Source organism: Solanum stenotomum, chromosome 7, assembly GCF_019186545.1.
Source record: "Solanum stenotomum isolate F172 chromosome 7, ASM1918654v1, whole genome shotgun sequence".
NCBI classification, from domain to species: domain Eukaryota; kingdom Viridiplantae; phylum Streptophyta; class Magnoliopsida; order Solanales; family Solanaceae; genus Solanum; species Solanum stenotomum.
In genome coordinates, this window is record NC_064288.1 from 7,285,720 (window position 1) to 7,357,245 (window position 71,526).

Genomic DNA, 71,526 nt, shown 5'->3' on the forward strand with positions numbered 1-71,526 from the left:
ACGAAGGTTCATACAAAAAAATCACAATTTAAATCTATTATACACAACCAAAATCCAAAAATTTCATTTTTAATTTCATTGTTCTTAATTTTTATTTTTTTTTGAAGTTGGAATAAAAATACAATTAATAAATCGCAATGAATACTAACCAGAAGGATCCCATTTACCACCATGTTTTATTAATATCGATAAGAATCCGTCCATTACCACAAAATAAAAAATTTTGAACCAAGAATATTTTAGAATTAGTCGTGATTGACGACAATCACAGAAAAAAAATCGAGGGACTGAGAAACGATTGAATAAAAAAAATCTAATTTTTGAATTAATTTTAATTGATTGAGTAAAAAAGGAAAACAAATTGACAGAAAAAAAATTAGAGGGAGAGAGAAACGTTTGAAAAAAAAATATGATTTTTGATTTAATTATAATTGATTGAGTAAAAAAAGGAAATCAAATATTCTTATTTTGTTTTGAATCTCCTAAATTTATGGCATTATTAATTATCCTTAATGTTATCTGTTTGTTTTTTTTTTTATGATATTTAAAAAATGTTTTTTAGTATTATTTTAAAAAATCTTTTTTTTAATAAAATGTTACAACCTGAAAATTTTTATTGATACAACTTGAAAGTTTTATTCTACTGTTATAACTTAAAAATATTAGTCTAATATATGTCATTTATAAAATTTTCACATATATTAATATTTCCACTCATAGCTTTCACTCGTAATTAAGAGTCAATTGTGATAAAGACACTCCAAAGATTTTTCCAAGGAGAAAGTTAAAGGAATTGTTTGGTAATTGGTAGGGTATATATATATATAAAAGTTGGTAGGGTGTATAACTATAATGTATTAGTAATGTTTGTATTAGTTATGTTTGCATTGATTATGCTTACATGCTGAAATTATTTCGTATCTGGTTTGCTATATTAAAAAAAATATGCATTGCATAATTTCTAAAAATTTGTTTACAAAATACCCTCCACAAATATAGTGGAAAGGATGTAGATAAGGTTTTAAAGGGTAATTGTGTATTTACTCATGACTAATAAAATCCTTTGCATTACTAATATCATAAATTTTCATGTATTTGTTATTCCAAATAAAGTATACAAGTTACACATTAATTGAAAAAAGGTGTACAAAATAAGATACTAATAATATACAAAATTAATGAGCATACATTATTTTTCTATGAAAGCCCCATAAAAACATGCGGATTTGAAAGCAAAATATTGGTCTTACTTAACAAGTTTAGTTTTGTCATTTTATTATCACGATTCACGAGTAACAATCCAAAATCTTTGAACAATCTATATATCAATCAAGTATCTATGCAAAGCTGCAACAAATCCCTCAGCTTTGAAAACAAGGCGCTGTGGTATTTTTAGACTTTTATGCTGCATTTTCTTAGGGAAAAATCCTGCAAGATCTTCTCTCCATCACGGGAGTCGAGTCGACTAAAGTAAATTTGTCTAAAACTATTCTACATTACTACACTTTGCATTCAATTTTCGCCATTTTCGATAATTCTCATCTTCTGAGTTAATTTTTGGATGGAGTAATTAGCCATGCATGCTCCATTTTTTAATAAAGAAATAGATCCTATCCCTTGAGCAGTTTACAATTATAAGAACTTATGCTATATTTGAAATCCAACCATTAAAAGACCACCATATTCCTATAAGAATAGCTCCAGATCTAGAAATATATGTCAACATCCAGCCCATTAAAGCGGTATGTGAGCAGGATTTTTAGGATATCATGAGACAGTTCGGTCCATCTGAACCCAGCTACATCGGGCTGTGGTGTTGCCTATCAAAAAATACTGTTTAGGAATACAAGCAAATCGAAGTTGTGTATCGATATAAATTTCATTATTTTGCTTGAAATACTTAGATTCTAAGCGACCTTATATCTTGGTGTAACTCATCTCGATCGATCAATCTACTAATGACCAAAATACTGTAAGCAACTGCAGCGTAGCTATAGCTATTCATTACAACTGGGAAGAAACATTTGCTCGCAGGGAAATATTGGTATATCATCGTACAGTAATATTTTTCAAATGTTTTATTGTACATCAAGAAAACGTAATAATTGTTTGAAAATCTATGATGAAACATACTACACATGTTCCATTTAAAAATGACATTAACCAATAACTTGTGTCATTCATTCCTAATCCTATCATAATATTCCTCATACATCTACATTGGTGGATCACGAAATTTGAAATTAGTAATAGGGAAAATACATAAAAACCCCCTGAACTTGGCACGAAAATTTACTTTAGTACTTAAACTTTACGGGTANACGTGTAACACCACTCTCACAGCATGTAGTGTATTACACTCGCTGCCACGTCATCGCCATATCAGTGCCACGTCAAATTTTATAATTTTTTCTATTCTTTTTGTTTTCTTTTCTTTATTAATTAACTTTCTTTTTGTTAACTCTATTTTACACTAATTAATCTCTAATGAATTATTAAAATTCTCTAATAGTTGTATCTTTTTTATAATCCCACCCACTTTCTCTAATCTCATCGGAGAAATCATTCATTTGAATTTATACAAGAATTTTCTTTGTCTTCTCCGGCGAAGAACAACCAACCCATCACCACCATAAGTCCACCTCCACAACGCCATTTGTTCGTCTTTTTTGACGAACCATCAGCCACCAAACAACCACCACAAAACAGCCACTCAAAATCCAAATCAATCACCAACAAACACCAAACCAAACCCCCTTACCTTATCCCTTTGCGATTTTATTCTTTTGATTTGTTTTAAAGGTGCGTCGGCAAGCTCAAAGCTTCAGCCATGGCTCCGATGAAGTTCCAAAGAGCTCCATACTTTCAGATCTGAAAAACCAACAAATAATCTGGACAACCAACAACACCACTACTACACTCACGTCATTGTGAATTTTTAAGGTTGTGATGAAAAATAAAAAAGTTGTGATGAAAATTAAAGAATGAAGAAGAAGAGGGTAATGGGTGGGGATGGAAGATTTTGACTTTTTAATTCTTTTTCTAAAGGGTAATGGGAGGAGAAAGGAAGATTTTTATTTTTTAAATTCTTTTTTTAACTTTAATTTTTTCTGATGCGCCAGTTTTTTATTTATTTTTTATTTTTTTGCCACGTCAGTTTTAGGGAGTAAATAAATTCACTTTTAAGTAGTAAAGGTGTGTAATAGGTCGTCATAATAGTTGAAGTGTGTAACTGACTTTTCGGTACAAGTTGAAGGGGGAATTTATGCCTTTTCCCTTCATTCCTATCCTAATATTCCTCATACATCTACATTGGTGGACCACGAAATTTGAAATTAGTAATATACTAATAATGCACATAGATCAATACATACAGACACACTGTTTACCTTTTTTACTATTCAGAATGAAACGTTAATTTTAAAAAAGAAATGAGAAAAAGTTAATTACGCAGAATTCCAGAAAAACTAATCCAGAGGAGCAACTATTCCCAGAATTGTTTTCCCAGAACTTTTCTAATAATCATCTCCAAAGTCCAAATGCCACCTAAAAATTACATTACTAATAAACAATACCTCAAAGAGGTAAATTGCTCTTTCTAAAACAGAGTACGAAGAAGGAAAATAGCGCCTAGCTGATACTTTCAACAGGAAATGGATAAGACCAGATAGACAAAACTCAAATAACCTTGGGAGAAGTCTGACCGTACTCTATGTACAAGGACATTTTGCTAATTCTCTGGTAAGATCAAAGGAATAGCGGGAGAATTTTCTTATTAGGTCAAAAAGTTGACTATCCGTTCTCGAGTAGACACAGGACATTACCTAGCTTGAGGTATTCTTCCGTGCAGCATAAGATCGATATGCTGCCAGTCCAACAACGGCAACAGCAGCCACAACTGCAATTTTAGTCAAGAGTCAGATGGAATACAATAATTTGATTCAAAAAAATTGGCTCTAATATGCCAGGCCTATCTTCAGTGCCAATGTTCATTCATTCAGTTCCATTTTCTACTTCTCTTTGGAGATATCTTTAGGGGTATTAGATTCAAAGTACCTGAAGTAAACATAAGAGAGCGATTAACAAGATGACGATATCGTTTCTGGCTACGTCCAACTTCAGTTTCAGGAACACTTAAATGAGGGTGCTCTGCAGCAGTGACAATTCTATTGAACATGCTGTTCAGATCTCTCTCCTTCACACTAATGTGAATAGGTGCATCTATTCCAAAATTCTGACATATCTGGACAAATATTTCAAAATTTTATCAAAACAGCATATGTAGAAATAAAAACCAAGCATAAAATCTTTTTATGTAATTCATGAAAAACCCAGGGTACATTCACTACATTCGATCTCTGCACAAAACAGAACACAATTTGATCAATGTAAATACCTTTGCTGAATCTTTTATTGCCATTGGGTATGAATCAAGATCATCCTTTGCAGCAACAAATAGACAAGGCACCATGAAACCACTAACTTCCCCTCGCCTTGCCACAGTCATCAGCAATTCCGATGCTCTTTTTAAAGAATACTCATCGGAGCTAAAGGAGGGAAAAAGAAGAAGAAAGTACTCACACAAAAAGCAAAGCATTATCAACACAACGATGAAGAAGAAGGAACCTGTCTATATCCAAGGTGATGGACTATGCCAATGAATTCAACTATACACTACAAGCTGCTAGTCACTTATATCTTGCATTACTCACCTGTCATATGCAAACACTGCTACATCACAAGATGCCAAAGATTCCTTAGTAGATAGAATCATCTTAACTTCATCTTCTGGAATCTCCCTAAGTACAAGTGTTTTCTTAGTTCCCTGCAATAAAACCAGTACTTAGTAAGATGGCAATTACTTGGATGTCAATCTAAGGGTATTAAACAGTCCGGGTCAACCCGGAACCGGACCAGCCAGAGGGGGCAGGGTTGGGCTGGGTTCATCACAAAAACCGAGCCGCACGATCATAGCTGGAGTATCGACGGCCCGGAATCGATCCAACCTGGTAGCGTCAAACTGGTTACCCAGACCAGCCCTGATTTTTTTATATGTATTAAGAAGTTAAAAAAAAACTAAATTTTAATTAAATTAGAAAATATTATTTTAATATAAAACTGGTCCAGCCCGGTCCAGTAGAACCCGGCCCTGCACGGGCCTAACTATACCCGGATAAACCCAGCTCGGTTGGAAACAGACCCTCCCAACCCGATAACCAACCCAGAGTCCAGACCCCAGCCCGGCCCCTTAATACCCTTATGTCAATTCGAAAGCATTCAGCAAGGGAATACAATTGCAAATGCAATGATCACACATATTGCACAGGATGCGCATCCATGGATCAAAGAAAAGCATGACTCTATTAATTAACCCTATGCATATTCGTAATGAATCATGTGCATAGAACCTAACACATGTAGGAGCTCTTACTCATATTTGCAGCACACTGGTACACCAGTTTTAGAAAGATCAACTAACATCCTATCAAGTCAAATGAGAATTCTTCTGAGAGCACTTACCCCAAGACGGTCAACAACATTAACAGCATAGTGCTCGTCAGTTGTCACCGCATAATTTTCTGAGAAAGGCCTTTAGCGAAAAAAAGTTATGCATCAGAAATTGCCAGGCTAAGGATAGTTGAGAAAATGACAGAAGGGAGATATGGTCATTTGGCTGGCCAATTACAAGCAAAATGGAAATCTGCTATATACAAAAAAGAATTTTGGAAAAATGCTTAATAGCCAGAAACAAGGACTATTATTAACAACAGCAATTCACTAGCTTAAATTCATATAGATACCTTCCCAACAACGACTTCAGCAAGGCCGACTTGCCAGATCCTTTAGGACCGAAAACAAAACACTGGTAAACATTTCGATCTGTCTGTTGTTTCTTGCGATCAACTGATTTTCTCCTGGTAAGACGGAGTGCTGATGCAGCACCACAGTTATACCCAATGTATATCAAGTTGGCCAAACTCTGAGCTGGTTCCAGCAACGTCATAAGAGCCCACTGATATTGCAAGAATAAGCAGTTTTGATCTTTAATAACATGCCTTAACAGAAATTATTTTTTGTCCGGTAGAAGTAGATGTCAACTAGAGTATGTGACATTATAAGCATTATATGTAAAAAGGTAAAAGTACACCAGAAATAGCAGACTAGCAAAATCCCATTTATTAATAAAAAAATCCTGGAGAGCAATCTATAAGATAAGTATCCTAATGACCTTGTACACAGTTTTCTGAAGAAAAAAAAGGAAGGAAAACCAAAGTCAATTAAATTTTGGGTGGTGATCTATCTACTACATTTGAACAAGTTAACTGCTCAAAGCATGTAGGGCATGTAAGCAAGAAAGGTATATTTCCAAATTATCTGATCTTGAAAGGAAATGATATCGGATCTGTTGGAAGAAATTTGAAAGTATTATGAAACCCTCTTGACAGTGCAATGAAGAAAGAAAGTTAGCAGTAAGAACCTCAGATAGGAAAGCAGAAAGAGACAAGCCCCCCAATGGAGTTCTTTCGACAGCATCCTTGTAGGGAGCTTCACCCCAGGGACTGCAATTTTTCAAACATAAAAAGCCAGGTTTAGCAATCAGCTCAGAGGGAAGGGCAACTAAAAAGAGAGAGAAGACGAGTCGAGAACACTTCTCAACATAAGATTCAAACAAAGAGGATCGGTGATAATGAGAAAAATTATTTACAAAACCTGTACTAAAAGAAAATCAGATAACTGAAAAGAGAAGTTGTCTAAATCAATCTGCTAGCATAATCCTAACTCATCCCTAGTAAAGTCAAAAGACTGAAAACTTCACATCCTCGCAATTAGCTGCACACAAATTACTCAGAGCTACCATTTAAGAAAAGACTCGACACTCTATATGAGATTCACGGTAGAAGTGTTACAAATCTGCTAAAAGCTGTCTTATTCGATCAATTTTTATGTGTCAAGCAAAAGCTTATAGGCATATTTCACAAATTCCCCCTATAGGATTGAAATAATTTTGTAATAACCCTTAGGAAAGTGGAAACAGATGTAAAAAGTGAAACAACTTCAATCAATGAATGGACAAGATTTGTAACAAGTAGTATCCTAATAACTAAACCTACAGTCTTAGCAGGAAGTGTGCACCAAAACCATCCAAACATACATAATTCAAAGAGCTCAAAGAAACCTTTTTACCTTTCCGGTGCAGTTGAAAAAAGATCATCAAGCTCAGAATTTCTGAGAACTCCATCCTGCATAAAACAAAGATTATAGATTTAGGAACAAAAAAAAAAGTTCAAAATTTCTGGTATTATCCAAAGAATTTTAAGGCTTGGCAAAAAGTATTTGCATAATCACCAGTCTTACTAGTATTTTGTTTTAATAACTGTGATGTCCAAGTCAGCTTGCACACACCTTGACTAATTCCACGGGACACCTGCTACCCCCACCAGCAGGTATCGAGTTACTCTATTCATCGAGGCTTGGACAGATGGGGAGAAATCACCTAGTATTTTGCCGCCACTGAGACCTCATGGATCTCAATCCACTTCATTGACCATTATGAATAATCTCATTTGGCCGGCGGGTTGGGGGCATAGGAAAAAACTCACACTTCACTGAAACAGGAAAGGATCAACAGACCACTGACATTTCAAATAGGAAATTGTTACACAACCAAATTCTGACATTTGTCTGAAATTTCTCCAAAAGAATTTCCACTCAAACTAGAGCATACCACCTACTTAGTGACATATTTGGAGGGGTTCCTAAATTTATCCAAAAAGTAGTAGCTAATTAAAACTTCAGTAATAGAATATATCTCAGACAGGAAAAATATGTAGAAAGCTATGTCCAAATCTCTCCAAGTCAATGAAAGGAAGACCAACAACTTAGATATGGAAAAATAATAGTGTCGAAAACAAACTCAAACTACCCAGATAAAAAAGAGATAGGGATATTATAAGACAAAATTGGCAAAAAGATTGCTTTCATGTTGGTATATGATGTGACAAGAAGATCTAAAAGATTACCCAGAACTCTGCAATGGTAGAAGTAAACACCTTTTGGAACAGTACTGACTGAGGATATTAATTGGTTTTGTGTAACGATAAAACTACTTCAAACAAAGACAAGAAGAGAGCTTGGGCATTCAAAATATGTTATCCTCGTGAAAAAACTAAAAAAGTTTCGCCACTCTGAAGAAACAAAAATAAGGAAAAAAACAATACACCTGCAACTTGACACGGCTTAATTATGGAATCAAAATTGCAGTCAAAAACAGATAGAGCTCCTCTTTCGTCCAGATATGAGGACGGTAATGAGAAATAAATCCTAAATCTCTGTCCAAATCTGTAAGCTTGGACAAATTCTTAGTGTTCTTCCAATTCTCTGAGTCTGAATCTTTATACAAGCCAAGCAATTGGCGTCTGACCATCTTCCATTCACTCTTTATCCTCTTCAAGTTCTCTTTGGAATCTTTAAAAAAGTGGGGACAATTGGAATTTGGCTCAATTTAATTCCTTGAAGTTCAATTTTTCATTTCTAATTTGGTCAAATTTACATTGTGACTAAATAATTGTTCATTAGTCTTAGTAACTAAGTTGAGCGGACTCTTCAGTTTCGATGCCGCACCCGTGTCGGATTCTCCAAGAATACACTACTTTTGGCAAATCCGACACACACCCCTTGACATTTTAAGAGCCCGATCAACATTCTTTTGGACTTCCTGTATCAAAGATTGCTCTCTATCTTAACGACCCAAGAGTTCTGGTGAGATCAACTCACTGCATAACCTTTAGTTACTCAGAGCAACCCCACCCCCTAGAGACAATGGATGCATATAATGATCCACTTTATTATCAAGTCATATTAAATGCATGAAAAAGAAAACAGTTACTCCCTTTGTCCCAATTTATGTGGAACTTTTCGTTTTTCGAGAGTCAAACAGTTTAAGTTTGACCAGGAATTCGTGCATGAAATCTTAAAAAAAAAAATTAAATGAAATTTATATAATTGTAAATTACGTAAAAAGTACTATAAGTCACAATAATTGATAATTCAAAATGTTTAAAAGATCCATGAAAAATTAACGGTCAAAGATAGACTTGTTTGAATCTCGAAATCCGAAAAGTGCCTCATAAAATGGGACGGAGGGAGTACTTATATAAAAGAAAATGCATGAAAAAATAGTGTCATACTTTATCAGTGTCAAATGTGCTGAAGACCCCTTTCAAAAACTCCACTGCTTCGCTGGTCAGTTCCAGACTCTGCAAGCAGACAAACATTATTGAGAAGGGAACTAAAAGAAAGACAGCGTTCCACAAGAAAAATATGAGTATACCACCGGAGTTTTCTTGTAACAAACAATATTGTGTAAGACAACTCACACCTTCAGAAAAAGGAAAAAAAAAATGAAGCAGCATTGGGACAGAGAAAGACGGTTCCTATCATCTGATCCTTGATAATTTTCCATCATAGGAACTCTGAACAACGGAGCTGATTCACCATGAACCAGAAACTCTGTGCAAACTAGGTCAACAAATTATTGATATTCGACATGATTTTTCCTGTTAGCCTCAGTGCCAAGTTTCTTCCAAACACAGACAGCCAACTATAACCCTAACAATATCTTGCACGAAACAAGTATCATAATAATCATCTGCTTCAAAAATAGTCTCACCTGATCGGGAGCTTTTTTGAATGGTATTGTAAGGTTATCATCCTTCAGCTTGATTTCATCATTGTACCCAAATTTCCTTAACACGGTCCAAGTGGTCTCAAGTCGACCCTTCTCTATAAAAAGTGCATGAAGAAAAAGAAACCCTGTCAATGTAAGCCCCAGGTCATTTACACCTTGAGGTAGCTTCTCCTGTACTACTCTTTTGACACCCACTATCTCAGCAGGCTGCAGGGGAGCATTGAAGCACTTAATCTGCCAATTTTTGATGGAAATAAAAAACAGAAAATGCTATAGAATAAGGTTTCTTGAAAGAAAGTAATCGAATGTTTTAATAAACTCGAGGACTACAAAATGAAGAATAACCTGAAACTCATTAAGCTCTTCATCATTGAGAGCGTCATCCATGTCATGATCACAAAGAATAAATATCCGTTTCAGTGCTCTAACACAACGGGGTTTAAGAGCCTGAGTTTCATGATCAAAGAGTGGAGCTGTTGGATGAAGTACAGCTTTCTGAGCATAATAGAACACTTCAGGTACCTGCAAAGGTTAAAAATTATCTTTCTGTTGAACTAAAAAACCTTTGCAAGGAAAAATCCCTAGTAACAAGTTGCACCCACCTGAACTAGGTTTGCAGCAGAACATTCTATGCAAGTCTCAATCTCACGGAACTGTTGCATGATTGGAGCCATCACTTGCTCAAGATTCATATGATGCTCCTCATCTCGCTTATCTAGCTTACAGCCAACAACAATTACCGGCACCTTGATCTAACCATGGTAATTCAAGTGATTAAATGCATAGAAGTCACATTCTCATTTCTCAATGCAGACTATAGAAGTAATTATCCATCCAAAAAAAATTGCACTTAATTACTTTCCATAACAATGATACTGGAACGACTATATAATTGCATGAACTAAAACACAAACAACACTTTCTAGGTTACAACGCCACAATACTAAAACTAACTCATGAATACATAGGCCTAATAATACAGAATTCAATCCATTTACAGCAAAAACACGTAAACTTTTCAGGAATTAGCAAATTTTGGCCAATATTTTAAAATGTGTGTTTTACCATTCCAATAGGAAGATATTCATTTTTTTTGTTTGATTCAGAAATATCTAAACAAAAAATTTAGAAAAATGAACAAAAATATTTTTCAAAACTACATTAACAATAACAATAAGGCACACAAAATTGGACACCTCTAAGCGACGGAACTCATAAAGCCAGAAAGTAGTCAAGCGATTGAGTGTAGAAGGCTGATCGCAAGCATAGGTAAGGACAACAGCATCGGCTCGCTTCAATTCTTCAGCAACCTTACCTCTGCTCTCCAAACTACACATCATCCCATACATCAATTCATCGAAACACTATAACCTTGATAACAAATCAACTATTCAATTTCCAAAATACACAACACGAACCTTGAGGAAGTATCAATGATCGTAACAGGAACATTATCAGGATAGAGATCGGCAGGAAGTCGAGTTGGAGGAAGCACCGGTGGAACTTCTTCCGGAAAAGTTTCACTAGCGGCAGCTGTAATGAGGCTTGATTTGCCAGTAGCACGGTCGCCGACGACGACGACACGGACGTTAGTACGGCCACCGGAAATTGAACCGCCGAGCATTTGAATGAGATATTGTAGATTTGATACTGCAAAATGGAATCGAATCGAATCAAATCAAAATATATTAGTCACTTATTATTTTGTTCCTCTGTGGAGGAGGAGTTTTCTGTTGCTTTTTAATGGAGGATATATGTATGATTGAGGTGTACAACTACTATGTGGAATTAGTGGGAAGGTAACTGTCGAGAGTCTAATCCATGGCGGATGGGTTTTTTTTAGGAATTGGGCTTCTATAAGTACTCGCCCACTATGAAAATCTTGGCATAAATAGTCATTCTCTTTTAATGTATAGAACCTCTGTTTAAGTAATAGCCAAATATGTGAAGATGTAAAATTTTAATCAATTTATAATCCAACTTTTATAACTGGCCCATTTCCATGGCCATTTCTTTAATAATTTTTGTCTGACTTGACCAAAGTGTGACATGCTATCTCATAAGTATTGTGAGGAAGCGATTGTTGCTCATACAACATGATCGTACGAGGTCACAATGCACCCAATACAATCATCCGAAGTGAACATAAGTCTGAAGTTTCAACTCATAAATATAGTTCAAATTCAGACCTTTCATAAAAGTTAGGTTTTAAGACCATCTCCAATCCATCTCTATTTTACTCTCCATTATCTGTATTTAGAGAGAAATAGAGAATGAGTTCTCTAATCACTCTTTATTTCACTCTCTATTCTTCAATTATAGAGAGTTGAATAAACTACTAGACACCTCTCTATTTTATTTTTTGATTATTATAATAGTATTTCTACTATATTACTAATTGAGTCTTTATCATTTGTAATTATTTTATAATGTAATATAACATTTAAAATATATTATTAACAAGTTACTACTTCCGCCCAAATTAATAATTTTTCAATTTTTTTTTTTTAAAGAAATGGTCACTTTAAATATGTAATTTTAAGTTATTTTAATATTATTTATATTATATAAGATTATTAATTAAGTCTCCAATATTTATAATTATTTTCTAAGTAATATAATATCTAAAACATATTATTGATAAGTATACTACTTCCATCCTGAATTAATAATATTTATTGCAATTTATGATATTTAGAAATTTAGAATAAAATATAATTTTATATTAAATGAAGAATTTGAAAATAAAATAAAATTATGTATTACATAAAGATTAAGAGTGATTATTTGCAAAAAGAAGAAATGATTTATATTATGAAATAAGAAAATAAGAATGAAATACAAATAATAATATAATATTGAGGAGAGAAATTTTTTTTATTTTTTAGAGAGTAAAATAGATAATTGGATTGAAGTTGATTGTCTGAAAAAATAAGAAACTTTATATTTGGAGAATAAAATAGATGATAGGGTTTGAGATTCCCCAAGATATCATATTTTTAATTTTAGCAGTTCAAAAGATTCATATGAAAGTTTGAAGTTTAAATTTCTTAATTTAGTTTCTAAGTTCTTTTTTCTTCTTTTGATATATTGCAAAAAAAAAAAAAAAAAACCAAAAAAAATAAAATTGTGTAGTGCACCTTCTTTGCCATGTCAACGAAAATGTCTAATAGATATTCGTTTTGAACAATAAAAGTATTTAATAGGTACTACTCTAGTTAATGTGTCTAAGTGAATTATGCGAACAATTTTGATATACTCAAAAATAAGAAAAAGTTAATGCTCCCCTATTTCCATCTCTTTAAGTTGCGTTTGTTTCTCTTTTTCCTTTGCTAGTATCATTTTTTTTTAATAATAACATTTGACATATAAATAAGAGATAACGTGTTGTAGTGGTTGTGATTGTTCTCTCTTAATTATATCGGATGAAAAATATATTATGGATGAGCGTTCCATTTTTGTTTGATTTTTTTAAAAATCAAATTACGATTCGTTTCTTTAATTTTTTATTTAAAAAAATGTGCACCGAACATCGAACTGAATTAGTTCGATTCATTTTTCTCAACTTCGATTTGATTTGATTCGATATTTTTAAAGATTTTCTACGTGAATTTAACTATTTGAATATTAAATCTAATCTAATTTGTTTATGAATGATTTAACTACTAATTAACTTTTATTTTTTAGTTAAAATTTAAAAAGTTTGATTCTTTGATGCACCAAAATACCAAAATCCTTACCCTGAACATCAAATAAAAAAATTAAACTTTTTTTTTTTAAAACACCTGAAATCAAACTGAAAAATCAAAATCAAAAAACTAAATTAGTGCGATTCAATTCATTTTTCTCTGTTATTTATGCCCACCCCTATTAAACCCCCACACAAAATTTTTTTCTTTTCCTTATTTATGCCCACCCCTAAAACCCACACTCAAATATTTATTGCCCAGTCGGTCTTCTATCTTTGTGACCTTTCTTGCTCGGCTGTCTCTCACTTTCTACAAAAATACAAGCCACAGAGGGCTTCTTTCTTCGTGTTTGGAGTGAGTTGTCGAGCTCCTTTTACCTCTCAGTTCCATAACTGAACTCCTGTAGACTGTCAAGATTTCCGTTTTCAGGGTTTTGTACCCTTCATTTTAATCTTTACCTTTTTTCTGTGTGGACTATTTGACATCCTATATTGGAAAAGCTATGCGATAAGGATTGAACAATTTTGATTTCGGAGCTCAAGGTTTAGAGCACTTTTCATTCAAGTTCTGCCATGGAAGCCGCCATTCTCAGCTCTTATACACCGCTTTCCACAACGACGGACCTGAGGATTCGAGGCAAGTCTGTATACTTCTTTTTTTCGCTCTTATTTGTTTTCAAATTAATCACAGGTCAGTCTTTGTTAAAACTGCGGAATGTTACAAGAAAATTAAGTAAATGGCTTTGCCATTAATATTCTATTGTCTACTTATTTGTTTAGCATAGTATTGTTTTCCTCAATTATGAAATGAGTGTCACATGAATGATTTTCTAAGTTAATTTTTTGATAGAGACATTGATTGCTCTCTCTCTCTCGTGTGCGTGTGTGTAATGAAGGGAGATTGTAACAAGCATTGATAAAGGAGTTCACTCCCTTCTTGCAACAAATTATAGAAACAAAAGAGAAAACAATGAAGGGCAGGAGATTCTAGAATTACACTAAGTAAACAACGAAGAAACGAAAGATGAGAAATATTATTTACCCTATCAATGTGGTTTTGATAGAGCTGGCCGATATCATGTGTTCTGCAGTGTTGACTCATTTCCAACTGAACAAGATATGAAGAGAGGTGAGCAAAGAACTAGGTTAACTGGAGAACAAACTAAGTTCTTCACAATCACAACTTACTCTGCTGATATAAGACAACTATCTTTCACTTCAGCTTTGGTTTTAAATAAATTAGATATTACTAGTTTTTCCTGTTAAAAAGATGTTACTATTACTTTAGTTTGATAAATTGTAAGTCCTTCTTTGTGTTTCTGGAGTTGAATGATGAATAACTGAAGCAATGGTTCTAGTAGGGTATATTTGGTACTTACACTAGAATGCTCCAAGATCAGATTTTGAAACTCAATATGTACAGTGTAAATTACGAAGCCATGATCTACTCTTTTTTAAGTGAGCTTTCCAGGTTCTGTTTAGTTGACATAACTTTATTTGGCTTTAGGGAGTTATCCTAAAAATACAATTATCTTAAAGCACGTTGACAAGGGGATGTAATTATGTTAATACCTTCCTAGGAAAAGAAATTGTTAAACTCGTCACTTGTTAGTTTGGTTAGGAATTTTGCGTAGTTTGGACTGGAGTATATATATTAAAACTCTCTTTTGCCCTATACAAAATGTGGCAACATATAACTTGGATTACGTGCCAATCTTAACAAACCTAAAGCATATATATTTGCTTCATCATCCTATTACTCAAGCTCTATGTTGCTCTTACTGGTAGAAACACATTTAAGATCAACCTTCTTTTTTTATTACTTTTGGCTAGCAGGAAAGTTTGCTGGATGTAATCTCCATTTCTATAATTTGCCACTGAACAGAATACACATTCCTCTCAAGTTAAAATTTTCTGACTCGAGTAGAAGGCACTTTTCTTCACGGAAGGGGCCGATATTGTCTCATGGAAAGAAAGAATTGCCCAGCTATTTCACCCATCAAAATTCAAGCGACTATACAAGTATCAGGGCAGCATCAGGAGAAACACTACATTATGGACAGTCTTCATCAGTGAGTGAAGATGAGGGAGTGTCACTAACATCTACAGATGCCAACGAATTTGTGTCCTTGCAGCCTAGGCAGAAGCAATTTAGAAATAGATTCTTGAACTTTGTAAGACTGGGTTCCGTCGTTGATAATGCTGCTGAGTCTTTTTTCAAGAGTGAGATAAGGAGAAGGCTGTTTGTGACTGCCATCTTAATTGTCATTAGTCGTATAGGATATTTCATTCCTCTTCCAGGATTTGACAGGAAGTTGATTCCAGAAGACTATCTCAGCTTTGTCTCGAAATCAGTTGGTAAGTCGCCTTTTCATCTAGACCAATATTTTCCTAGTTAATTTAGATCAGTTTTGAAGTAAGTTGGTTGAGCTTATTGGTTCTTCAAACTCGCTGAATGGAGTTTCCTCCCATGTAATTATTAATAAACCGTCCTTGCAGATCAACTGGGTGATTCCACTCCAGAACTTAAACTTTCTCTTTTCCAACTTGGGGTCAGTCCTCAGATAGCAGCATCCATTCTTATGCAGGTCAGCTTTCTTTCACCAGATATAAATATTTCGAACCAGGATATCAAAATTTGGCTTATCATATTATGTGAAAAGAAGTTTTTGTTTCCATGTTTTGCTTAAGTAAATATATTTGTTGTGTCGGACCACCAGAGGGATGTACCAGAGTAGCATTTCTTCAGAAAGTGAATTATAAAGATCTTTTTGTGGACCGACCTGTGTAGTATGTACTATACAAATGTCAGGTGAAAAAATGTAGTTGAGTTCCCATACGTGCGCCACTTGTCCTTAGGAAATTCTGGTGTATAAAAAGTAGAAGGAGAAATTCCAGGCGAAAATTGCGTAAACAGTATCTGCATCTATCAAAGTGATTTCTATAAGATATTTAAGGGATCCTGGAGGCGGAAATTATCTGAGTTGGATCTAAGTCACCAAGTAAAAAAATTATCAGAGTTGGATCTATAAAAAGGAGAGGTTATCATTTGAGTTGGAGAAAGTGAAAATAACAGCTAAATTTGCTGTTTAAGTTAATAAGAAAAGGTATTTGAACAACAACGGTAATCATGCTTAGTGAGTGCCCCATTGCAAAAGTACCTTATCCGTTCGTCCAACATCATTTCTTTTTTATTCATTTTTGTCGATTTGCCTAGCCATTTTACTGAAGGGTTTTATCTTCCTAAAAATAAAAGGAGTTCTTTAAAAGGATTTTTATAGAGGTGGAACAAAATGTGTTTGCTCTTTAGTTGATTAATATTGTTGCTGAATGAGCAACTGATTCATGTGTCCTTCTGGTTTGAGAGACCAAGGCATGTGAAATTGTTTGATCCATCCTTCTGTTGCATAATGCCTCAATTTTGTGCTAAACTAGTGAATGCCAACTTTCCCGTACAGGTATTATGTCACGTTCTTCCTTCTTTAGTGAAGCTGAGAAAAGAGGGCTTAGATGGGCATGAGAAGATCAAGAGTTATATGTATGTCTAGTTTTTCATCTCAATAAGTGAGATGGGTTGTTTCTTTACTTTGGTGGTCAATTTCTTTTTTTTGTCATCACAAACTTGCACAAGCTTATGAAACTTTGGATCTATTTTAGATGGTGGATCTCGCTTGGTTTTGCAATTTTGGAAGCTCTTATTCTCTCTTGTCACTCACTTCCATATTCAATATATGCTGCCAATCATAGGTAAGAAGTACAATTTTTTCGTGTAATAATCAATGGGAGCATACTTTTGCTATTTTCATTTTCATTCTACACAAAAGGTCACTATTATTTTTATTGTGTAATTTGGGAGTTCATTTTCCAGTAACATCATTCTAACTCCATTTCTTCCAAAAGGTCGCAAGAATTGTTCTTGTTCCACATTCTCAACAATAGAATACTCAGTGAAATCCCACAAGTGGGGTCGGGGGAGGGTAGAGTATAGCATACCATACCCCTACCTTGTGGAGGTTAAAAGACTATTTTCGAAGGACCCTTGGCTCGAGTACACATATCAAAGTAGGTATGAAAAAAAGAAAAACGACAGTGAAGAAAACAACGCAACTAATAAGGAAACAATAACGACCACATAATAGTGCGATAACCTAAACACAATAAACAACCGTCAATGATGGAATCAAAGCAAGATATTATAAGAATATGGCTTAACCCCTTGAAAAGCAAGACAACACTTCATATCTACTAACATTCTACCCTAATACGTGACCTCCACACCCTCTTATCTAAGGTCATATCCTCAATAATCTAGAGCTGTGCTATGTCATGTCTAATCACCTCTCCTTGGTGCTTTTTCAGCTTACCTCTACTTCTCCTTGTACCCACTATATTCAACCTCTCGCACCTCCTCACTGGGCATCTGTGCATCTCTTCTTCACATGTCCAAACGATCTCAGTCTTTCTTCCCTCATCTTGTCCACCACGGAGGCCACTCCCACCTTGTCCCGAATATCCTCATTGCTAATCTTATCTCTTCTAGTGTGTCCACACATCCATCTCAGCATCCTCATTTCCGCAACTTCCATCTTTCAAAAATGGAAGTTCTTGATTGGCCAGCACTCTGCCCCAACAAAATCGGTCTAGCCACCACTCTGTATGCTATTTGTGAATGACATAGTACTAATTGATGAGACACGCAATAGAGTTATGGCTAGGTTGGATATATTTACATCTTTCACAGTTGAGAGGGTTTGTAAATTATTGTTCCTCATCCCCAATTGTTTAGGTCAAAGTTTTTTCTCATGCTGTTGATGTATTATTTGCTTGATGTTGGCCGAAATTAGTACCACTCAGAATGACCTTCATTTCGTTGCAGGGTTAAGCATGTGTTGATGACTATGTCCCTTTTAGTTTCTGGTGCAATGACTATGTCATGGATCTGCGACAAAATAACCGAGTCTGGATTTGGTATTTATTTCCTTCCGTGCTTCTTTCTGTATCTTAATTTTCTTTTCTTACTTCCTTTGTAAACATCTCTTAGAATTCTAATTCAACTTGTTTTCCCCAATTTTAGGCTTTTTCCTGTTAGTCTGCTAAAGACAAAGATCCTTGTCCCTCCAAAAAAAGAATAGAAACGGAGTTGCTTAGGGAAGAGTTCAAACAAATGGTCAACGACCTTTTGAGTTTCGCCAATTGTGTTTAAACTTAACTTTAGGGGACGTGGATTGCGTTTTGTGACCAAAAAGAAAACTAGGCCCGTTTGATTGAAACATAAGGAATGTAAACTAGTGACATGATGACTCTTTTTATTTCTGATGAAAGTTAGTATCACTGGCTGTTGAAGTTGTTATGGCATACTTGTGGCAGTCCTATTATAATTCTTCTGCTCGAACCCGAGATTGTAAGAGTTTTGAAGAATTATGTAATTGACTAAAATTGGTTGACCCCAATTTGGCTTGGATACTTGCTTGATTTATTGATGTATTTGAGGTATTATGTAACTGGCTGAAAATTAGCTGACCCCAATTAATTTGGTAAGGGAATTTAGTCCATTGATTGATGTAAGTTATAACTAAATGATAAATTTGGTTAGTACTTCCTTTTTTATTTCCTGCGACCCTTTTCATGTTTGCTGACGACTAATGGATGGTTCAGGTCAAGGATCAACTTTGATTATTTGTGTGGGCATTTTGACTGGCTACACAGATACATTGCAGAAAATGTTAACTCAAATATTAGGTGGGTTACAAATGAGATACTGTAGCTTTTTAATTCTTTCTGATCATTGTACTCTATTGGTAAGGATATCAGCATGTTATGTATGAGAATTGATCCCTTCTTCTGTCCTGAACCCATTTTAAAGTTGTGGTGGAGTTTGGTCATGATCCGAGAAATAGTCAGAACATAACAATATAATTTGATACAAGGATTGCATAGTCCGGTCCCTCTAAATTATTGATTAAAGTTCCCTTCCTCCTTAACATATACACAGGAAGTAGCGGGAACTGGTGGCTTTATGTACTTGCAGTACTAGGTGTTTTTACTGTCGTTACAATGTGGGCTGTCGTTGTGAGTGAAGGGTGCCGGAAAGTTAAGCTGCAGTATTATGGTTTCAAAGTTGCTTCTGGTGCAAGGTGACTTTAACCCTGAATTGCTGTTGATTTTGCATTTTCTTTTTATTGGAAGCCAGATTTTCTGTTTGTGGAGTATTGTGAAAGCTTCATACGCGTAGTTACATGTATCTTAATGCTTATGTAAATGTTTTTACAAGCTAAGATTTCGGGGGACATATAACATTACTTGAGTAACGAGGGAATCTTAAATTAAGAACTGGGCAATGCTATAGTGAAATCTTATGATGGAATTTTAACTACTGCTGTAACTGGAGCTGTATGTAGAGTGGAAATTTCTTATCAAGGAATTATTGAGTAGCTCAATCATTGACTATTATAAATGCATCTAAACTCCATTATGTTTGTACTTCTCTCGATTGAAGCTTTCATGTGCATGCAATACTGAAGTAGCTGCTTTCTCTTGCATGCTTGATCATGTGTAAGTGAGTGCGAGTAATAAAAGATATTACTGCACACTGTCATTAATATATTTGTATGCTCAAGGCATGTACTTCTCCACCAAATGGGAAAAGTTTGTGACTCTGCTTGAGTTTGTAGCCTTTTAGGACAAGATTGAACTATTTGTTTCACTTAATTGACATTTCATGTCTGAAGAAAAAGGAATTTGCCTTGGTTTTATTGATGATAAAACATGTCTGGCTTGTGCCTGACGACTGCCTGCCATGTAAGTATGGATACATACACACATGCACACACACATTCATACAAGTATTCACACTCACGTATACAGAAAGAAACTGTCCAGTTGTTACTTCTGAGAACCTGAATAATTGAGTTGGAATTAGATTTTTTATTTGGCTTGGGATTTGGTTACAACTTAAATTTGTACTACCTTTTTTTTTGAAACTGGAACTTTGTATATTTTTCAAAAGACAGTACTAAGACTGTACTAGTCAATATTTACAACATGTCCTTCAAATCCTACTATCTTTTACTAAATTGAGTCTAGTACATCAATTATGGAGATAGTAGCATTTGAGTATAACTGATTACACCAAAAACATAGTACTAAATTGAGTCAATTACATCAATTTGTACTGCCTAGGAAGCCAGTTATTGTAGAATTAAGTTTTTTTTACATACAGAGATATATTGTACTCATTTGGGAATAGCATATTATATATTGGCATCTGATTTAAGTTACTCATCTTGAGCAGAGAGGATTCTCTAGTTCCAGCAGTGGAGCCTTATATCCCATTCAACATAAATCCAGCAGGAATGCAGCCTATCCTTGTTACCTCTTATCTGTTGGCACTTCCCGGCATTCTTGCAAGGTTACTTTATATTCAACTAAATTAGATTACAGTCACACCACTACTTTAGTGGTTGTTTGCGTATAAAATATAAAACTTCAGTGGTTCTTTACCAATGTTTTAGAAGTTGGATCTTACCTACATCAGTGATATGGAGCCATCATTGTACCTGAGCTTCAGTTGACATCAGTTTTTTGAGGTTTTCAGCTACAGATTTCTGACACATAGTTCCTTTGGCAGTCTTCTTGGTTCAAGGTTTTGGGAACACATTAGAGACGCTTTGAATCCTGACACTTCACATGGCGCAGATCCATGGGTTTACTATACAGTTTATGCTTTCTTTGTCTTCCTCTTCAACATATTTGACATTGTAAGTTGCCATTAACTTAGCATGTAGAAAGTAGATTTTAAAATGTCACATGCACAAAATATTTTTTCCTTGAAGATTGCTGTTCAATTGGAGTGGATAGAACATCAATGGAATCAATTCAATACACTAGGTCCTTTTTAACAAGGATGTTTGAGAAGTTTCTACCTATTCCCTTGGATTGAAGCACTCCAGTCATTAGGGGAAACCCAAAATACCAGTTGGTCTAGTAAAGGTGAATAAATAAGTAAAAGATACCCAGACTTGCTGGTGAGTTTACGATGTTCAGGGCTGAGGTTGGGAAAATAGAAACTGAAATCAACCTTTTAAGGTTACTAATTAGGTAGCCAGGAAGTCAAAAAGGATAGAAGACCACATAAGGCTGAGGTTTCTCTGAGTAATAGTAGTGGGAGAAAGAGTAGTCATTTTAGGAAAGATGGAAGTCACTTAGAAAAGTTATTAAAAACTGATTATCTGATGTCAATCTCATAGCAATTTCTATGCCTCTGTCACTTGAAGAAAGAAAAGTTTTTGAAAGGTTTTTAGGGATATTCTCTCTTGCTCAGTTTTACTTAACGGTAAACTTGTGACCAGGCGAACATGCCAAAAGAAATTGCTGATTACTTAAACAAGATAGGTGCTAGAATTCCAAGTATAAAACCTGGAAAAGCCACAATTGCATATTTGACAAAGATTCAAGCTTCAACGCGGTTCTGGGGTACATATCTTCTCTCTCTCTCTAAACCTATATTTCTTGTTTGTGCAATTCACTAACAGATGGTACTTCTCTTTTCTTTTTTATTTTATTGGATTGTTGTGTAGGTGGTCTGTTATTAAGTGTTTTGGCCACCACATCCACCATTCTAGACCATTATTTGCGGCGCATCAATGAAGGATATGCAATAGGATTGACATCAGTGCTAATAATTGTAAGTTCATGGGTTTTCAGGCATGCATAGTTTCTTTCGGAGCACACACGAGTTCCTCTCCCTCCTGCCAATAGGCTCTCTACCCAAAGGTTCAGGGAAAAGCAAATGAAAAAAGAGGAACAAAAAGAATGTGATGTGGATACCTTAACTTATCTTTTTTGACATCAGTACTAGTGATTGTAAGTTCATGGTTTTCATGCATGAATAGTTGCTTTCCGAACACACACAAATCTCCCTCGCTCCCCCACTAGTTAGGCTCTCTAACCCCAAAAAGAGCATGATGCAGGTGCCTTGACTTAATCTGTTTCATGCCGATTTGATAAGCAAACATCTCTTGCTTCTACACATCTTATTCTATCCAGGAACTAATTGAAGAAGGAAAATGACTGGTGTTATCTTTTAATAGATTCCTCATTCTCTTTTAAGCAACCAATAAGTTGTTGGACACCCTCATTATGCACTTGAAATTGGTCTCTTCTTGTTCCTTGGATAAGTTAAATGTTTCATCAATTGTCCAGCATTGGCATATACCTACTGTTGGACTGCTCTATAAGAGAGTTGGATCAATATTCAGTCAGTCGTAAGTTCTCCCAATTCACACCCCAAGTCCATTTTTTCTTTTTAATACGACTGGTACTTCATGAATTGATCCTGAGCCAACTGTGCAACAATCGTCTCTGGTCCTCCAAATATCTTCTTTGCCCTATTTTAACCCTCCATGATACTATATATATGTGGTATGAATTCAACTCCTCAAACAGTAATTGTCTCTATGCTGTGTGGGCTATCCAGGATTGTATCACTGTCAATCTCCTAGTCTTGTCAATTTCTTCTAAGAGGGATGTACCTGTAGTTACCTGCTCTACATTTTGATATATATGCAGAATGTTCTTGTAGTTATCTGCTTTATATTCTGGTTTACATGCATCATGTTGTAAAGCTATATTGTAAATAGCAGGGAATCCATTCCCTCATCTTTCAGAGGGCTGTGACCTCGCCTTGCATCAGGCGAAAATTTAATCCTCTGTCCATTGCGATGTCATAAAGTAATGTATTTATATTGTGGGGTTGCTTGGTAGATTATTATAAGTTTAACAAGGCAAATATGAAATTTTACTACTGTTTCAAAGGATTAATAGTAGTGGGAAACATGGTTTAACGGTAATGAGGTAATTCACATGATTTTTGAGTCCACAATGAGGGGATATCTATTCCATATGACGAAGGAAGTTAACTGCAACTGAAACCACAAGGAGGTAATATGTAATTAACCCGTTAACTTATATAGGCAAAGTGTTTCAGGTAGAGAACAAACTCAGATTAAAGATAAGTAGTTTTTCTGAGGTTGTCTGGTAATTTTTATCAACCTAGTAGAAATCACTGCTGTTATACTCCTGGGAATGTAGTAGAATGGTCATTGTCTTTCATATGTCGTACTGAAATATTTCTTCTTCCTGCCTTCTGCTGCAGGTAGGTTCGATTATTGAATTGAGAAGATCTTATCAAGCATATAATGTAATGCCAAGTCTAAGTATGGCTTTGAAGCGTTATGGTGTATGAGATTGGAGTATGGCTCTATTCGAGGTATATCTATGGTGTCATACATAGTACATGATCTATACCTTATGACTTCTCTCATACATTACTTGGTGTTTGCGCAGTAAATGGGATTCAGTTCTTGCTTGCATCATTGGTGCTGAGAATATTTTGCATAGTCTAGGATGTTCTTGAGTGAAATCTTAACTACCAGTCAACTTTTAAAACTTTGAAGATTGAAGATGTCGCTATCAGCCAACTCTTCTCGGTCAAGACACATTTTCCATACGTAGCAAGTAATAACCCATCCTTTGGCTGACAGAGAAACCGTCTTATCCTTCTTCCTTTTATTTCTCTTTATCACACTTTAGTTGTGTCATATACAATTAGATGAGTTTTTGCAGGATGTTTAGTAACTGCATAATAATAATATATAGAGTTCTGTCATCAAAAAAATAATATATAGAGTTCAATGATCATTCAACCCACTAGCTTCACAAATTAGTTGGACTTCTACATGCAATTTTCGAAATTTTGCTGATGACAACAAAATTCATCTGCTTCCTCAAATTGTGTTTCCAGGATACAGGATGACTAGCATGAAATAGCTGAATTTAGACAAAGACAAGCAGACTTAGGAGGGTTTATCGATTTGTTCACGAAGCATCATCATTTGGCTTTCTTACATTCCAATGTTGCCACAAACTGATGAAGTTGCTGTCTGAGCATTAATAGAGTTCCAAGTACCTGCAGAATACGCGTGTTCACCATGTATATAATTACATTTTTTTTTAAAAAAATACTGTAGATGGCCAAATTACGGCATGAAGCAAGTCTACTCTTCTCTTGGCATGCAAAAGAGGATGTGATTTTGCTTTATTTTTGAAAGGGTATGTTTACAATCTGCTTGTGTTTGTTGAAACGTGTGCATCAGTATGAATTTTTAACCATATTTACGCGATGAGGACTAGTCTGTACTAAAACGTTCCTTTCTTTTCTCTCTATTTAATGGAGCTAAAAACATTGCAATGATGTGGTTTCATCCGGAAGATTTCCATTCTTCCCCAAATTCATTCAGAACAAAAGCAAGGAATGAACGAACTATTTTCGAATTTCGAGTTAAAGGTTAGATAACGGTCTGTTGATGAATCAAATGTCCAGTCACATTCAAATCTTCTATCTTCAATGAGTTTTAACAATTGTTAGGAGGCATTTTTGCCTATAGGTTTTAAATATTTATTTGCTTTATTTGAAATTTATGAAGTTGGAGCTGTGATTGGTTATATATGTAAAGGAGAAATACAATTTATGAAGATTGAGCTAGAAAACAAGTCATGAGCAGCTTTCCAAACTAAAAAAAAATAAAAAATTATTCTAGAAAAAAAAAAGAATAGTTCTAATGTCCAAATGACTTCAAAGGATTCATTTGGTTGGGAAACAAATAATAATTATTTATCTCAAAATTAGTTATCTTATGATTATTATTCCATTCTTGAGATAAAAATAACACTACAATAATAAAATAAGTTATTCCATAATTTTATCTCAATCAAATATAAAATAAACTCATCCTAACGAGCTAAATAGTAGTACTATTTACACAAGATATTTTGTTATTTGAACTTTTTATTTGTCTTGGGCATTAATTTTAAAAGATATAATTCTTGACAAACCAATATAAATATTTTGTGAGTTAACGTTTATCTCTCGTGAGTAGCATATAATAAAGGGGAGAGGGAAATAGATCGGACAATCGGAGCCCAAACCCAAATCAGCGCGCTACAAATGTTAATTTGAATTTGCAATAGAGCTTCGTATTCTGCACATACAGAGGCCTTAGAGATGGAAGAAAAAGGAGAAGGGGAAACAGATTTCACGGTCATTGAAACAGCCTCAGATACTCTCGATAGCTCTATCAAATTTCATCTTGTTACTGATATCTTAGGTTTCGTCCTCTTTATGCACCAGCAAATCCCTTCGTAAGTATATAATTTCTCGCTGTTTTCCTAATTTGATTTTTGTTTATACTTTTTTGTTGTTTGCTTGCTTTAACTGATCCTCTTTCTGTATTTTGTTTGATTGCGCAGCTTACTGCAGGATCTCACTCTTGAATTTGATGAATTGAACACTGAATTTGCGGAATTGGTAAGTGAAAACTAGCATTTGTGCTACTGTTATGTGGCACTTTTGACTTTGGGAAACTCATATTGGAGATTTTATCATTTCATATGGCTCGTGTACTTTTACAAGTATGCTGCCTTATTTTCAAAAATAGTCACAAGGCTTAATGTAAAGGCACCTTGCTTTCTATGGAGTGAGATTTTGATATTCAAAATTCCATATTAAATTTACGGTAAGATGATGTAGTAAATCAAAAACTAAATTAACTTATACTCCCTCCGATCACTTTAACTTGTACACTTTAGATAGAAAACGATGATTAGTATAAGTATTTTACCACAATATCCATATTAATTGATGCAAGTTGTAGGTTTGGAAAATAAGTAATTAATGTTCAGAGTAAAATAAGAAAAAATAATTGTCATTTTTTGATATGTTAAAAGTGACAAGTAAAAGTGAAAATCTATTTTTGAAACAATGGACAAATAAAAATGAATGGAGTGAGTATCTTCTTTTGATAAATCAAAACCAAACTTTACTGCTTATTTCAAGTTTTGAAGTATATTATGAACAACTATGGTGTTTGATATGTATGATTAGATACTTTGCTTTTCTTAATGAATGTTTAGAACTCTAATTTTGTTTGTGTGTACTGTAATTAGGTTTCAGGTTAAAAATGGTAGAAGCAAAATTAGTCTTAAGGAAAGAGACATGTTACTTGCTTCTGAAGCCATTGCTATTTTCTTTAAGCATCCTTTACAGTACTCATATCTTTAGGCTTGGTATGACCTAGTTCTGACTTTTTCTAGGAGACAGCTATTGTACAAGCGGAAACAGGTTCTTTACGTAGAAATCATGCTTCCAGGAAGAGGGAGGTGAGGATGGGAATAAGGAGACTGGAGAAGTTAATGAACACTATATCCAGTCTCAGGACTGCTCTTCAATTAATGATCACAGAATTTCCTGCCATTCAAAGGGTTATTCTGATTCTTGGGTCCAGTCCTCTGCGCCCTCTTAATGTGTATGAACTCAACTTTTCGTGTGAAACGGCAGCTTCTGGAGGAGAATTTACTAGGAATCGAGTTGCGGAAACTCTTTCAAAGAAGGTTTCTTCGTTTGTTTATTTATGTTGCATCTCACATTTCTATATAGATATATCTGTATATATCTTGTCTGCATAAATTTTGGGTTTCTGTTTTTACACAGGCCATCCGTGTCTTAGTTTCAAAGGGTGCAGGATCTAGCTCCTCTGCTGGTATTTATTGGAAATTACTATCCATTAGATATATGTTATACATAAAAGGTTATACATAAAAGGTATAATTTCTGGCCATTCATTGCTAATTCTCGTAGCCTTTTAGGTCCTACCAAGTTGTTCCTCTTCGTTGAAGCTCCTTCGTCAATTAACTTGCATCTGCATTTTCTTCCAAAGAGGGATTTTAGGTACAGCAAAAAGGTAAATTCCCATAGGTTGTCCCTGTGATTTCTAAATTATCGGAATTCGGTTATTCAGATGCATATTCTCCTGGTTAGCATTCTTTATGGCAGTCAAAAAATGTCATTATTAGCTGGTCCAGCTGTGCTAGTCGATCATTTATTGTCATCAAGCTGCTGTAATATTGATATGATGACAATGAAATCTTTCATAAGCTGATGCTTTACGTAGAAGCTCCTTCCCATATCTCCCCTTTTTCCCATAACTTTCTTTGCCTAGCAATGATAGTGCTGGTTGATTGTTTTTACATCCCTTCTCTTCCTCACTTCATCTTGTTTGTATGCATCTTGCAAAATTTGAATCAGTATCTGGACCTAGATCTGATGTAAATGAGATGATGGACCTTGAAGCTCCTTTTAACTCCAAGGGGTCGTTTGGTTTGAATTCAAGTTATGATGGGATAAATTATGATGGGATTAGTTATGATGGGATAAGTTATGATGGGATTATTTTTTATTGAGTGTTTGGTTTGTTGTATTCAAAATAATAAATTTTAAGAACAATTTATTTGTTTACAAAAATGCCCTTCATGAATGTAAAAAGAGATGTAACAAAAGCGTTGAAAGAGACATTTTTGTCATTTACTTATTTTATCCTAGGATAAGTTATCCCGGACTTGCCAACCAAACAACAAATTAAGTGATACTATAATTTAATCCCATGACTATTTGGTATTATCCTTCACACCAAACGACCCCTTAATGATAAATAATTATCCTTTGAGAGTCCATCATACTTCTAACTTCACTCTCCAGAACCTTATAATTATGAGCATCACAATATTGATCTATCTTACTTCTATATATGTTTTGCCTCACAAGCAATTTGCATGTTATGGTGCAGATAGTGCCTTTCAAAGTGCGGTTCAGTTGTCGAACCAAAAATCTTGAAAGAGAAGCGTGTGCTGATGATACTCACCCTACTAAAGCAATCACATCACATAGTTCTAATGTCGATGATGTTATCTGGTACTTCCAATTTTCTAGATATGATAACTCTGTAACTTTTGTCCTTTTTTGTTGACTATGATGATAAATATTTTCTTGGTCTATTCTTTCCAGTTTCCATTGACATTGCTAGACAGGAATCTGCCTAGAAAAGCAAAAATTCAACCTTTTTCTCAATATGTTTTATGTTTTGATAAATCCGGAAAGAGTTTTCTCAACCCTCAGCACTAAGATTTCAGTTTCACTGTTTGCTACGCAGATTGTCGTTTGTATTGAAATTTAGTAAACCATAGAACTTATGATGGCTCTCATTGTGGCTCTAACTAAAATAATTGTTAAAATGTTATTATTAAGTTGAGCACTATTTGATATGAACCTTCAAGTTGGTGAGAACTTTGGTTTAGCATTTCACCTTTTTATTTTGACCTGCATCATTGCGATGAGATTTGAGTTTTTGACTTTTTCCCTCTAGCTAGCTAGTGATAGCCAAGGTATACATCAACAACAAGAACATATCCAGTGGAACCCCACAAGTGGGGTTTTGGGAGGGTAGAGAGTACGCAGACCTTACCACTACTTCGTGGAGGTAGAGATTCTGTTTCTGAGAGATCCTCGGCTCAAGTGTAGCAAATCCAAGTACAAAGGAGTAAGAAAACAGTTGGGAAAAAACATAGCAACTTACAAGAGAAGCAGTGCATATCCTGCAAGAAAGGAACAAGAACAACAAAATAGTGCGACAATCAAAATACATTAAACAACCAACTACAATATTATAACTAGTACGACGGCAAACATCTAAACAATCAGAAAGCAAGACAACACTCTACTGCCTACTAACCTTCTACCCCAATACACGTCCTCCACACTCTTCTATATAAGGTCATGTCCTTCGTAACCGGAAGTTGAGCCATGTCTTGTCTAATCACCTTTCTCTATTAATTTTTTGGTCTACCTCTACCTCTTCTCGTACCTACTATAACTAACCTCTTGCACCTCTTCATTGGGCATCTATAGATCTCCTCTTTACATGTCCAAACCATCTCAATCTCGCTTCCATCATCTTGTCCACTACAAAGGCCTATCCCACCTAATTTCAAATATCTTCATTTCTAATCTTATCGCTCCTTGTATGCCCGCGCATCTGCCTCAACATCCTCATTTCTGTGGCATGCATATTTTGCACATGGGATTTCTTAGTTGGCAAGCACTCTCCCCCATTTTATTAAATATACCTTTAAGTTTCAGTGATACTTTTTTATCACACAAGGCTCCGGGTACAAGTCTACTTCTCCTCCCACCGTTCTCACTCGAGTCTTAGCTCCAACATACATGTCCTTTATCGTCCTAGTGTAAGCCACCGGTACCCCTCTAGCTTTCAAGCATCTCCAGAAGACGTCCCTCATGACTTTGTCGTATGCCTTTTTTAGGACAATAAACATTATATAAAGGTCCCTCTTCTTTTCCCGATATCTCTCCACCAATTTCCTTACAAGATGGATTGCTTCTGTAGTCGATTGCCCCAGCATGAATCCAGATTGGTTCTCAAAAATGGACACACCCCTCTGCTCTCTCAACTCCACCACTCTCTCCCAAACTTTCATAATATGGCTTAACAACTTGATACGCCTATAATTGTTACAATTTTGGATATGACCTTTGTTCTTGTCCTCATCTTAAAAATCACACTAAACAAACCATTTGACCACTCCATACCTGCCCCATCCGTGCTCTTCCAAAACTTCACCGGAATCTCATCATATCTGGTCGCTTTTCCCCTGCTCATCCGGATAATAGCACGCTTAACCTCTTCAACCTAAATCTGCCTATAGTACCCAAAATTCCGATGTTTCGTGGAGTGCTCCAAATTACCCATCATAATGTTTTTGTCCCCTTCTTTGTTCAAAAGTTTGTGGAAGTAGGTTTGCCATCTTTGCTTAATGAGAGTCTCTTTCGCCAACACCTTGCCTTCCTCATCCTAAGTGTAGTTGATTCAGGTCTCGAGCCTTCCTCTCTCTTGCTTTCGCAGCCCTCTTATTTCGGTCTTTGTCTCTTACCTCCAAATACAACCGTTTGAAGGCTGTCGTCTTTGCTGTTGTAACCGCTAACTTAGTCTCTGTCTCCGCCGCCTTATACATTTCCTTATTCATCTGTTTCTCATCCTCCTCCTTGCATTCCACCAACTTTGCGTAGACTGTCTTCTTTGCTTCCACTTAGCCTTGTACTTCTCCATTCCGCCACCAATCCCCTCGATGACTACCAATGTTACCCCTTGACACCCCTAGAATCTCTCTAGCTGCTTCCCTAATGCAACTAACTGTCATATCCCACATACTTTCCACATCCCCACTACTCTTCCGAGCCATCATCACCATCAACTTCTCCCCTATATCCTTAGGCGAGGGCAGGGGTCAAGCCACCCAATTTAATCCTTGGTTGGTCATATAGATTCTTATTCCTCCTCCATCATTGAATCTCCAAGTATATTACCAAAAGCTTATGTTAGGTAGTAAGATTCTCATATGGGATAACCCTGTAGTTCTTTCAAAAGCCTCTATCGCCTTTCCTCAAGAGTAAGTAATCTATTTGAGTTTTAGCCGCCGCGCTACGGAAGGTAGCCAAGTGATCCTCCTTTGGGAAGCACAAGTTAGATCACCAACTCAAAAGCTTTAGCAAAATCCAGGTTCGAGTTTCTACCTCCGTTTCTGTCACCGAACCAAAGCCTCCATGCACATCGTCAAAGCCACTATAGGTTGCCCCAATGTGGCCATTGAAATCTTTGCCAATGAATATCTTCTCGATGTGCGGTATACCCCTCACTATCTCGTCCAAATCCTCCCAAAAGTGCTTCTTGATATCCTCATCCAAGCCCACATGTGGGGCATAAGCACTAATAAATAATAATATTCAAAGTAAGCCCTCCGACGACTAGCTTAATCATCATCATCAAGCCCTCCGACGACTAGCTTAATCATCATCATCATCCTGTCATTAATCCTCCTAACCTCCACCACTTGCTCCCTAAGGTCCCCATCTACTAAGATGCCTACTTCATTCCTATCCCTCGAGCCTCCTGAGTACCTCAACTTAAACCCATCCACATTCCGAGCCTTGGTACCCACTTAGTTTTCTGGACACACGTCTTACCACTCCTACCCCTCGCCGTCGACCTTGGACATGACCCTAATCTATCATTTTTCACCAAAGCCACCCAATAAAGTCTAAAATTAAGACAACTACTAACTAAATAAAAATATAATCAAAAGGCAAGAACCCACACTATACCGTAACTCCAAAGAACAAAAGAAGAGAACCACAACACACAAGATGCTACAGGAGAAAAATGGAAACGTAGGCAATCAAGGTATGGAGTGCTTAAAATATCCTGTCTAAAAGCCTAGGAGAGACATAGAGGGAGGCTTGGATCTGTCTTGATCAAGCTAATGATTTCACTAGCATAGTACATAAGGTCATAGAGATGTAATAAGTTTTTTCGCTATAGACTGACTTTCCTGTTAGCATTACCACGAGGTAGCACTACAGCTGTACCAATTTTATTTTATGAATCAGTATTAAATATTCTTCCTCATGAGATGATCTATTAGCTAATGATGCTTTTTGTTGCCATCTTTATTGTTTTGGTTTGAATTAATTTGTGACCCAAATGTTATACGCTGTCTGGCATCCTAGTTTAACCACTAGATGGGGATTAAGCATTCCTTTTTTCCTTTCCTGATTCCTATATAATGTTTGTCAAATTGACATTTCCGAACTACTGGGGATCCTTAAAAGCTATGTTGCTCGGACTCTTCAAAAATGTCGACGTTGTGTGTCGGATACTCCAAAAGTTTTGCATTTTTGGAGAATCCGACACGGGTAGGGCAACATTTTGAGAGAGTCTGAGCAACATAGCTTAAAAGTGTCAATGTAATTATCAGTTAGATTAGGGCAGCAGGTGCAATGACCTTTTATATGCGTAGGTATTTCCATGTTATGTTATTTCAACCTCAGGTTTAAGGCAACAAATAATGTTGAGACGAAGGACATTGCTGAGAATACAGTACTGTATTGTTACATTGGCAGGTTCCACATGTGCTATTCTTAATGATATTAGCTTCAATGACTTGTCAGGTTTCAGTGCCGGCATATTATCAAAGGCTTGGCTTCCAGGGCATCCCCAACTGAAGAGTGAGAGGTTAGCTTCATCACGCATGTAGTCTTAACTTGTAGTAGCATAATGTTGATATTGACATCGACATATACCTTTTCCTTAATTTCCTTTCCTAAATTCGAGTGTACTGATATTGGTCTATGTTTACGAGTGAATCTAAACTAGTATGAGTGGTTGTTTCTGGTGTCACACCTTCATTTATTGAGTTGGTGGGCTCTTCATCAGAATTGTTAAGTTCTTAAGATCTATAAGTAGTATTCAAATAGAATAGGACTTAATCGTGGTAACTGGTCTTTAGCTCAAATTGAGGATTAAGTATGTGTTAGTTGTATTACTACTAGCAATTCCCTGATACTGTCGACATATTTTACAGGTAATGCCAGCTAGAATTAATTTCACCTTAAAATGCTAGAAAAATAGGGGTGGAAATGGGCGGGTGCCAGGTGCTGCTTATGGAATCTGTGCGAAAATGATTTGACTTTAATGAAAAAATGTTGAACTAAAATTTCCTCCACCTCTCCGTGTATTCTCCAGAAGCTAACATTAATGCACGCTTTTGTCCAGAGATCTTTTTAAGTTAGAAAAGTGAAAATGACGGATCCTTCGAGCAAGAAAGGTGCTACGCAGTGGCCTCCTCAAGGTCATTCAGAACCACTTTAATGCTGCTTATTGACCATAGCAACACAATGTTCAGGAGGAGGTAGCAATAGTATTAGCAGGAGTTGGCTTGAGCTTCCTTCGCCTACTGCATTACCCACTTCTTAAAGCTTAGCAGGTACAAGATCAAGAGAACAAAGTCCAATAGATGTTTTCCTAAACACATACAGTTGAAGAACTCCTGGAGAAACATGAGCATCAGACTCACTAGGCTATTTGACCATCTTGGCTCCAAAGAGTATTAAAATAAAAATGTTTTGCAGCATAGTAAATCACATTAAAAGAACGTTGGCATGTAAATACATAATAAGGTGAGGGAGGCCCTTTGAATCTCTTCCTTCGTTCTTTTGAACTTCAAATCCAAGATCAATCATTTACCCTTGGAATTGTATTGGAACATCTATCGTCATGTCAAATCGGTATGACTTGGTACTATCTTCATTCTACCTATCTTGTTAAATTGGGTACTAGTAGTGTTATCAAGTGCAACTAAAGAGTGATTTTTATCGGAAAAAGGTGCAAATGGAGAAAGCAAATACAAATATGTATGTGTAGTCTAAAATTAATAACCACAAGCATGAATTACAAATATATGGACAACAAAATTGAACTTTTTTTAATGATAAAGTGAAATATCAATTGTTTAGTGTAATGTTTTCAGAATAATGCTCATTGACAAGAAAAAATATGTTTTAGAGCCTTGATGACGGCACTAAAGTGCCCATAACGCTCAACATGGTTTGCACCTCACTTGAGGGATTACAATAGAGTGTATTGACAAAAATAATGCTTGCATTAGCTTTGTGTATTAGTGACACCTTCTTTGATACATTTTTTCATGCTATGTATAACTAATGCAAGCATTAGTTATACACTCTATTGTGTATTGAGAATGCAAAGGAATTTAATACATGCATTAGCATGATTGAAGACCCAATTACCCCTCAAAAACACTTTTACATCTTTTCAACCATAATTATGGATGATACTTTTGTAAATAAATATTTTTATACAATACATATTTTTCTTAATACACCAAACCAAATAATGCATAAAACTATTCTATGTATAACTAATGCAAGTATGACTAATACAAGCATTACTAATGCAAACACTATTAATACACTCTATTTAGTACTACTTTTATACACTCTACCAAACGAGTAATAAGTGTGCTTTGAATGCACCTTTGACAACACAATTGCTTATAAGTCATGGCGGATTGGTATGATTTGGTAGTATCTTCATTCTACCTATCTTGTTAAATTGACTCGATATGACTTGATATTATTCTTATTCTACCTATCTAATCAATTGTTCACAAGTCGTGTGGATTGGTATGCTTTGGTACTATTGACATACTACGTATCTTGTTAAATTGTTCAGAAGCCATGTTAGATTGGTATTACTTGATAGCTGATATTTTCATTCTATTTGTCTTGTTAAGTAGGTATTTGGACATAAAAAGTGTGAAATTTGAAATAAAAAGAAAAATAGAGTAGTATTTGAATTGAAATTAAGTAGAGAAGGGATATTTAAAAATATTTGAACATGTGTTTAACATGAAAAACAAAAGTTGAAATTGTGAGCAAAAGGACTTTACTTCAGGAAACTCATCTTCAATCTTTTTAACAAATCAGTCCAATGTATAATCAAACAATGTTTTGAAAACAAGGAAAAAATTTCTATAAATCTTATTCTACATTCATCACTAATTATAAATGATCTTATTCAAAATAAAATAAAATTATTTCTATAGATATAATTCTTTATGGATTAAAGAAATGTATTACATAAATAGAGACTACAGAAATACAAATGAGAGGGTAGGGAGAAGATGCACTTAAGGAAGTGAAGTTTCTTCTCATACTTGATTTGAGTAATGTAGTTTATTGAAGATCTTTACAAACTTTATTTAGTTTGTACATCATGAAAATGAAATATTTTTCATTTTATTTGAAAATTTTAAAGTTGAAATTAAAATTGTGTTTAATCATATAAAATACAATTGAAATGAGGTTATTTTATAAAAATAATTTCTGTATGGTAAATTTGATGAAGAATTTTTTTTATAAAAGTGAACGAAGTTTCGAATGTTTTTCAAATATCTTCAAATTCTTGTATGACCTTACACTAATTTTGGGATCATTTTTATGACCTAACACTAAATTTCAAATTTCTATGACCTATCATTAATTTTTAAATAAAAATTCTCATAAGGTCCAGATTCTGTGTCTTGACATAAAATATCCTTCTCTTTGTTTTTTCATTTGACTGCTGGTTGTTGGCCAAACAACAATCTCCAAAATATTTTTCAACCAGGAATTGTGTTTACCCAGTAGTATCTTAGCCAACTTATATTCTTTCCATTTTAATTTATTTCTTTTATCTTTTTAGTCCGTTCAAAAAGAGTACTTTTTTCTATTTTTCACTACACTTTAGTTTTAATTTCCCATATGACATGTTTAAGATCATATGAATAAATGATATTTTGGTACTTAATACATATCTTTAATTTAAGACCATACGATTGATCAAAAATCTTTTTCTACTATCTTAGATTTCGTGACAAATTAAAATTAGACAAATAAATGAAAACGAAAGAAGTAGTTGGCATTGTCAATGAAATCGAAAGATAGAAAAGGATGTCTTGATGAATGAGACAAAAAGGTAAGACGATGAGGTCGGTGAGGCGTGAGCTATCAAAAATGGAGAAATGATGAGCAAAAAGAAACAATACATTATTTTTTGCACTTAATAAAAAATTGAATTTTATTTATTCAAATTTTAGCTATTAAAGCGTATTTATTTTTTTTAGTTCTGAACTTTAATCATAAAATGTGTTTATTTTTGAATTTCATTAATTATTTTAATGAATTTGAATGATCAAGTTATATAACAAAATCTTAATATCCTTAACCGTATATCCATTCACTTTCACCTTCTAATTCTTTCTTCATTTCTCCCACCTCTCTTCAAATATAATTAAGTGCAAGCAAAAATCTTGAGTCATCAGAAACCTAAAACACATTTTTGTCAAGTATTAATTTAAAACAACAAAAATAACTTTTAGGAGTCTGTTTGGTGTGAGGTATAATGTATAACAATCTCAGAAAATATAGGATTATTTTATTCTGCGTTTGGTTGGAGGAATTAAATAGTCATGAAACTATTTATCCCACCATTTATACTTTAGTGATGTGCATGATAAGTTATCTCATATATATAGTGTGATAACTTATCCTGAGATATAGTATATTTCAGGATAACTTATTCCCAATCAAACGACCTCTTTGTGACAATAAATTAATATGCACATAAACAAAAATGCTACTCTAATTTTTTTATCGGCACTAGTTAAATTCATTTGGGAAAAAGGACAAATATACCCCCGAACTTTTGAAAATGGTATGTCAATGTCCTTCGTCATACTTTTCGTCCATCAAAGTCCTTGCCGTCCAATAATCAGTACACATTTACCCCTCCCACTAACGGAGCACTGATTGTGTACACGTGTCGCAATCCTATGCCACAACCCGGTTGACCAATTTTTTTACCCAAATTTCAAAAACCCGCCCATAGCCCAATTAACCCACCTAATTTACCCACAAATAAACTCTTTAAAATCCTAAAGTTTATTTATTTATGTTAAACTTTACACGCGTTTTAAAAAATATGATTATAATAAAAAATTTTATTGTAATACTCCTATTAATTAATCAATTGTTTTTGTAAAACTTAATTTTTGAAATTATTTTTTCAACAACTTAACATACTAATCACTTTTCCTTAACAACATGGGTCCCACATTTTCCATTATTCTTTTCTGTAATTCTTCTTCTCTAATTCTTCTGTTGCTTTCTTCAAAATTCATCTCCTACTGTTCCTCTGGTTCCTGCAACGAAGAAAACATGGGAATTTCATGGAGTAAAAGGTATCTAAATCATCACCTCCATCATCCTCCTCTTCCGTTGCTGCCGCCGTTGTCTTCTGCTATTGCTCCGCCCTTTCCTTCCCTCCCCCACCACCTCCCCACCCAACCTACTCCTTACCTGCAGCTTCTACAACACTTTCCCCTTCCCGAAACCCTTATCCTTTACTAACTCCTCCTTCCAATTCAAATTACCATTTTAATTTCAGTCAATCCAGTATGGTACTAGATCTGTAATCTATCAAAATTAGAATAATCCTCACATTAATTATGGATGGGGTGGGTATCGGCCTCCACCGCCACCTCCACCGCCCGTTGCCGGTGGTGTCGTATGTGGATTATCAAAATGCGAAGAAGATTAAAAATGATGTTAATGTTCATAAGGATACTATCAGGGTCTTGATGAATTCAATAAGGATTTTCATTCTTCTTTAGAATTTTAGAGAGTTTATTTGTGGGTAAATCGGGTGAGTTAAATGAGTTATGGGTAGGTTTTGAAATTTGGGTTAAAAAATTGGTCAACTCGGATTGTGGTGTAGGATTGCGCCACGTGTACACAATAAGTGCTCCGTTAGTGGGAGGGGTAAATGTGTACTGATTATTGGACGGCAAGGGCTTTGATGAACGAAAAGTATGACGAAGAGTATTGACATACCATTTTCAAAAATTCGGGAGTATATTTGTCCTTTTTCCCAATTCATTTAGTTGAAAGAAGCTCCAAACAACAACAACAACAACAACATACCCAGTGAAATCCCACTAGGTGGGGAGAAAGAAGCTTCAAAGTGAAGTCCAAAAAGGCATGGACATGGACTGCTTGGAGGAAAAATAACGTTTTGTCTGAGTTATAGATATGATAGGCTCCATTTATTTGAAAATGACATCGAACTTCTTTGGCATTAATGACAAAATAATTATTTGATTTTGCACTATCCTCCAAAGATACTCTAGCTGTGCATTTATTCAATTATTGGAAATAATCAACATCGAATCACTATTTGCCTTGACGTTACTTATTTACTTTACTGTTAATTGCATCGTACTTTGCGGACTATGCATGCATGCAATCCGCATAAAAAGCATAATACATGAATAGACATTTTAATTTAGCGTCTGCGCGCAAAGAAAATTTAAGCTAGTAGTATGTGGACCATATATACATAGTAGGACAATATATCTAAGACGTGCGGTGTGATTATCTCATCTAAAGTGTACACACATTTCAATGTGATATCAGAGCAGATAGAAGTCCTGAAATTGAATCTCATCGTTATCTACTATCAAAAAGATTTTTCACGTGCTTAACTCGTAATATGGAAAATCTTAGTAATCGATGATTTGTTATTTTAATTTTAGTTATCCATTCACTTCACCACTAATCACCCACTAATCACTATCATGAAATTTTAGAAATCATTGATTGATTATTTGGATTTTCATGTTATTGATAAGGTTTCTATTTTCATCTATGTAATTTTTTCTTCATTACTCCATCCTCTCTTCCATTTTTAAGTGCAAGCAAAAAGTTTGAGACCGAAGCCTAAAGGCATTTTTTTCAAGCAAATGGATCAAAACGAGTCGTAAAAACTTTCATGTGCTTAACTCGTAAAAAAAAATTAGGAATGCGCGTGATGGGGCATGTGGAAATTAAATACACCAAAATAATAAACGTTTGCTATCTCTAATAACTTAATAACTTAAGTTTTTGGCTGAGATGATGGTTTCACTCTTCAATAGCCTCAACTAACAACTAATTAAACACTCCACAATTTTGAGGATGTGTATCCAAACACTTTAACCTGTCTTTACAGTGTCAGTTGAACACACTCCAACTTACAAAATGATCATTTAGACACCTCCAAAATTAAATTTATGTGTCACGTTAGGCGTTAGCATTGAGTATAGCTACGATACAGTGAAGACGAATTAAGGTGTCTATCTACATTATCTTGTTTGATTTGCTACCAGTTTCTTTTGTTTCTGACCAAGGAGTAAAAATCTTGACGTTTTCAAATAATGTAAATATTTTCCTTTTTAATTTCTTCATGACGCTTGATATATGATAAACAATGTAGAATGAAGCTTTAGAACACTTTTGAAAATGGAAAACAGATTTTTCAGACATTCTTTCTCTAGCTAAATACGAGTAATAATTGCATGTTTTTACATGTCAATAAAAACCTATAAATAAAAAAAAAAACAGTGAATTGGGAATTACATTGGTAATATAAACTAAAAAAGATAGTATATTCATATGTATCACTCATAATTGCATAGTTAAGGTTGTACGTAGACAATTATACTTTTCATACTAAATTAATTACTAGCTACTTATAAATTTCCATCATTTTCTTATTTTATTTAACTCTATATATAATCTCTCTTAGTGTGACCCAAAAAATTGTCTTATCCAACTTGTCCAAGCTAAGTCACACATGACTCACTAGAGTTGCATTTATAATATTATTTGGTGCCTAATTGTTTGGTTTGAAGGAGCTGAGCAAATTATAGATTAAACTTTTTGGGACAAAGTGAGAGGTATTAGATCAATTTAATTAGCTCTAGGGATTATCTGATGTATTGACTTTTTCACTTCCAAAATGCTTGCTTTCCTTCCATATATGTCTTCTTTTACCTGCAAAACAAATAACAAAAAAGAGTTATAATCTGTTTAGTCAAGCTTTTAATATCAGTATTACTAATACTTTTTGTTATGAGTAGGTCCTTCATTGTCCGCAGTTGGGAGAATCTAGAAGCAGATAAAGCAGAAATTCTTTTTGCTAGCAAATAAAGCTAAGTATATATAATATTAGTAAATATTGTAATCAACCCCATCCTCCTCCCCAGATACTGGCAACAACTTAATGCTCTGCCACTCTATTGTACTGATACGTATTAAGATATAGTAGATCGCCTCATTTTGTACCAAAATACAAAGTTGTTAAGAATTCAAAATTTATAAAATTCAAATTCTAAATTTGCTTCGCTTCTGTTTCTATTAATTTTTATTATTGTCAAAATTATAAAAAAAAAAGGTCATCCAAATAATGTACTTAAATTATTTTTGTCATACCTTAGCTCTTAACTCAGCCAATAAGAGGCCAGTATTAAGAGATGATTGGATTGCTACAACTTCCACTTTAAGTTCCCTTAGCATTTGCATTACATCTAACAACAACCCTTCTTTGTACGGACACCGGAGCTCCACCAATGCATCGTTTTCGATGATTGAGACTTCCACTTGCAAAACTTCCTCATCCATAGGCGGAGACACTGTTATCTTTGCCGGTGCTCTGCCTATACTTCCCTCCACCGTACTCTTCATTCTCCTCTTACCCTTCCCCGGAAATGCCTTCACTATTGTTGTACCACTCTTTTCATCTATTTATCACGTAAAAAATTTAATATCAGTTAAAGTTATGCAAACATTAGTTATTTCATGTTCTATGACATAAATTAAATATGACCTTCATGCATGTTGTAGAGCATTAAAAATGTTATGTTTTATATGGAAAAAAAAAGATCAACCAAACAATGTGTAACTTATGCTCGATTTTATGTAGTTACTTTTCCTCGTTTTTGTAATAAAACAATATATTAAATTATAACCAATTTTTATACCTGAATAACTCCTCTCTAACGAGGAACTATAAACCACCCATTATATGTATATCTCTTGATAAATATAGTAATTGATGATAATTTGATAAAATGGCAAGTAACCTATTACTATTAATTTAGAAATTTTTCTTTGAATAATATGTTTGTGTGAAATATTATTTAGGACACTATTATTTTGTTAACTAACAAATGATAATGCTAAACAAATTAGCTCATGAAACTACAATCTATCCAATTTGTTCAAGATTGGATTGATAATTAACTCAACCATTTATTAATTTAGTCCACTTGATCGATCTAAACTCAGTTCAATCAGTCCAATTATCAACGTGTAGTAAAAAATAAAATATACCTGCATTTTTTGTGGTTTCCGCGTGACGATCACGCGCTTCAAGATCCTGAACTTTCTTACGTAACTGCTTCACATACTCTATTGTATCACCAAGTATCGATGCTTTATCCATTTTCGTAACGAACGGTACTAAGGACCTTAAAATTATAAAACGCTCATTCAGCTTCTCTCTACGACGTCGTTCCGCTAGTACATGATTCCCGCTCGTCTCTTCTTGTTGTGTACTACTATTTATCGTACATCCTTTGCGGAATCGAGACGCTGCGGCTGAAGAATCGGGCGCAGCGTCTCGTGACTTTGGAGAAAGAGCTTCTGGTAATTGGTGTAATTTTTTAGTAGTGTGGAGAAATGGGACAGTGAAGAGTATGCTTTTGAGCAGCCACTGGGAGCTGGTCCCACTGCCGTTGCCGCTGTCGTGGCGACAGCAGTGGGAGGGATTTGGGCTACAAATGATAGGCCATAATGTGAAGGCGGATTGGGCTGAATCAGGAGAAATAGAGCCCATTATGGTAGTAGAAGAGGCAAATTTGGAACTTGTGTTTGAGAGGTGTTCAAGTACAGCTGAAACTGTTTGAGAATAATGTGCATCTTCTTGTGATAATTCATCATAACTAGGGACACCTGCATTTAATTAAAAAAAAAACTTGAATTTTTAAATATTGAATTATCGTAGTACAATTTACTAAGACGTTATATATGTTGGTGATATTTGACGTTTAAATCTTACTCCCTCCGTCCCTTTTTAGTTGTCCACTTTAGAAATGACACACAAATTAAGACAACAATGATTAGCACAGTGAAGTTACAATTTTACCCTTATGACAACTTTTCACTTTAAAATTACAACCACTTATTTGAATTAAAGTGAAATAAATTGGAGGGAAACAACATACACTTTTACAATTTTCAAAAAGTGTAAATAAGGGTATAATAGGAAAAAATTTGTTGTCCTTTCTTGATTTGTCAAAATGGACAACTAAATAGGGACAACTAAAAAAGGAAATATAGACAAGTAAATAGGGACGGAGGGAGTATTTAGCTTAAAAAAAAGTTGATTTAATGAATTTACTGTACCTAGAAGAAGGAATATATTTGTTAACATAAGTTTTAAGATGAAATGATCATACTATTTCAAAATATACTGTCGATCTATTTTAACACATGGTAGAAGGTAATTTACCTTATTTTCATAGTTATTAATCTCATTATGAACAAATTATAGTGTAAGAAATATTTTATATCATAAGCATTTAAAAGTTTAACTCAATTTTAATATGTTAGCGAATAAAAAATAAATTCCCTTAGAATTCTCACCAGACAAATATTTGACTTCTCTGTCTTATCAAGTACAAATATCTTTTATTTTTTTCCTTCTTTCAATGGAGCTTGTTTAATGCCAACTGGGAACCTAGCTCGAAAACAACTTCTTACTAGTAAAAATTAAATATAAAATATTCACTCTTATATGAATATATTAAAAGATGAACATTCTTAGTCACAATAAGGGTTGATAGTCCAGTGATAAGTATGGTCATTTAAGTCCCTGGCATCTGTGGTTTGATCCTCACTACTTCTATTTTCTTATCCTAATACAATCTTCTTTGGACCCAATTATATTTAAGAACAAAAAATGGTGAGTGTTTGATTCATTAGTTGGTAATTTTGTTTAATCATTCAGATAGTGATTGTCATTTTTTTTAGCTATGCATTACACATCTCATGTAAATTTAGTTTTTAACAACGTAAAATACATTATGAGATATATGGAAGGGGGCTGATTTTCCTGTCTTTTGTTATAATAGTGTGTTGTGTAATATACTAAATGATTTTTAAATTTTATGATGTTAAGTATAGCAAGTGTTAGATTAATGAGAGATCCAAATTTAATTTTAAAAAATATTATTTTGAAATAGACTAAACACTTAAATTGAAACGGATGAAATAATAGTACCTGTTAAATGTTGAAGGTCTTGGAAGTTAGCCCAACTAATTGCAGTCTCAGCTTTGAAAGAGTCAGCCGTATTTCCAGCTTGGCTAATACCATCCAAATATAAATCAGTATCCATATTATTAGAGCCATCATCCGGCGAGCCGAGCCGTATAGTTTCAGACATATCAAGCTGCATGACCTCACTAGCCTCAGCCGCTATAGGATTAGCCGCCCCAGCAACACTTTGAATTGCTATACCATCCGAGTCTAATTCAACTTCATCATTTTCTTCTTCGTCATCCTCATCCTCATCCTCATCCTCGTCCTCATCCTCATTTTCTTCTTCTCCAGCAATTCTACCGTCTTGATCCGCTGGACAAATACCATCGGATGACAGAGTATTGCTGGAGTAAAACTGTGGCTCCGAAAAGGCGGCGGGATCCGAAGTGGAGTGCTCAGATAAAGCTGGCTTTGGTGGCTGAGCTTGTTGTTGCTCATTGAAGAAGCTTTTTACATGATGTATGAATCCAATGTCTTCTTGAACCTATGTTGTGTATCATGTACAATATATTCTTCGATCGATTAAATTATATATATTGATAATATAAACATTATATATATATACTTATAATGTATATAATTTAAATTACTACAAAGTGTATTAATATAATGTAGATATATTTGAGAACTTATTTTACGTTTTTACCCTTTCTGTAGTTCCCAGTTCCACTACACCGTCCAAGAGAGGAATACAAACGACAGTCTGCAACATTTTGAACTCAATTAATTTTTATTTTTTTTAACTTTCTTAAATTTTATATCAAATTAAAATTATCGAACGAATTGAAACGGAGTACACAAGTAAAGTATTTCTCACAATAATTGGAAATTAATAAGTCAAAGGGTCTGCAGGTAAAGTTTATTACCTGTATGCGGGCACTCTATATAATAGGCATGTCAGTGTTCCATGGATAAAACAAAAAGAAAAGAGTCAGATAATTGAACTGATTTCAACGAATAGATGACAAGAAAAAAAAAAAACTACTATTCTCTTCATGTCAATAATTTAGTTTGACTTGACATAAAATTTAAGAAAGAAAAAAAATTAAAATTTGTGATCTAGAATAAGTTATATATATTTGTGTGACAAAATCATTTTATTAAGAATTAAAAAAATAAATATTTTAAAATTAAATTATTACTAAATATAAAAATATATTATTCTTTTAAAACTAATTAACTAAAAATAAAAACAAGTCATATAAATTAAGACAGAAAAGCAACAGTTTTATTTAGGGCACAATTTTATAGTAATTTCAATCACGTGTAAAGAAATGTTCACGAGCAGACTATGAAATCTTTTATGTCATTTTGTTTGATTCTGTGTGATATTATTTTCTTATTCTGGTAAAATAGTGAGACATTTTTATATATTTAGAAACATTTAATTTATCTATAACATAGCTACATGTATTTATGTCATTTTTTAATCACAAATTTCAAAAGTTTTGCATAATCACACAAATATTATAATTCTGATTTTTATTTAAATGTTATATAAAATATTGAGTCAGGTTATAATTTATATCATAGAAATTAAAATAAAAGGAGTTAAAAAAAACTCTCATGCGTGATTCATGATTATGAATAATTAGGAGTCACGTGAAATGATTGATGAAAATAAAATTTTCTATATCCTATATATTCTTCACTCAAGAGTATACCAACAATAACATATTCAATGACCAGTAAAATTCCATTTGAGGAGGATAACGTGTATATATACCATCCTTTTATTTCGTAGAGGTAAAACATAGAAATTAAAAGATGGTAGTGATTAATACCTTAGCAAGAATAGCTCTACAGAAGACTTTGCTGTCAACCTCATTTGCTCCCATTATCCATATGTGATGTTTCTTTGAATAAGCCTTGCCTGGTAATCTTTTTTTATGAAAACAAAAGATCAGAGGCAATGTCATATGATACTATTTCTTTATCAATTTATTTTTAAATAACATTAGTTAAATTTTTAAAATGATTTAACAAACTAATTCTCATTTTAATTCTTGTTAGAGGTGGATGAAGTAGTCAATTATCTTGTTACTTGATGTGGATGATGTACCAAACTAATTCTCATTTTAATTTTCTTCGATGATAACTATTTATGGAGTAATCATATGACAAATTAATCTAGAAATCTTCAATAAAAGAAGGTGACTTACTGAAATAATAACTACTTACTATATTTAATGAAGTAACCATACGTCAAAAAATTGGTACAAACATTTCATTCTAGATTTCAATAAGTAACAATTTTTTAATATGTCCCCACTATTCCTAAAGTAATAAGCAACCCATTATTTATTAATATATATACATCAATATTTATTAGACCATCAACAAGGATAAGAGTAAGCATTGAAGTTACCATATTAATTAACTTATTTTATCAGCACATTTAATTTAATCTATAGCTAACAGTGACTTGTAAGAGTTAAATTTTCTATGAATATATGGTCTCTCATTAATCAAAGACTCAGGGAGGTCACAGTTGAAGTTGCTTCTTTTGTGTATTCTTGCTTTTATTTCGATGTAACAACCCTCATTCACTCTCCCATTACTACTTCATTCATATTTACTCGTTCATATTTAACTCAACACATTTTTAGAAGTGTTTCTTCTTATTTTTACCTGTTTATAGTTCATTTTATTTGTTCATTATACTAAAAATAATTATCCAACTTTACTTGTTCAATTTTAAAATCAAGAGATAAGTTCTCATTTTATGTCTATTTTACCCTTATTATTAAATATTTTCCAACATTCATATTACTTATAATTAATTTGGGAGATATAGTAAATTAAAATTACCCTTTCATTTATTGTTTCTTAAGGAATGTGTCAAATCAAATATGGAGAAGTAAAGATGGACGGATGGAGTAATATACTCCCTCCATTCACTTTTATTTGTAATGTTTCGACTTGACACACCCGTTAAGAAAATAATAATGGACATGGGTATTTTACTGTACTACCCCATTAGTTGATGTTTAGTATTAGTTCTTGAAAAATGATTTGGAGAATAATTAATTAATGCTAAGAGTAAAATATAAATAAGCAAATTATTTTTTCTTAATATGTTAAAAGTGACAAAATAAAGTAGTGGACAAATAAAAATGAACAAAGAGTATAACATGATAGTTTTTCTACATCATCCTTAAATTTCAAAAAATATTTCTTTATTAAAAAAGTTAAACTTTGTATGTAATAAAATATATTGTCAGTATATAGATGTTAAATTCAGGTGGACGATAACTTACCCAATAGGTGGAGGAAAAGAGAAAGAAACACACATGAGATAAAACCACTCGGATTCTGTCAAATCCTCCGGCGACAAGGCTGCCGACGGCCTTCTCGTCGGCGGATTCGAGTCGCCGGCAGAAAGTGAATCATAAAGTTCTCTAAGTTGTTGGCTTCTATGAAGATAAGCTTCTTCAGCAGTAACTTCCATTGGCTGCACAGTTTTCCTTGTCTTTATAGCTCCATTATAATATCCATCTCTCCACACTAACACCCTATATATCAAACAATATATTATTATTATTAAGAATGTCGATAGTGACAGATCCAATCATGAGTTTACGAGTTTGTAAATAAAAATAAGTATATATACTTTTAAGAATCATGAGTTAGCTGAGTACTCATCACGTTTAAATTCTGAATCTTCTAATATTATGTACGTAATACATGATTCTTGATATTAAACAAAGGGAAAGAATCTTAATAGATTCAAGAGTTCATAAAATTTAGAGATAAACAAATATCTATAGAGTGAGATGCATAATTTTCAAAAATAATTATCTGTCTTAACTCAGAACTCAAAACACCTAAATTCTGAATGCTTCATTATTTTAATATAAGACAATTGTTGATAAAGGCGCAAACTTTTTAAGGAATCAATCATATTTTCCAAAATATATATTTCAAAATTGACTTCTCAAATTCAAAACTCAAAATATCTGAATTCTCTATTATTTAAAATAGGAAAAATGTTGACATGAAAAAAAAACATATATTTTAAAAATCAACTTTTTGCAATTCAGAACTCAAAACATCTAAATCAATACGATTCAATCGAGACAATTAGAAAAGAAAGACATACGTACCCTTGTTTTGGACAAAATTGCCAAAAAAGACTATAAGTCCATTTAACCGACTGGACGGAATTCTGCAACATGTTTTGTAACTGCAGGCTATTAGGCTGTATAATCTCCATCATTAATCTACTAGCTAGATTTAATTATTTGATTTTAAACCTTAGACTAAAAAACTAATCAACAAAATTAAAATGTATTTTCTTGGAATTTTGTAAAGAAGAATGAAGAGATTTTTTTATTATTTTGAGAGAGATATTGATGAAGGGTATAGAAGGTGGTTGATTTTTTTTGACTGGTTGGTGCCTACCAGATGGTTATGGACTTAGTTTTTTTTTTTTTTTTTTTGGTCATGAGTATTGATATCTCCATTTAATAGATTTTGTAACCATTATAACCTATGTTTTCTAACAAGTCACTATTTTTTTTGTTAGAGATATGGTCCATTATTTGGGAATTATCCTATTATTAGAATGATATTTAACCATGTATACTACTGACCCTATATATGTTGCTTACTATCTATGGCTACATGTCAACATCTATGTTTAATTATAGGTTTTATCTTTGTTAGATGTGAGGACTAAGCTTCCCTATATGATTTTAACCATTTCATGTTTTAAAGGGGGGTCACTATCAAAGAATGGTAGATCGATCCGAGTCAAAAATTTTAGTAAAAAATTTTCAATTTATATAAAAATAAGCTAGATTAAGCCCTTGTTTCAAGTCAAAGGGATTCGATCCATATATTTATCACACCTTTTATTATTTTAAATAAAATATATGTATAATAAGTGAACTTTTTTAGCAAGGGGTATCATTTGAACCCCCCTACTTTAAGGTGACGGCTATGCCTCTACCTCTAAATTAAAGTGTGTGGTGGATTATTGTGATTCCTTTACTTTTAATAAGAGATTTTATAGTTAAGATTCGATAATGAATATTTTTTTTTGTTAAAGAGCGTTTATGGATAATCCCAAACGTAACTAGTCACTTTTCAACTTGTTAATAACGTCTTAGAGTTCAATCCATGAAATTTAAAACTTCATGACAATAATTAATTTTAAAAATATGGCCAAAAGTTTGTCTTTCTTGATAACGGTGTCACTTTTTAAAATGCGAAATAATAAATAAAATAATATATATAAACCAAATACCATTCACATACACTACTATACCTTTTCTAAAAAAAATAATTAAAAAATATTATAACTTTTTCTTTATGAGTTCACTTCTTCGTTTTCAAATTTATTCAAAATAGTGAACAAAAAATGAACCAAAACAACACCAAGAAGAACATACCATGAAAATGAAGAACCTAACCACTAAGTTGCGTGAACCTTTGTGCCTTGAAGTGTCACTTGTTCAAATATATCCGCACTGTTTCTTTTATGTAGTGTCACGTGATACCCCTCGTACCTTAATAAATATGTCCATCACAACTAACAATTGTACCACACTTAACCTTGAGCCGATCCAACTAGGCATGTATGCTACTGACGCATACCAGTTACACTCAATGAATACAAATAGATATATCTTGACTTAACAAAAGTCTAGATCGAAAAGGCCACAATCAGAGAATCATACAACAAATATCTCGGCTAACCAACATTTCAAAATAGAACATAAGTAATTAAATCCCTACGCGGACCATCGAAGCCACCATAATAATCATAACACAGAATTGTTATGTGGATCTTCGAGGACATCATGATATCTATAACCACAAAAGATATACAAACAAATGCCAACAAGGTTGTCATGTGATAGTGCAAAAGTAACAAGGTCAACACGAACAACAATGTACAACTATTTATCCCTAGTTTACAAGCTTCTAAAGTATTATACTTAACCGGGATAAGGTCCCAGCCTATCCATCAACTATCTACAACAAAAGATTGACAAATTTCTGAATCTAGATTGCTCATCTATAACATAACCATGTATATATGCTATATAACTATGTATCATAAATGTATATACATTCATATATATTGTTCATATAAATATGTATATATATACTACAGTAATTCATCTTTCTCAACTTCTTTTTTTTTTAATTTCAACCAACCCAAATTTTCTCTAAATAATCCCAATTGATGAAGCAAACAAATAAAAACTCAATAGCTCAAAAAAGAAAGAAAATTCTTATAGAAAATCACATAGCTCAGAAAAGAAGGATTTTTTATTTATAAAAAATTATAGGAAATAATGAAGAAAATAATATTTTCGGTATAATAAAGGAAACAAAAGAGAGGAAATTATGTACATTTGATACATACTCAAATATAAAATAGATTAGAAGCTAAGTGTGAAGTATAAGGATTAAGGGCATAACAAGTTTTGATAAGTGACTTATGAACTAGGTTCACAACACTACAGTTCAGATGCACTCTTATAACAGGATAGCAGACACGCATATTGAAAAGACACATGAAAGCAAAAGGAATTATTGTCACGTCCCAAATCTACATTCTGGACATGGTCGGTACTTGAGAACCATTGTTGATTTCCAAGCAAACTCTTGGCCTGTCTGACTACCGAGCGGAAGATTAACTCAAGCAAAATTAAACTTTAAAACAAAATTAAACCATTTAATCTCAAAGTACTCAATTGTCTCAAAATATTCTGAGAATAATAATAGCTGAAAACAGTTTAACAAAGGAATATTATAAGCATACTCAAAACTAACTATCTATGAAGCCTCTGTCGTTCAAGATGGATATCGGGACAAGATCCACGACATTTCAATAACTAACTAAAAGATAAACGTGGAGTCCTTCGGAATGCAAAGAGGATCACCAAAAGCTATCTGGGAGTGCAAAGTGATCTCAACAAAGCGTCTGTTGATGATCTGAACGCCTGTATTTGCATCATAAAAAGATGTAGGTCGAATGACATCAGTACATTGAATGTACGAGTATGCGATATAGCCGAAGCGAAATGAATGAATGAAAGTGTAGACATTGAAATTTTGCGAATTAGAATTCTTGGAGGCTACTCAACCCTAAACCCTAGTTTATGCCTATAGAAAGGGTACTAAATTCCCTTATAAGGCATCTCAAAATATCACATAAACTCTTGGGTATTTTTAAAGAACAAGATCTCGAATATTCCACAAAAGTCTTGGAATATTCATATGGACGTCAAATCTAAATCATTCTAGTTCGAGAAATATGCCACTAACGGTCCTCGAATCATGGATAAATTTTAGGAGAGTAGAATCAAGGGAGGAACATAATTGTACTTGAATCTTGATGAAAAAAACTATGTTTCTTCAGATTTTATTTGTGTGGTTGATTTATTTTCCTTATGTTTAAAATTTGTAGCAAACAATGGCACATCCAGTGGGACCAAATCTGCCCTTCATCTCTCCTCTCTTAAATGAAATCTGAAAATCTGAAGCTGCAAAGGTGGAAGAATGAGTACTTCAAGCCTCGTCTTTGAGTTTCATTGAGTCTACACTCCGACAAGCCTTGAAACAGGGGGCATTTGTAGACATTGAAATTTTGCGGACTCTACAAGACGTGTTCAATTCTAATTGAGACTCTAGAAAGTGTGTTCAGTTTCAATTATAATTCTTGGAGGCTACTTAATCCTAAACCCTAGTTTATGCATATATAAAGGGTACTAAATTCCTTAAAAGGCATCTCAAAATATCACATAAACTCTTGGGTATTTTTAAAGATGAATTTGTCACAAATCTATAATAGCACAAAGAAATACTATTTTATATCTAGAAATACAAATAAATAACTTAGAATATAAACTACAACATAATTTATAAATGAATAAAGAAGAATACGCAATAGATGAAAAAACATATGAAAATTATGACGGATTAAAAATAAAGATAATATTTTCTAATCTACGTAGAAGATATAAGAAAATAGGTGACAATATAAGTTTAATGTTANAGGAAATTATGTACATTTGATACATACTCAAATATAAAATAGATTAGAAGCTAAGTGTGAAGTATAAGGATTGAGGGCATAACAAGTTTTGATAAGTGACTTATGAACTAGGTTCACAACTCTACAGTTCAGATGCAGTACTCGTATAACAGGATAGCAAACACGCATATTGAAAAGACACATGAAAGCAAAAGGAGTTATTGTCACGTCCCAAATCTACATTCTGGACATGGTCGGTACTTGAGAATCATATTTCCAAGCAAACTCTTGGCCTGTCTGACTACCGAGCGGAAGATTAACTCAAGCAAAATTAAGCTTTAAAACAAAATTAAACCATTTAATCTCAAAGTACTCAACTGTCTCAAAATATTCTGAGAATAATAATAGCTGAAAACAGTTTAACAAAGGAATACTATAAGCATACTCAAAACTAACTATCTATGAAGCCTCTGTCGTTCAAGATGGATATCGGGACAAGATCCACGACATTTCAATAACTAACTAAAAGATAAACGTGGAGTCCTTCGGAATGCAAAGAGGATCACCAAAAGCTATCTGGGAGTGCAAAGTGATCTCAACAAAGCGTCTGTTGATGATCTGAACGCCTGTATTTGCATCATAAAAAGATGTAGGTCGAATGACATCAGTACATTGAATGTACGAGTATGCGATATAGCCGAAGCGAAATGAATGAATGAAAGTGCAGACATTGAAATTTTGCGGACTCTACAAGACGTGTTCAATTCTAATTGAGACTCTAGAAAGTGTGTTCAGTTTCAATTAGAATTCTTAGAGGCTACTCAACCCTAAATCCTAGTTTATGCCTATATAAATGGTACTAAATTCCCTTAAAAGGCATCTCAAAATATCACGTAAACTCTTGGGTATTTTTAAAGATCAAGATCTCGAATATTCCACAAAAGTCATGAAATATTCATATGGAGGTCAAATCTAAATCATCCTAGTTCGAGAAATATGCCACTAATGGTCCTCGAATTATGGATAAATTTTAGGAGAGTAGAATCAAGGGAGGAACATAATTGTACTCGCAATCTTGATGAATAAAACTATGTTTCTTCAGATTTAATTTATTTGTGTGGTTGATTTATTTTCCATATGTTTAAAATTTGTTGCAAACAAATTGGCACATTCAGTGGGACCAAACCTGCCCTTCATCTCTCCTCTCTTAAATCAAATCTGAAAATATGAAGCTGCAAAGGTGGAAGAATGAGTACTTCAAGCCACGTCTTTGAGTTTCATTGAGTCTACACTCCGACAAGCCTTGAAACAGGGGGCATTTGTAGACATTGAAAATTTGCGGACTCTACAAGACGTGTTCAATTCTAATTGGGACTCTAGAAAGTGTGTTAAGTTTCAATTAGAATCCTTGGAGGCTACTCAACCCTAAACCCTAGTTTATGCCTATATAAAGGGTACTAAATTCCTTAAAAGGCATCTCAAAATATCACATAAACTCTTGGGTATATTTAAAGATCAAGATCTCGAATATATATTCATATGGAGGTCAAATCTAAATCATCTTAGTTATACGCCACTAACCGCCCTCGAATCATGGATAAATTTTAGGAGAGTAGAATCAAGGGAGGAATAGAATTGTACTCGCAATCTTGATGAATAAAACTATGTTTCTTCAGATTTTATTTGTGTGGTTGATTTATTTTTTCCATATGTTTAAAATTTGTTGCAAACAGAAAGGACAGGAATGATGTAAATATATACTCAACTGAATGTAAAGAAATAAATGAGTGAAAACATTTGAACTTTACAAATACTTACTCATCTCAGAACTCAACACATTACAGTAAAATCTTACTAAATTAATACTCGGTAAATTAATAATCTCTCTAAGGTAATATTTTCTTCCGGTCTCGACTTGGGCCAATGGAAAAAGTCACTTATTTCGATAAGATAATAAGATAATATATTTTCAGAAGACCCCTATATAAATATATGGTCTCATTAATATTATAAATTAATAATTTTTTAAATGTATAAATATATCTTAAGATGATTTAGTGAAATGTGATTCTATTGTGTTTTGCTTTTTTGTTAAACTTTAAATCTAGTTTAAGTGCATCTCTAACTTTTCTTATTGCATCCAAAAGTTCTGGTGTTGTCTTTTCGAACTGCACCATAATATTGAGAAGAATTCTAGATACGATAAATGTTTCCTTACGCATAACTGGTTCTAAAGGTATTGTATCATCTACAATTTCATCGTCAACATTGTTTTTATGGTATCAACAATTTTTTCTAAGCTCTGAACTACTGAATATGTATCATTTTCACTTGGATAATTCAATAGGTTATTGACGTCCATTTTATTGTGCTAGCCGAAATTATTAATCATGACCTCAAGTTCATGAATGACATTTTCACAAGTGGGTGAGTTCATTCAATTCTCTGAGATTTCATCCTCCAAACAAATTTTGCAGTGTCAAAAGTAATTTATTGTTATCTTATGCTGAACATTTGTCGTCAAAGCCGGGATTGTAAAATTCATAGCATCCAAAACATTAATTTTTCCTGGATCGATTTCATGTCCCACTTGATAGCCTTCTAATATCCTACAATAAAATTTGTTCCGATAATACATCTTGAAAGCTTTTATTATCCGAGCATCACAAGGTTGAATCTCAAAACACTCTATAAATTAATAGTTATTAATTTATCGATAAAATAATACCTCTATAAAATAATACTATTTCACGGTCCCAACTATATTAATTTAGTGAGGTTTTACAGTAAGTTATATAATAAAAATACACTTTCAACTTTATTTGGGAGATTCTCTAACCGACAACCATCAAAATGAATTACATGATGACACAACGTCTCGCCCACAATGTCAAAACTGTCTTATACCTTGTCGGGATATATAACATCTCAACTAAGTGGATTCACTAAAGCTCTGCTCGATATCAATAAGGAGTCGTCTAAAAAGTAAATTCTTTTACCCATGTTGGCTATATGTTTTATGAGGAATGTGAGTTATTTGAACTCATCCTCATATCAGTGCTCGATTCTACTCTCAATAAATATATAATGCTCAAATGTATAAGATCTAATCTTTCTCAATTTGAGGTAATTACAAATATCCTCTCAAAAGAGGTAACTACTCTAAAATATCTTTGAACTCATTCACACATTTAGAAATCGAAGTTTCTCTTTTCTCAATTTAAAAAATGATATCTTTGAAAATACTTAGTTCCCTGATTCTCTTACTCATTTCTTATTTCAAAACTCATCTTTTGCTCTCCTCATAAATCAATTTAAAGACAAAACATTTGTTTTGAAAAGATTTTCAAGTTTAACTCAACAATAGGATTCATGTTGAATTATAGACATGAACAAATAACATCAAGGATCTCAATACAATGATAAATAACTCAACACTCAAGATTTAAGAACTCATAACTCAACAATATAACTTGTCTCAAGAATACTCAAATTCAAGGATAAATTCTAGATTACTCTTTTAATGAATTTAGACATATGTAGGGTGTGAGGACAAACTAGCCCAACACTATGATAGTCTTACATACCTGGAAGAACAAAGTTCTTGGAGAAATCGGTGAAAACTCGAAAGCCTAGCTTTTCTCCTTAGGAAACCTTTTTCTAAGACTTGGAAGCGTTAGTGATCGTAAAAGGATTGGTTAACACTGTTTAAATCCTTAACTAGGTGTAAAAATGTCGAGGTAAAGGTTTAGAAGGTGTGGAAAAAGACCAAAACACCCTTAATAAAACAGCCGGAGAGATCTACGGTTCCGACCTATGGTTCGTACTGGTCAACCGTAGAACCACTTACTGGGGCTCAAAATTGGACAACTTCCTACGGGTCCTTCCTACGGATCATAAAACTTTCTACGGTCTATAGGTCCCTTTCGTAGAACTTAAGTTCGAACTCAAAATCTCACTAGGTCTGGATCACTCCTACGAAGCCCATCTACGACTCGTAGAACAAATGGCGACTCGTTCAGTCAGTTTGACCAACTTCAGAAACCCAAAAATCTTAAACACTTTACACGAAACTATTCTAGGACCCGTAGACTGTTCTACTATATCATAAAAATATACATATACTCTTATAGTATCATTGACTAATGATTAATTTCTGAGCAAGAAACCGTAATGATACCAATACATTATATATATACTTATTTTGTATCAGTTAAACGAAATTATCAGCAATAATATGAATGGGGTAGGGCTGTAAATTTTTTTGTGAGAATGGATATTTCTTAAATTAGGGTATGAAGATGTAATAATTATTTTGAGTAATATAACCCATTTATGTAGTTTTTCCTTCCCTCTATCAATCAAGATTTGAACATATGGTTTGCCTGCAACAGAAAGATGCAGAATTTGAGACTTTGTTTGTATACCAAAAATATTTTTTCCGATCTTAAAACTTTGTATACCAAAAATATTCTGTGCCTCACTTGATTTGAACATCAGGTTCTGAATCGAGTAATTGACCAGTAGGCGGCATACGGTTGATATTGACAGAAAAATGTATAATTTCCGTTTTGATACAGAAATTGTTTTTCCTCCGATAGACAGTATATATACTGACAAGTCCATAAGAAAAATGGACTTAGGAAAAGCTTATTATAAGATTAGAGATCCATCAACTCCAATTTCGAAAAGCTATCTATGGGTAACTCCAATCCAGGAAAAAAGAACCCTTTAGTTAGTAAAGAATAAGAAGAGGAGATAGTAGTAAGCATTAGATTGTTTCACTCACTAGTACCTTATTTGTTTTGTTATTTTATGTAATTTAGGGAAATGAAGTTCTCATACACCATTTTTTGTTTCATAAAGGAGCACCACCAACCTTTGAGCTGTATTTGCTATTTTCTCATTTCTCAAACCTTTAGGAGGAAGAGATGTGACATCCTCAAGTTTCTGTTAAAGCATATTATGGAATTGGAGTGAAAACAACAGAATTGCTTTGAGATAGTGAGGATGGGTTTGGTCAACAAAAACAACCTAACCCAATCGTCTTGGATAATAGTACTCAAACTGTATTTTTCATGATCATGAAAGTTGATCAAGGTGATACAACTCGTATCAACAAGCATAGTTTGTTTAGTCACAGAAGAAAAAAAGATAGAAAACCTTACCACTTAAATCATCCTCAACTAAGACGACACGGAGAGGTAAACCATGCAAAAAATACAAAGGAGAAAGTAAGCAACTTTTATTTAGATCTTCTGTCCCCAAACCCTCTCACATCAATTAATATGATAAGCATCCTTCACAAAAGAATTATCGATAACTACAAAAAGCATTCTCCAGACTTTTTATAGGCTACTTCAGAACAATAATAGGAATAAATATTTTAATATCACTGAGACAGGATTCCATCAACAACAAAAAACTTGTAGCTGAAACATACTTGGGAAATGAACATATCTCTTAAATATATATAATGCTAGACTACAACTGGAGCCACAAAATTCCTTCATTTATCTTGTTAAAACCACCTGCTCATAACAGATACATGAATGTAATACACTCTAGTGCATTTGATAATCCTATGCTAGATCCTTCTTAAATCAATCACTTTACAATATGGAAATGATCCAAGACACAACATGCCCTTCTGCACAAATATTTCAGAGGGGCAAAGATACTCAGCTTGCAGGTGTATCTGAGGTCCTCTTCGCGTATTAAAGTTTGGCTATGTTGGCTGCCGAAGCATCTGTTGGAGCTGAATGACCTGCTGCTGCTGATCTGGTGGCAGTGAACTTAACTGTTCAGGAGTCAGACTCAGTACTTGTTGCAGCAAGGCAGACTCAACATCCGAGGGAAGCTGCACCTGTTGAAAAAGAAGAACATCTTAATATAACTAAGCTACCATGTTATAGCTACATCTTCCATGATTCTAGATATAGTACCAAATCAAAACAATCAGTTGCTTCTATGAAGTAATAAATAAATATATAAAGGCATTTCCATATTCACATCCAGGATTTTACCAGACTGCATCGGAAGTACTAGTTAGGTGATCTTTCAAATCAAAACAAATGGGAGTTTTAGAAGCATCTAAATTCATTTTCATTTGCAATAACTGTCTTAAAGTCTTCAGTTGATTAAAAAGAAACAGGAACACTCTAAAATTACCTGACTAGCTTGTTTATCAGGGTTTGACGTTTCTGCTGCAGCTGAAACTTGAGTTGAGGGTCCTGACTGGGGCGTAGATACACCTGCATCAGGCAAGGCATAACTTATTCCATCATTAAGCCTTGTCATTTTCGATGGCCGACTCAGAAGATCTAGATTATTAGCCGCCGCTCTCTTCTCCTCAGGCAAACCTGAAGGGTAAGCTGGTCTGGTAATCAAAGATGAATTATTATGAACCTGTGGTCGTCGAGAGTCTTTATTTGTATTATCCAAGACCCCAGAAACTGCTGAAGGGTTTCCCTGTAACCGAAAAAAAAAAACAGAATTATACAAGATCACATTGATGTCCCTTTGGAAGAGACATGGTATAACATCCCTGAAAGTAAGTCTCTATATGCTGTTCCATATAGCAAATATCCTGTGTAACTTCTATTTTCATTGTGTTTGGAAGTCATACAAGTAAAGCTCTCTTCCTTCCAAAGGTAAATTTATTCATTGGATAGACTTACTCAACCAGTTGAGCATGAAAATCATCCAAAATAAGTTATACGGACCTTAAGTCATTTTCGCAACATTTTCAAACAAAGGCTTTCATAGATTTTATATTTCACCATCACTGCTCTTTCATTTGCAGTAATAGACTAACAGCAAAGAAAGATACGCACCTGAAAACCTTGTTCCAATAATGGGGGACGCATTGATGGAGAAGGATGATAGCTTGTATTTGCTGTCCCCAGCTGATTATTGTATGTAAAATTTGTAGATGCAACTGGCCCAGCTTGTTGTAAGAAAGAAGGCTGCATTTGCTGCTTTATAGCAGAGGAAGTTCCCACCTGAACTGGTGGGTTATTTGACACACTGACTTGGGGTTGTATTGATGGAAGGATTCTAGAAGGCGTCGGCAACAGACTCTGCAAAACTTGGTTCTGCCCTGGTTGCGCCGGTTGAATCTGAGGCCGTGCCTGAGGGAGCAAACTAGGGGGAAGTGGGGGTAACCCAGGAAGAGACTGAGTTGCTAGCTGTTGACTTCGCTGACTATCTAGAAACAATGGCTGCAGTTGAGGTACGACAGATTGCCGAATATTTGGTGTCTGCAACTGCACATTCCAAAGATGATTGATTAGTGTTGCTCTTTGACAAACTGATGCCTCAAAATCAACTAAACAGCAGCAACAGTAGAATGTCCCCAAGAAAAGTAAGAAAACAATGTGCACGCATATATATGCTGATTTTCAAATAAATCAAGAAATAGGCAAGAATTATTGAAACAGTCCTTAACTTAGCTCTGATACCAAAATGATAGGAATCAAACTCAAAAGAACAATAAAGTAAAGGAAATTAGGAAAGCAGTAAGAATTTTGAATAGACACAACTTGACAGCTTTATATATATATATAATAGAGAGAGAGAGAGAGAGAATGATACTAAAATTAAGTATGGAACCAGTGAACGAACCATTGATTGGGTTACCATTCCCAGTATTAGCTGTGCCTGCATTGGCAGACAAATATAAACTTGTAAGCGTGCTATTTCAATAATCATACAATGTAAGAAGAAGCAACAGTGCTATTCTGAAATTGAGAAATAGTAATATGACCCCCTTCACGTTGCAATAAAGCATGCTCAGCACTCCAGAAAAGAAAAAGGGTTATGCAATTCGTAATGCAGGAAAACATCTAAAACATCAAGCATACAACACAGGTGTTCAGGGAAAAGCAAAGGTCATCGCTGTGAGCCTGTGATGATACTGCAAGCTATCCACAGTACAAGAAAAACACATAGCAGCAGTATCTTCAATTGTTATTTATTCAATATGTCACCTGTAAGAAACATGTAAATATTTCCTTTTCTTTATTACACATATTATAATGAAATTATACACAAAATGCATGTCCAAAATATGGGCTTTCTACTCTGCACCTCAGGATGATAAAAATTGACATTTAGATCAATTAAAACCATATGTTTGATGTCACTAACAGTTTCTAGATAATGACTGTAAATTCTGCCCCAAAAACACTAGCAGATAGCAGTGCAAAAGTCAGCCAAGTAACATATATCTTTGCTGGTTATCTATTGTATCTTATCTACAAAAAAAATATACAAGTGCTAAAGTATGAAATGATAACTGGGCAAGAAGTGTGCAATGGTGAGGAATCCACTTTGTCACAATCTTCCCCTATGAGGACAATGTCTACTAATTCCACCGGGTACCTGCTACCTCCCACCAACACAGGTACCGGATAACTCTATCTATCTAGGCTTGGACAAATGGAAAGAAATCACCTAGTGTTTTGTCTCCGCTGGGATTTAAACCTACAATCGCATGGTTTTAAACCCACTTCATCAACCATTAGGCCACAACCTTGGGTGCTATCCTAAGTATTCTAAAGAGGGTATATTTTTTTTAAAAAAGAGGATCAGTACTTCTCCGCTGATCTAAAAAGTTAACATTATATCAGATTATGAAACTGATCAAATAGGTCAAATAAACTTTTTATATCGCATATGGTGGTTGCAACACATCATTTCTCATATTTTCCAAGAAAAAAATGTTATTCTCAATTTTGCACCATATTTTGGAAGAGCAAAGGAAAACTATCCATCAACCTCAATATATATCGGCATATACCAAGTTACCATAAAAAACACATTAACAATGGAAACACTGTATCAACTGCAGAAAAAAGAGAGAAAAAGCGGAAGAAGAGTTCAGGATCTATTGTCTTTTGTTGCATATTCATTGCTTTTGATTTTGAACATATTCAACAATACATGCAATTTCAAGGAACTATGGATTGAAGTTTTGTGATCTTAGTCTTACTAGGGTTAAGAGAAGGTTTAAATCTGAATCTAATAACCTATCTACTCAAGTTTCATGATCTAACTAGGGATAAGAAAAGATTTAAATCTGAATTGTTTGGCCAAGCTGCTAGGAAACTAGAAGTGCCTATATTGTTTATAGTTAAAAAATCACTTTTTTGGAGATATAAGGTGTTTGGTCAAGTTTTTGAAAAATAATAAGTGATTCTAAATTGTAGCAGAAGCAGTTTTCTTTTCTGCAGTTGGAAGGAAGTAGAAACTTGTAACATCTCCTTGATAATAGTAGCAAACAATCAATTCTTCATGACAAAAGTACCCATACTACTTATCATATTTACAAACTATCCCTTCTCAATTTGTTCCCCCATAAATTATATTTTACAATTTAATTAAATAAAAATGAAACACGACAATAACTATTTAACATCATTTATTTTTTGATGAAGTAATAAGAAATTTCATTGCTGGCATCAAGAAGATGCAGAATAGTACAACTATTTAACATCATCATTTATCTATTTAACTAATACTAAGGGCCCGTTTGGCCATGCAATATGGTATCGTGATATGATATTATGATATGGAATCATGAGATGAAATTGAAGTTTTGTTTGGAATTGCGTTATGAAATTTTTGTGTTGTATATTTTCTCATAAACATAAAAATCCCATAAGTTGTAAAACTATTAAAATAACACCAATTGTTTATTCAATCTTATCAAATAAATAAAAAATTATAAAATCACATAATAACCCTCAGGGGTTGGCCTGCTGGCAATTGACTTGAGCCTTGGGGTTTGCTCCCTTTCAAGGTCTCAAGTTCGAAACCCACTAGGTGCAAACAATTTCTGAGGGCCATCGGACTGGGTAAAACCTGAATTAACCGTGGTGCACTTGCGGGAAACTCCTTGCCAAGGGCCTGTGCACCCCCGGGATTAGTCGGGGCTCAAAGAGACTCGGACACCCGGTGCAAATAAAAAAAAATAATAAAAATAAAATAAAATAAAATCGCATAATAAATTATTATAAAGCTATTTGTTCTCCACTTAAGTAATTGTTTCATCTAACTTTAATTTGATAAAAAAAAAAATTGAACATAAATTGTAGTGTATTAGTCTTTAATATAATCCTTTCACATAGTACAGACAATTTCCTCACGTTGAACTTGCATTTCTCGATCATGTGACCGAGAAGACGAACCAACATTGTTACTTTGAGCCATTTGTTGGTCACTATCATCCACAACTATATTTCCATGCTCATAGACCATAAATATTTCATCATTTTAACAATCGGTTGGTGTGAGTTAAAGTAACTATATGTTGGTGAGAATAATAAATTATGTCGGTGAGAATAATAAATTTTAAAAAGTAATGATGTGATTATAAATTTTATTTATATATGAAATAAATGGTTAGTAGATATAAATGTGGGGTTGTTTTAACAAAATATAAACTCGTGGATCAATTTTTGTATTAAAATATCACAAATCATGATATGGAATTACCATATTATTCCATATCATGGTTTTTGGAGAATATGAATCACATCTCATGATATGGAATCATGAGATGGAATCAACGTAAAATCGCATGTCCAAACGCTGATTCCATCTCACGATACCATATCGTGATATGGTATCGCATGGCCAAACGCCTACTAAGTGTATAGTGAATCTTTTCTTTAGAAAGTACTACTTGTAAAGTGAATTTTTACATGCCCTTTTTTCGTAAGTTGACTTGAAAGCACTTTTTGGGAAGATTAGTCAAACACAAAATTGCCGCTGTATTGATAAAAACACCTCTCAGATAACTTGGCCAGGCACAAATTACTATATTCCATGGAACTTTTTCTGAAACTCCATTTGAAAAGAAGCCATTTCATATGAAGTAGATGCTACACCAAAGCCAAGTTGGCCCTTGTTCAGAGGGATAAATGTTGGGAAAATCCAGAAGATATTTTTAAGTGCTCCAATATATTAAAACTTTCTCACACAGTCCCAACTCTTACAACTCCTTTTTTTAAACATAGTAGTCCCAACTCATACAACTCTTAAGCACATTGTGAAACCATATGATAAACATCAGCGGACAGATTCATTTGTCGTAATCTAGAAAAAAGATTTGAATTGTGACTTTAAAATACTGATTAAAGAAGCAGCCAAGGAAAGAACACTGTAAGTGCAGTTTCAGAAGCCTCGCATGGCTGCTTGGCCATGCTGCAGTAATGAATAACATAAGCACAGAAGCTATAATGGCATCTAAGGGGTCACCAACTATGAAGAATAGATGATTATTTTTTTATTATTGAGAAGTCAGCAATAGAAAAATGCTAAGCAACACCAGAAGCTTGCAAATATGTTGAGCATCTTGCATAAGTCAATACCTGAAAAAGAGCTTTTGACAAATTTGGAATTGCTAGCAGCAGTTGGCGTGTCTGTTCCTTGTTTTGTGTACACATTGCCTGTCATCAAAATTACAATAATCATGTCAAGGCGTCAAGCAGTTATCCTTGAGGGTCGAGGATCACATTCATTGATTGACACTATAATAAAGGAAATAATCTCCAGAATAAGACCATTTGGCTAGTTAATTCCTATACCTCCGGCCATAAGAGTAGTTTGTATTGTTTCTGTTACTTCCAGCATAACTTAGCAGAATGACTTTGAAAGCAACTCGAGGTTTGCTTTTTTTTTCTTATTCATACTCCAAGTTTGTTGTTATATTATAGTTTTGCGGCAATATTCAAGAAGGACTAGAAATATCATGAATGGGAGAAAGTTTTAATCAACATCCTGACCTTAAACTCAGACATAACATCATTCAGTTGGCTCCTAGACAATTTGGACATATGTAATGTTAAAGGATCTACTCCAGACGGATTGAATGAGCTGCCACTCTGAGAAGCTCCAAGAGCTCCTGCCATAACGGCTGCAGCAGTCATAGCTACTTGCATACCTAATGGCTGCTGAAGTGCAGAATCCACAGGGACAGCTGGTCCCCCAATGTGCTTTTTGGGATCTAATAAGACATTACAACAGAAAAGTTACATTCTAATATTCTAAAGAGAGAGGAAAAAAATAATTGATGATATGAATCTCATGCCCCCCCCCCCCCCCCCCCCCCCCCCCCCTCCCCCCTCTTTTGCCTATTGGAAAAGAAAGAGTGAAAAGAAGAAGTGAAAGTGAAACACACCAGCATTCGCGACCATGCCAGGTCCGCCGCGACCCTGTATAGAAAAGACAAACATGGTCAATTGAATAGATTTTTATTAAAAATTAGAGAAAAGTAGTATTTGAAGAGCGTATAAGTTTTGTTTTCCTTTCTCTTTCCTCACTGGCGGGTTCAATAAAGTATTTGCTTGAGTCTGAAAAAGTGATGTCCAGAAAAAATGATAATAATTCACACATGAAATTCTCTCACAATATTCATGATTCCGTCATCTTTGTCGAGAGGAGTTTAAATATTAAGAAGTGCTTCTTTCATCCTAATTAAGGATCTGTTTTATGTTTGGGCATGACTGTTAAGGTATCAGCTGAAGTGTTAATGTATTTAACTGAAAGTAGGTCCAAAAAAGTAGATGAAGATAACTTGTTAAAGAATTTGGACTTTAGTTAAGTACAGAACTGGGTAAAAATTGCACCTTTTTTTATAACAAAAGAACAAAAAATTGAATGTTGTAGATTGCAGGCCTTGACTCAGGTTTACACATCAACACGAACAAGAGCCTTCTTTATCCAGTTAGCCGGGTTGAAATTATTCAGTAGTTAACTGTGATTTAGGGTGCAAACAGGACAGTTCCTGCTACATTTGGAAACAAAACATAAAGCATCTGATATGCGGCAAGGAACAATAGAAGATATGTGAAGAAGTTGGCTATGTGGAAATGCAGTACTTATCCATGGGGAAAGATTAACATTGATCTATTGGGTACACCCCAGGGCATTGGTCTAGTGGTAAGAGTGCATCCCATGATATGTGGATTAGGTAGCTAAAATGTTGAAGCATAAAACACCAGATTTAACGGTCTTTAACAAGGGTGAAAACTAGTGATGTTAGTGTTGGATATCTAGAAAGAAGAAGTTCATCTCCCACAGAACCTAATGTAATGCCAACACCACCTTGCATGAAATAAGTAGGAAAGCCAGTTGTTCAATCCAGCGACAAGAAACTAAAAGAACAGCTAATGAAAGAAACACACTAAAGTAATTTTTGCTAAGGACACTCATAAGAAAAATGGCTAAATATCTTACCTGTTCACGATTTCTGTCAGAATTTTTATCATTTTCAGCAAAATCAACTCTTAGCTGCCGGCCATTTATCTCGTAACCCTGAAGGTTGCGACGAGCACTCAAGGAAGTCTCTTCATCCTTGTATTCGCAGAATCCATAACCTTTTGGTTTCCCAGTTTCTCTATCAATCACTAATCTGAGGGAAATAAACCGAAAGAATGAAAAGATGGAAATGCTAGGTAGACTCATCCAAATAAAAGAGAAGAGAGGGGATGGGGGTGGGGGATCATCTCTTATCAGATGAAAGAATCTCCCTCAGTCGGTCATCCTCCACATAACGCCGTCTAAACAGAACTTCAAAATTCTTCCCAGTGAAAAGTTTTTCAACCAGCAGCAGTAAAACTCAAAGCAATAATTTTTATACTAGAAATGATATAAGGTCCTCTAGCCGTCAAGTTTACTCTATCCATTAGTCACCTCAAATCCTCAATCAGCAAAACAGCATCTACAGGGATGCATTACAAAACAACATCTATGGGGATAATCACCATTACAAAACACCGAATTTGTGATGAAAAGGTTAAAAGAGTATTGTTGTGAATAGACCAGACAGGCGACCAAGTAGAAGTAGTTGTTCTAGAAGAGGATTTACGCAAGAGCCAAAAGATGAAACAGCCAAGCAAATTGTTACTGAACTATGTTTGGGATCCTGGTTGACACAAAAGGGTGTTGAAAGGCTATTTGACAAGCTAAGAAGAAATATAGTTTCTACATAAGTAGTGCTCTGTAGTATGAAGTGGTTTATGCAAATTTTTAAGTGAATTCTTTGTCCTACTCATCCCCGTTCTATCGGGCGTGTCACCCCCTTCTTCGGGCATCTCATCCCATTCTTTATTACTGTTTTACCCCCTTCTTTGTTATTGTTTCATTTCTTAGTTTTCCTATTGTAGTTTCCCTATTTCTCATCTTCCCTGTTGTTGAGTATTTGCAGTAGTGTTTTACTACAACTATTACATATACTAGACATGTTAGTGCACAGGACAAACCTCTTCTATATCCCTCTTCCGAAAACCAAACAGTTGTCTTAACTAAATAAAACAAATAAAAGATAAAACTATTTCTGAGTAATATAAGGGAGAAAGCAAAGAAAATATACTGACCTGAATGAAACAACTGGTCCAACTTCCTCACAGATTTGAATTAGTTGCTCCTCAGTAGCATCATATGGTATATTCCCAACTACATAAATCCAAATTACTTACAAATTCTGCTAACACCTTACCACCAGTCCTAATATACAAAAATACATACAGAAGCAACACAAATTGGACCAAATTACCAACACCCAATACGCCCAATTGGTTAAAGTTTCAATCTTTTCAACTAATTCAGCAAACACTTGGTAGAATTACATTAACCCGAATAGAATTTCATAAAACCAATTGAGAGATAAAGAGGGGGGAAATACTAACCAAAGACGCAACGACGCTGAGAATCAGAAGTGGCCATAATTGTTAAAAGTTGAAGAAAAAGGTGAAGCTCGAGTGATTCAGCTTCAACTTTTCCCTCTGATAATTCATGTCATTCACTCTACTCTTCTTTTTAAAAACTGTGGTTTAACCGGAGAGGGCATTGATCTGAGTTCGAGGACAGAGGAAGTAAGGAACAAAGGGAAACGGGTCAGGCGGATTGGATCGGGCAGCCCATTAATTTACTAACAAATAAGAAAATAAAAAATAAACAATAAAAAATAAAAAATAAAAAGAGGATGGTTCTAATTCTAATAATACCATAAAGTGAATTGTGTTTTAAAATAAATAAAAGAAACAAAGTTAATTAAATTAACTAGAGGAGAGAGGAAGAAAATTATGTTCTATAATTACTCGTAAAGGAACACGAGGGCTATTTATAGCCAAAACATTTATTTCTTGGTTTGCTCCTCTAATTTGCCAATTAAAGATAGGTTATAAGGGGTGGGATTCATTCTCATGGACATGCATTATGTATTTTACAAAAAATTGTAAAAAATAATTAAATAATATTTGTAGACAATAAAATTTACGTCGAGAAAAGAATAATCAAGAACGAAAAGTATAGCCGTAATTGTATTTATTAGTTCAAAGTGCGAGTGTTACAATCTCTATGATTCCTCTAAATTTACTTTTTCAAATATAATTCAAGGGCTCTTGAGCTTGATCTTGAATTTGTCTTGAACTTGATATTGGATTCAAGGGCTTTAAAACTTGTTCTTGAATCTTCAATGAACTTGAACTTGAACTTTATCTTGAAAATTCGATGGTATGGTCTTGATCTTGATCGTTCTTTAATTCTTAAACTTGTAGCTTATAGAGAATTTTATGGCATTTGTACCTCATGCTTTCTCTTTCTGAATTATGATGACCCTTATTTATAGTTTTAGAATAGAGAAGTTATGATTGGTACAGGATTCCCTTCGACCAATCAGATTTAAGTGACATGACATACGGGCTTTATGGAGCGGGCTTGTCATTTTGACACATGGCATAATCCTGTTGGCTTCTTTGTTTGATTTGGTATGTCATGTCATTTATTATGTGGCACCAAAATGGGCTGCTAGGATGAGATGAAGTTAAGAAGCAAGTCAAAGAGAAGTTTTATAAAGTTTTCAAAAGTCTTTTACAAACGTTTTAACTTTGTTTTAAGACTTAGAGTTCAAGTTGAGTAAAGAGTAAAGAGTAAAGATTGAAGTTCATTTCTTCAAAGAAGTATATGGGGACTATGTATTCCCAAAGAGTTTTAAAATGTTTTCACATTTGAGCAAGAAAGGGAATATCAATTCCAAGAGAACTTTTAAGCTAAGTTTTGAGTAATTATCTCAAACCAAAGAAAGAAGTTTGTTTTAAAAACATATGAGCTAAGTATATTTTGGGAGTAGTATTGAGCACCAATATGGGGATGAGAGTTCATATTAACTCAAGTCTCCATAAGCTATGTAGCCATCACGGATAATAAAAGATCATACTTTTTAGATGACTCCTTAAGTTGTTTTTTAGCATAGACTAGTGGATCCACTTAGTTAAGCGTTCTATATGACAACAAAGTATAGGACAATTCTGGCAGCGTGGAGAAGACGTTGTATCACCACTTAGGCTCATAGTGGTGGTTGTCAGTTAGAGAAACTCCCACAGAAACTATATTACTTTAATATATGAGTAAAGTTGAGTTTGTTATTGCTTTTTATTTAACGAACTAAGTTGTTTTCTATTGTTTTAAAGGCTTTCTACATATTGCATGTGTTTTATTGCTTTATATTGAGTTAAGTTATTCAGGATCGTTAAGTAAAACCAAGGTAAGTGTTTCTTTCATATTCTTTTCAAGTTTAAGTTATTTTTAGCATTCCAACTCGCATACTCGTACATTCAATGTACTAATGCCAGTTGGCCTGCATCTTATTATGATGCAGATGCAGGTAACCATGATCATCATCCAGCGCTTCGTTGATCCAGTTGAGCACTCAGAGTCAGTTGGTGAGCCTCCTTGCATTTTAGAGGACTCCTTTTGTTTTGCTTTCAGTATTTCATTGTTAGGATGATCGGGGGTATTATCCCGACATCTCTCTTTGTTTTAAAGGCTTCATAGACAGTTAGTAGTTCAGTTGTCTTTACATAATCATTTCATATGTTAAGACTTGAGTTGCCATTTTGGCCAAGTTGAATGTTGACTTTTAAACATTCTAAGTTATTTTATTTAACAATTGAGTAAATGCATTTGATCATTGTAATAATGCTTAGAGTCTTCCGATGAGTAAGTAAGCCAGGCCAAGGATTCGCTTGGGGCCAACAATGGTTCTCGAGTGCCAGCCACGTCCGGGGTGTAGGCTCGGGGCGTGACAAACTTGGTATCAGAACACAGAGTTCAAGAGTCCTAGAGAGTCTATGAAGCCGTGTCTATGAGTCCTAGTTATCGATGTGAAGCGCGCCACATCTATAATTAGGAGGCTGCAACATTTAGGAACTATCTCACTTCTTTCACACTCATTTCATGCGTTAGAGTTTGATCTCTAAAAAGTTTCTCCTAATTCATGCTTGTGCGTGTTTTTCAGCTAATCATGCATCCACGAAGAGCTATCAGAGGTCGTCCTACTAGGCGTTATGTTGAGGAACAAGGGGTACCTAATGCACCTNGCCGTGTCTGTGAGTCCTAGTTATCGGTGTGAAGCGCGCCACATCTATAATTAGGAGACTGCAACATTTAGGAACTATCTCACTTCTTTCACACTCATTTCGTGCGTTAGAGTTTGATCTCTAAAAAGTTTCTTCTAATTCATGCTTGCGCGTGTTTTTTAGCTAATCATGCATCCACGAAGAGTTATCAGATGTCGTCCTGCTAGGCGTAATGTTGAGGAACAAGGGGTACCCAATGCACCTGAAGTGCAACCCCAAGGAGAAGTCACTAATCTTGAGTTCAGAGAAGCGATAATGATGCTAAGTCAAGTCACTAATCTTGAGTTCAGAGAAGCGATAATGATGCTAAGTCAAGCTGTGACTAACCAGGTTGGGAAACAAAGAGGGGCTCGACAAGAAGAGGCTGACACTTCGAGAATTCGTGAGTTCTTGAGGATGAACCCTCCAAGCTTCACTGGTTCGAGCACTACTAAGGACCCAGAGAACTTTATTGAGGAGCTAAAGAGGGTATTTGATGTTATGCACGTTCCCAATGCTGAGCGAGTAGAACTAGCTGAATATCAATTGAAAGATGTTGCTAGGACTTGGTTCGTTCAATGGAAGAAGAATCGAGCTGAGGATGCACCACCTACGAGTTGGGCTTGTTTTAAGGAGGCCTTCTTAGCGCATTTCTTCCCCCGAGAACTGAAAGAGGCTAAGGTACGATAATTTCTTACCCTAAAGCAGGAGTCACTAAGTGTTCATGAGTATGGGTTAAAGTTCACCCAACTATCCCGTTATGCTTCAAAGATGGTTGCAGATATGAGGAATAGAATGAGTCTTTTTGTTGCTGGGTTGTCCCATCTGTCAAGCAAAGAGGGTAGGGCAGCTATGCTAATTGGGGACATGGATATAGCGATGTTCATGACTTATGTGCAGCAGGTTGAGAAAGAAAAGTTGAGGGATAGGGAAGAGTTTAGAAACAAGAAGGCTAAGACAAGGAGTGAATCCGGGTAGCAGAAAAGTAATGAGAATCGTTCATCCTTTCAGCAAAAGCAAAAGGGACCTGCTCCATCATCTACTAGTGAACCTTCACCTACAAACAAAGGTGAGTATAATGGTCATAATTTGTAGAACTTCAGAGCTAGACCTGCACAGTCTCAGGGTAGTGTGGCACAATGAGGTAACTGGGCTCCTGCATGTGTTAGGTGTGGTAGAACCCACCCAGGTAAGTGTCGTGATGGCTAGTCAAGATGTTTCAAGTGTGGACAAGAGGGTCACTTCATGAAAGAGTGCCCTAAGAACAGGCAAGAAAATGAAAATCAGGGCAATAGAGCCTAATCTTCATCAGTTGCACCACCAGACAGGGCTACACCTAGAGGAGCTACATCCGGTACTGGTAGAGAAGTAAACCGTCTTTAAGCGATCATTAGTCGCCAAGAGCAAGAGAACTCTCCAGATGTTATCACTGGTATGATCAAAGTCTTTACTTTTGATATTTATGCTTTGCTAGACCCAGGAGCAAATTTATCTTTTGTAACCCCTTATGTTGCAACTAAGTTTGATGTTATTCCTGAGAAACTCTGTGAACCCTTTTGTGTTTCTACACTTGTTGGAGAGTCTATTCTAGTTGAGTGAGTATATCATGATTATGTCATTTCCATAAATCACAAAGACACCATGGCTGATTTAATTGAGTTAGACATGGTAGATTTTGATGTCATTCTAGGTATGAACTGGCTTCATGCTTGTTATGCCTCTATAGATTGTAGAACTCGAGTTGTCAAGTTCCAAATTCCTAATGAGCCAGTCTTAGAGTGGAAAAGTAGTTCAGCAGTGCCAAAGGGTCGTTTCATTTCGTACCTTAAGGCAAGAAAGTTAGTTTCCAAGGGGTATGTCTATCACTTAGTCCGAGTTAATGACTTCAGTGTTGAGACACCCTTTATTTAGTCAGTTGCAGTAGTAAAAGAGTTTCCAGAAGTCTTTCCAGATGACCTACCCGGAGTCCCTCCTGAGAGAGAAATAGACTTCAGTATAGACATTCTTCCAGATACTCGTTCTATCTCTATTCCGCCATATATAATGGCACCAGCAGAGTTGAAAGAGCTTAAAGAACAATTGAAAGATTTCCTAGATAAGGGCTTTATTTGACCAAGTGTCTCACCTTGGGGAGCTCCGGTCTTATTTGTGAGAAAGAAAGACGGTTCCCTTAGGATGTGTATAGAATACCGTCAGTTGAACAAGGTTACCATCAAGAACAAGTATCCTCTTCCAAGAATTGATGATATTTTCGATCAACTTCAAGGTGCTACTTGTTTCTATAAGATAGATCTCAGATCAAGCTACCATCAGTTGAAAGTAAGGGAATGTGATATTCCTAAGACAACATTCATGACCCGTTATAGTCATTATGAATTCCTAGTTATGTCCTTTGGTTTGATCAATGCACTTGCAACATTCATGGATCTTATGAATAAAGTATTCAAACTTTATTTAGATATGTTTGTTATCGTCTTCATTGATGACATACTAATCTATTTGAGGAATGAAAAAGATCATGCTATCCATCTCAGAATAGTTCTCCAGAAAAGATAGAGAGTTGTATGCCAAGTTCTCTAAGTGCGAGCTTTGGGTTTGAGTCTATGGCATTCTTAGGCCACATTGTGTCTGGAGAGGGAATTAAAGTTGATACTCAGAAAATAGAAGTAGTGCAGAATTGGCCTAGACCCATATCTCCAACTGACATTAGGAGTTTCTTGGATCTGGCTGGCTATTATAGGAGGTTCATAGAGGGGTTCTCATCTATTTCATCCCTTTTGACCAAGTTAACTCAAAAGATAGTGAAGTTTCAATGGTCTGAAGCTTGTGAGAAAAACATTCAGGAATTGAAAAAGAGGTTGACTACTGCCCCAGTTTTGACATTACCAGAAGGTACGCAAGGTTTTGTGGTGTATTGTAATGCATCTAAAGTTGGTTTGGGTTGCGTGTTAATGAAGAATGGAAATGTTATATCTTATGCCTCCAGACAGTTGAAAATTCATGAAAAAAATTACCTAACCCATGATCTAGAGTTAGCTGCTGTAGTATATGCTTTGAAGATATGACGTCATTATTTATATGGTATTCAGGTTGATATATTCACTGATCATAAGAGCCTTCAGTATGTGTTCACTCAGAAAGAGATTAATCTCAGACAAATGAGGTGGTTAGAATTATTCAAGGATTATGACATGAGTATTCTTTATCACCCAGGTAAGGCTAATGTTGTTGTTGATGCTTTAAGCAGGTTA

The 71,526-nt window shown here is 34.4% G+C and overlaps 5 protein-coding genes across 8 annotated transcripts; 2 read left to right on the forward strand and 3 right to left on the reverse strand.

Moving 5' to 3' along the window:
- Positions 1 to 3,468: 3,468 nt before the first annotated feature.
- On the reverse strand, positions 3,469 to 11,444 carry LOC125870739 (mitochondrial Rho GTPase 1-like). Its single transcript, XM_049551238.1, has 14 exons — positions 11,107 to 11,444; positions 10,885 to 11,017; positions 10,291 to 10,440; positions 10,034 to 10,210; positions 9,671 to 9,922; positions 9,189 to 9,257; positions 7,186 to 7,241; positions 6,479 to 6,560; positions 5,802 to 6,013; positions 5,521 to 5,590; positions 4,713 to 4,825; positions 4,397 to 4,547; positions 4,057 to 4,243; positions 3,469 to 3,898 (listed from the first exon to the last, which is right to left on the reverse strand). Exons 1-14 carry the CDS (start codon positions 11,310 to 11,312, stop codon positions 3,825 to 3,827), a joined length of 1,932 nt encoding a protein of 643 aa, XP_049407195.1. The 5' UTR covers positions 11,313 to 11,444; the 3' UTR covers positions 3,469 to 3,824.
- Positions 11,445 to 13,630: 2,186 nt separating this feature from the next.
- LOC125870624 (preprotein translocase subunit SCY2, chloroplastic) lies at positions 13,631 to 24,627 on the forward strand. Of its 4 annotated transcripts, none has more exons than XR_007446921.1 (15): positions 13,631 to 14,013; positions 15,213 to 15,734; positions 15,876 to 15,964; positions 16,835 to 16,914; positions 17,034 to 17,123; positions 18,253 to 18,344; positions 19,032 to 19,115; positions 19,369 to 19,510; positions 20,668 to 20,784; positions 21,004 to 21,133; positions 21,725 to 21,848; positions 21,953 to 22,059; positions 23,530 to 23,643; positions 23,721 to 23,891; positions 24,178 to 24,627. XR_007446921.1 is itself a non-coding variant. In XM_049551094.1 (14 exons), the coding sequence occupies exons 1-13, from the start codon at positions 13,950 to 13,952 to the stop codon at positions 23,617 to 23,619; spliced, it is 1,731 nt and encodes a 576-aa protein (XP_049407051.1). In that variant the 5' UTR covers positions 13,631 to 13,949; the 3' UTR covers positions 23,620 to 23,666; positions 24,178 to 24,627. The 4 variants fall into 4 exon arrangements, 2 of the variants coding, with proteins under 2 accessions (XP_049407051.1, XP_049407052.1); XR_007446922.1 differs by having other exon boundaries at positions 24,185 to 24,627; XM_049551094.1 differs by lacking the exon at positions 23,721 to 23,891 and having other exon boundaries at positions 23,530 to 23,666.
- A 676-nt stretch (positions 24,628 to 25,303) lies between these two features.
- Positions 25,304 to 32,608, forward strand: LOC125871493 (uncharacterized). The gene is made up of 7 exons (XM_049552096.1): positions 25,304 to 25,574; positions 25,683 to 25,740; positions 26,526 to 26,822; positions 26,923 to 26,971; positions 27,078 to 27,172; positions 28,055 to 28,179; positions 32,287 to 32,608. The coding sequence occupies exons 1-7, from the start codon at positions 25,438 to 25,440 to the stop codon at positions 32,345 to 32,347; spliced, it is 822 nt and encodes a 273-aa protein (XP_049408053.1). The 5' UTR covers positions 25,304 to 25,437; the 3' UTR covers positions 32,348 to 32,608.
- Positions 32,609 to 39,063: 6,455 nt separating this feature from the next.
- LOC125871492 (transcription factor BHLH42) lies at positions 39,064 to 47,276 on the reverse strand. The gene is made up of 9 exons (XM_049552095.1): positions 46,984 to 47,276; positions 46,138 to 46,392; positions 44,662 to 44,758; positions 43,744 to 43,758; positions 43,524 to 43,580; positions 42,839 to 43,361; positions 40,888 to 41,508; positions 39,988 to 40,295; positions 39,064 to 39,549 (listed from the first exon to the last, which is right to left on the reverse strand). Exons 1-9 carry the CDS (start codon positions 47,094 to 47,096, stop codon positions 39,466 to 39,468), a joined length of 2,073 nt encoding a protein of 690 aa, XP_049408052.1. The 5' UTR covers positions 47,097 to 47,276; the 3' UTR covers positions 39,064 to 39,465.
- An 8,953-nt stretch (positions 47,277 to 56,229) lies between these two features.
- Positions 56,230 to 65,734, reverse strand: LOC125871762 (cleavage stimulating factor 64-like). Its single transcript, XM_049552425.1, has 10 exons — positions 65,567 to 65,734; positions 65,255 to 65,333; positions 64,116 to 64,290; positions 63,058 to 63,091; positions 62,663 to 62,883; positions 62,249 to 62,326; positions 58,497 to 58,532; positions 57,707 to 58,138; positions 57,042 to 57,341; positions 56,230 to 56,736 (listed from the first exon to the last, which is right to left on the reverse strand). The coding sequence occupies exons 1-10, from the start codon at positions 65,601 to 65,603 to the stop codon at positions 56,599 to 56,601; spliced, it is 1,530 nt and encodes a 509-aa protein (XP_049408382.1). The 5' UTR covers positions 65,604 to 65,734; the 3' UTR covers positions 56,230 to 56,598.
- Between the last annotated feature and the right edge of the window lie 5,792 nt (positions 65,735 to 71,526).

What these genes read in the sequence shown, in the direction of transcription:
- LOC125871762 (XM_049552425.1), bottom strand. Translation starts at nt 65,603, where the DNA reads ATGGCCACTTCTGATTCTCAGCGTCGTTGCGTCTTTG. An exon ending in GGACCAGTTGTTTCATTCAG is followed by an intron (nt 64,291 to 65,254) that starts GTCAGTATATTT and finishes TATTTCCCTCAG; the next exon opens with ATTAGTGATTGATAGAGAAA. An exon ending in CTGATAAACAAGCTAGTCAG is followed by an intron (nt 56,737 to 57,041) that starts GTAATTTTAGAG and finishes CTTTTTCAACAG; the next exon opens with GTGCAGCTTCCCTCGGATGT.
- LOC125871493 (XM_049552096.1), top strand. Translation starts at nt 25,438, where the DNA reads ATGGAAGAAAAAGGAGAAGGGGAAACAGATTTCACGGTCATTGAAACA. An exon ending in ACACTGAATTTGCGGAATTG is followed by an intron (nt 25,741 to 26,525) that starts GTAAGTGAAAAC and finishes GACTTTTTCTAG; the next exon opens with GAGACAGCTATTGTACAAGC. An exon ending in ATTTTAGGTACAGCAAAAAG is followed by an intron (nt 27,173 to 28,054) that starts GTAAATTCCCAT and finishes GTTATGGTGCAG; the next exon opens with ATAGTGCCTTTCAAAGTGCG.
- LOC125870624 (XM_049551094.1), top strand. Translation starts at nt 13,950, where the DNA reads ATGGAAGCCGCCATTCTCAGCTCTTATACACCGCTTTCCACAACGACG. An exon ending in ATATATGCTGCCAATCATAG is followed by an intron (nt 17,124 to 18,252) that starts GTAAGAAGTACA and finishes ATTTCGTTGCAG; the next exon opens with GGTTAAGCATGTGTTGATGA. An exon ending in AATGTTAACTCAAATATTAG is followed by an intron (nt 19,116 to 19,368) that starts GTGGGTTACAAA and finishes ACATATACACAG; the next exon opens with GAAGTAGCGGGAACTGGTGG.
- LOC125870739 (XM_049551238.1), bottom strand. Translation starts at nt 11,312, where the DNA reads ATGCTCGGCGGTTCAATTTCCGGTGGCCGTACTAACGTCCGTGTCGTC. An exon ending in TCAAAAAAGCTCCCGATCAG is followed by an intron (nt 9,258 to 9,670) that starts GTGAGACTATTT and finishes GTCTGCTTGCAG; the next exon opens with AGTCTGGAACTGACCAGCGA. An exon ending in TTTCTGCTTTCCTATCTGAG is followed by an intron (nt 6,014 to 6,478) that starts GTTCTTACTGCT and finishes TTGCAATATCAG; the next exon opens with TGGGCTCTTATGACGTTGCT.
- LOC125871492 (XM_049552095.1), bottom strand. Translation starts at nt 47,096, where the DNA reads ATGATGGAGATTATACAGCCTAATAGCCTGCAGTTACAAAACATGTTG. An exon ending in GGAAACCACAAAAAATGCAG is followed by an intron (nt 40,296 to 40,887) that starts GTATATTTTATT and finishes CGTGATAAATAG; the next exon opens with ATGAAAAGAGTGGTACAACA. An exon ending in TGGCTGAGTTAAGAGCTAAG is followed by an intron (nt 39,550 to 39,987) that starts GTATGACAAAAA and finishes TTTGTTTTGCAG; the next exon opens with GTAAAAGAAGACATATATGG.